Genomic DNA, 72,089 nt, shown 5'->3' with positions numbered 1-72,089 from the left:
GTTACAATGCTGAGGTCCTATTGCTGAGGTCACAATGCTGAGGTCACAATGCTGAGGTCCTATTTCTGAGGTCCTATTTCTGAGGTCCTATTTCTGAGGTCCTATTGCTGAGGTTACAATGCTGAGGTCCTCTTGCTGAGGTCACAATGCTGAGGTCACAATGTTGCGGTAACAATGCTGAGGTCACTATGCTGAGGTCACAATGCTGAGGTCCTATTGCTGAGGTCCTATTGCTGAGGTCCTATTGCTGAGGTCCTATTGGTGAGGTCACAATGCTGAGGTCACAATGCTGAGGTCACAATGCTGAGGTTCTATTGCTGAGGTCACAATGCTGAGGTCACAATGTTGCGGTCACAATGCTGAGGTCACAATGCTGAGGTCCTATTGCTGAGGTCACAATGTTGAGGTCCTATTGCTGAGGTCCTATTGCTGAGGTCACAATGCTGAGGTCACAATGCTGAGGTCACAATGCTGAGGTCCTATTGCTGAGGTCAGAATGCTGAGGTCCTATTGCTGAGGTCCTATTGCTGAGGTCCTACGGCTGAGGTCACAATGCTGAGGTCCTATTGCTGAGGTCCTATTGCTGAGGTCCTATTGCTGAGGTCCTATTGCTGAGGTCACAATGCTGAGGTCCTATTGCTGAGGTCCTATTTCTGAGGTCATAATGCTGAGGTCCTATTGCTGAGGTCCTATTGCTGATGTCCTATTGCTAAGGTCCTATTGCTGAGGTCACAATGCTGAGGTCACAATGCTGAGGTCCTATTGCTGAGGTCACAATGCTGAGGTCACAATGCTGAGATCACAATGCTGAGGTCCTATTGCTGAGGTCCTATTGCTGAGGTCACAAGGCTGAGGTCACAATGCTGAGGTCCTGTTGCTGAGGTCGTATTGCTTAGGTCCAGAAGATGAGGTCCTATTGCTAAGGTCTTATTGCAGACGTCACAATGCTGAGGTCCTATTTCTGAGGTCCTATTGCTGAGGTCACAATGATGAGGTCGTATTGCTGAGGCCCTATTGCTGATGTCCTATTGCTGAGGTCCTATTGCTGAGGTCCTATTGCTGAGGTCACAATGCGGAGGTCACAATGCTGAGGTTACAATGCTGAGGTCCTATTGCTGAGGTCACAGTGTTGAAGTCCTATTGCTGAGGTGACAATGCTGAGGTCACAATGCTGAGGTCCTATTTCTGAGGTCCTATTTCTGAGGTCCTATTTCTGAGGTCCTATTGCTGAGGTTACAATGCTGAGGTCCTCTTGCTGAGGTCACAATGCTGAGGTCACAATGTTGCGGTAACAATGCTGAGGTCACTATGCTGAGGTCACAATGCTGAGGTCCTATTGCTGAGGTCCTATTGCTGAGGTCCTATTGCTGAGGTCCTATTGGTGAGGTCACAATGCTGAGGTCACAATGCTGAGGTCACAATGCTGAGGTTCTATTGCTGAGGTCACAATGCTGAGGTCACAATGTTGCGGTCACAATGCTGAGGTCACAATGCTGAGGTCCTATTGCTGAGGTCACAATGTTGAGGTCCTATTGCTGAGGTCCTATTGCTGAGGTCACAATGCTGAGGTCACAATGCTGAGGTCACAATGCTGAGGTCCTATTGCTGAGGTCAGAATGCTGAGGTCCTATTGCTGAGGTCCTATTGCTGAGGTCCTATTGCTGAGGTCCTATTGCTGAGGTCACAATGCTGAGGTCCTATTGCTGAGGTCCTATTGCTGATGTCCTATTGCTAAGGTCCTATTGCTGAGGTCACAATGCTGAGGTCACAATGCTGAGGTCACAATGCTGAGGTCCTATTGCTGAGGTCCTATTGCTGAGGTCCTATTGCTGAGGTCACAATGCTGAGGTCCTATTGCTGAGGTCCTATTTCTGAGGTCATAATGCTGAGGTCCTATTGCTGAGGTCCTATTGCTGATGTCCTATTGCTAAGGTCCTATTGCTGAGGTCACAATGCTGAGGTCACAATGCTGAGGTCACAATGCTGAGGTCCTATTGCTGAGGTCACAATGCTGAGGTCACAATGCTGAGATCACAATGCTGAGGTCCTATTGCTGAGGTCCTATTGCTGAGGTCACAAGGCTGAGGTCACAATGCTGAGGTCCTATTGCTGAGGTCCTGTTGCTGAGGTCGTATTGCTTAGGTCCAGAAGATGAGGTCCTATTGCTAAGGTCTTATTGCAGACGTCACAATGCTGAGGTCCTATTTCTGAGGTCCTATTGCTGAGGTCACAATGATGAGGTCGTATTGCTGAGGTCCTATTTCTGAGGTCATAATGCTGATGTCCTATTGCTGAGGTCCTATTGCTGAGGTCACAATGCTTAGGTCACAATGCTGATGTCCTTTTGCTGATGTCCTATTGCTGATATCCTGTTGCTGAGGTCACAATGCCGAGGTCCTATTGCTGAGGTCCTATTGCTGAGGTCACAATGCTGAGGTCCTATTGCTGAGGTCCTATTGCTGAGGTCCCAATGCTGAGGTCCTATTGCTGAGGTCCTATTGCTGAGGTCACAATGCTGAGGTCACAATGCTGAGGTCACAATGCTGAGGTCCTATTGCTGAGGTTCCATTGCTGAGGTCACAATGCTGAGGTCACAATGCTGAGGTCACAATGCTGAGGTCCTTTTTCTGAGGTCACAATGCTGAGGTCACAATGCTGAGGTCCTATTGCTGAGGTCACAAGGCTGAGGTCCTATTGCTGAGGTCCTATTGCTGAGGTCCTATTGCTGAGGTTTTATTGCTGAGGTCCTGTTGCTGAGGTCACAAGGCTGAGGTCACAATGCTGAGGTTCTATTGCTGAGGTCCTATTTCTGAGGTCACAATGCTGAGGTCCTATTGCTGAGGTCCTATTGCTGATGTCACAGAATCACAGAATCACAGAATTTCTAGGTTGGAAGAGACCTCAAGATCATCGAGTCCAACCTCTAACCTAACACTAACAGTCCCCACTAAACCATATCCCTAAGCTCTACATCTAAACGTCTTTTGAAGACTTCCAGGGATGGTGACTCCACTACCTCCCTGGGCAGCCCGTTCCAGTGCCTCACAACCCTTTCAGTAAAGAAATTCTTCCTAACATCTAACCTAAAACTCCCCTGGCGTAACTTTAGCCCATTCCCCCTCGTCCTGTCACCAGGCACATGGGAGAACAGGCCAACCCCCACCTCTCTACAGGCTCCTTTAATGTACTTATACAGAGCAATAAGGTCCTGTTGTTGAGGTCACAAGGCTGAGGTCACAAGGCTGAGGTCCTATTTCTGAGGTCCTATTGATGAGGTCCTATTGCTGAGGTCACAAGGCTGAGGTCCTGTTGCTGAGGTCACAATGCTGAGGTCACAATGCTGAGGTCCTATTGCTGAGGTCACAATGCGGAGGTCCTATTGCTGAGGTCACAATGCTGAGGTCACAATGCTGAGGTCCTATTGCTGAGGTCACAATGCGGAGGTCCTATTGCTGAGGTCCTATTGCTGACGTCCTGTTGCTGAGGTCCTATAGCTGAGGTCACAATGCAGAGGTCCTATTGCTGAGGTCATAATGCTGAGGTCAGAATGCTGAGGTCCTACTGCTGAGGTCCTATTGCTGAGGTCACAATGCTGAGATCACGATGCTGAGGTCCTATTGCTGAGGTCCTATTCCTGAGGTCACAATGCTGAGGTCACAATGTTGAGGTCACAATGCTGAGGTCCTATTGCTGAGGTCCTATTGCTGAGGTCACAAAGCTGAGGTCACAATGCTGAGGACACAACGCTGAGGTCCTATTGCTGAGGTCCTATTGCTGAGGTCACAATACTGAGGTCCTATTGCTGATGTCCTATTGCTGAGGCACTATTGCTGATGTCCTGTTGCTGAGGTCCTATTTCTGAGGTCACAATGCTGAGATGACGATGCTGAGGTCCTATTGCTGAGGTCACAGTGCTGAGGTCCTATTGCTGAGGTCCTATTGCTGAGGTCACAGTGCTGCGGTCCTATTGCTGAGGTCCTATTGCAGAGGTCACAGTGCTGAGGTCCTATTGCTGAGGTCCTATTGCTGAGGTCCTATTGCTGAGGTCACAATGCTTAGGTCACAATGCTTATGTCACAATGCTGAGGTCCTATTGCTGAGGTCCTATTGTTGAGGTCCTATTACTGAGGTCACAATGCTGAGGTCCTATAGCTGAGGTCCTATTGCTGAGGTCCTATTGCTGAGGTCCTGTTGCTGATGTCCTATTGCTGAGGTCCTATTGCTGAGGTCCTATTGCTGATGTCCTATTGCTGAGGTCCTATTGCTGAGGTCACAATGCTGAGATCACGATGCTGAGGTCCTATTGCTGAGTTCCTATTGCTGAGGTCACAGTGCTGAGGTCCTATTGCTGAGGTCACAATGCTGAGGTCACAATGCTGAGGTCCTATTACTGAGGTCCTATTGCTGAGGTTAACATGCTGAGGTCCTATTGCTGAGGTCACAAAGCTGAGGTCACAATGCTGAGGTCCTATTACTTAGGTCACAATGCTGAGGTCACAATGCTTAGGTCCTATTGCTGAGGTCACAATGCTGAGGTCATAATGATGAGGTCCTATTGCTGAGGTCCTATTTCTGAGGTCCTATTGCTGAGGTCATAAGGCTGAGGTCCTATTGCTGAGGTCACAATGCTGACGTGTTATTGCTGAGGTCCTATTGCTGAGGTCCCATTGCTGAGGTCACAATGCTGAGGTAACAATGCTGAGGTCCTATTGCTGAGGTCCCATTGCTGAGGTCACAATGCTGAGGTCCTATTGCTGATGTGCTATTGCTGAGGTCCTATTGCTGAGGTCACAATCCTGAGATCACGATGCTAAGGTCCTATTGCTGAGGTCCTATTGCTGAGGTCACAAGGCTGAGGTCCTATTGCTGAGGTCCTATTGCTGAGGTCACAATGCTGAGGTCCTATTGCTGAGGTCACAATGCAGAGGTCACAATGCTGAGGTCCTATTGCTGAGGTCCTATTGCTGAGGTCTTATTGCAGAGGTCCTATTGCTGAGGTCACAATGCAGAGGTCACAATGCTGAGGTCCTATTCGTGAGGTCCTATTGCTGAGGTCCTATTGCTGACGTCATATTGCAGAGGTCGTATTGCTGAGGTCACAATGCAGAGGTCACAATGCTGAGGTCCTATTGCTGAGGTCCTATTGCTGAGGTCCTATTGCTGAGGTCCAATTGCTGAGGTCACAATGCTGAGGTAACAATGCTGAGGTCCTATTACTGAGGTCCTATTGCTGATGTCCTATTTCTGAGGTCCTATTGCTGAGGTCACAATGCTGAGATCACAATGCAGAGGTCCTATTGCTGAGGTCATATTGCTGAGGTCACAATGCTGAGGTCCTATTGCTGAGGTCAAATGGCTGAGGTCACAATGCTGAGGCTCTATTGCTGAGGTCCTATTACTGAGGTAACAATGCTTAGGTCCTATTGCTGAGGTCCTATTTCTGAGGTCACAATGCTGAGGTCCTATTTCTGAGGTCCTATTGCTGAGGTCCTATTGCTCAGGTCCTATTGCTGAGGTCACAATGCTGAGGTCACAATGCTGAGGTCCTATTGCTGAGGTCACAAGGCTGAGGTCCTATTGCTGAGGTCACAATGCAGAGGTCACAATGCAGAGGTCACAATGCTGAGGTCCTATTGCTGAGGTCCTATTGCTGAGGTCACAATGCTGAGGTCCTATTGCTGAGGTCCTATTGCTGAGGTCCTATTGCTGAGGTCACAATGCTGAGGTCCAATTGCTGAGGTCCTATTGCTAAGGTCTTATTTTTGAGGTCCTATTGCTGAGGTCACAATGCAGAGGTCACAATGCTGAGGTCCTATTGCTGAGGTCACAATGCTAAGGTCCTATTGCTGAGGTCACAAGGCTGAGGTCCTATTGCTGAGGTCACAATGCAGAGGTCACAATGCAGAGGTCACAATGCTGAGGTCCTATTGCTGAGGTCCTATTGCTGAGGTCCTATTGCTGAGGTCACAATGCTGAGGTCCTATTGCTGAGGTCCTATTGCTGAGGTCCTATTGCTGAGGTCACAATGCTGAGATCACAATGCAGAGGTCCTATTGCTGAGGTCATATTGCTGAGGTCACAATGCTGAGGTCCTATTGCTGAGGTCACAAGGCTGAGGTCACAATGCTGAGGTTCTATTGCTGAGGTCCTATTGCTGAGGTCACAATGCTGAGGTCCTATTGCTGAGGTCCTATTTCTAAGGTCACAATGCTGAGGTCACAATGCTGAGGTCCTATTGCTGAAGTCCTATTTCTGAGGTCCTATTGCTGAGGTCACAACGCTGAGATTACGATGCTGAGATAACGATGCTGAGGTCCTATTGCGAGGTCACAAGGCCGAGGTCTTATTGCTGAGGTCCTATTGCTGAGATCACAATGATGAGGTCCTATTGCTGAGGTCCTATTGCTGAAGTCCTATTGCTGAGGTCAAATTGTGAGGTCCTATTGCTGAGGACACAATGCTGAGGTCACAATGCTGAGGTCCTATTTCTGAGGTCCTATTGCTGAGGTCACAAGGCTGAGGTCCTATTGCTTAGGTCCTATTGCTGAGGTCCTATTGCTGAGGTCACAATGCTGATGTCCTATTCCTGAGTCCTATTGCTGACGTCCTGTTGCTGAGGTCCTATTGCTGAGGTCACAATGCAGAGATCCTCTTGCTGAGGTCCTATTGCTGAGGTCCTATTGCTGAGGTCACAATGCTGCGGTCCTATTGCTGAGGTCATAACGCTGAGGTCCTATTGCTGAGGTCCTATTGCTGAGGTCACAATGCAGAGGTCACAATGCTGATGTCCTATTGCTGAGTCCTATTGCTGACGTCCTGTTGCTGAGGTCCTATTGCTGAGGTCACAATGCAGAGGTCCTATTGCTGAGGTCATAATGCTGAGGTCAGAATGCTGAGGTCCTACTGCTGAGGTCCTATTGCTGAGGTCACAATGCTGAGATCACGATGCTGAGGTCCTATTGCTGAGGTCCTATTCCTGAGGTCACAATGCTGAGGTCACAATGTTGAGGTCACAATGCTGAGGTCCTATTGCTGAGGTCCTATTGCTGAGGTCACAAAGCTGAGGTCACAATGCTGAGGACACAACGCTGAGGTCCTATTGCTGAGGTCCTATTGCTGAGGTCACAATACTGAGGTCCTATTGCTGATGTCCTATTGCTGAGGCACTATTGCTGATGTCCTGTTGCTGAGGTCCTATTTCTGAGGTCACAATGCTGAGATGACGATGCTGAGGTCCTATTGCTGAGGTCACAGTGCTGAGGTCCTATTGCTGAGGTCCTATTGCTGAGGTCACAGTGCTGCGGTCCTATTGCTGAGGTCCTATTGCTGAGGTCCTATTGCAGAGGTCACAGTGCTGAGGTCCTATTGCTGAGGTCCTATTGCTGAGGTCCTATTGCTGAGGTCACAATGCTTAGGTCACAATGCTTATGTCACAATGCTGAGGTCCTATTGCTGAGGTCCTATTGTTGAGGTCCTATTACTGAGGTCACAATGCTGAGGTCAAATTGCTGAGGTCCTATTGCTTAGGTGACAATTCTGAGGTCCTATTGCTGAGGTCCTATTGCTGAGGTCCTATTGCTGAGGTCCTATTGCTGAGGTCCAATTGCTGAGGTCACAATGCTGAGGTAACAATGCTGAGGTCATATTACTGAGGTCCTATTGCTGATGTCCTATTTCTGAGGTCCTATTGCTGAGGTCACAATGCTGAGATCACAATGCTGAGGTCCTATTGCTGACGTCATATTGCTGAGGTCACAATTCTGAGGTCCTATTGCTGAGGTCACAAAGCTGAGGTCACAATGCTGAGGTCCTATTGCTGAGGTCCTATTGCTGAGGTCCTATTGCTGAGGTCACAATGCTGAGGTCCTATTGCTGAGGTCCTATTGCTGACGTCACAATGCTGAGGTCCTATTGCTGAGGTCACCATGCTGAGGTCCTATTTCTGAGGTCATATTGCTGAGGTCACAATGCTGATGTCCTATTGTTGACGTCCTATTGCTGAGGTCCTATTGCTGAGGTCACAATGCTGCGGTCCTATTGCTGAGGTCCTATGGCTGAGGTCCTATTGCTTAGGTCCTATTGCTGAGGTCACAATGCTGAGGTCACAATGCTGAGGTCACAAGGCCGAGGTCCTATTGCTGAGGTCCTATTGCAGATGTCCCATTGCGGAGGTCACAATGCTGATGTCCTATTGTTGAGGTCTTATTGCTGAGGTCCTATTGCTGAGGTCACAATGGTGCGGTCCTATTGCTGATGTCCTATTGCTGAGGTCACAATGCTGAGGTCCTATGGCTGAGGTCCTATTGCTTAGGTCCTATTGCTGAGGTCACAATGCTGAGGTCACAATGCTGAGGTCACAACGCTGAGGTCCTATTGCTGAGGTCCTATTGCTGAGGTCACAATGCTGATGTCAGAATGCTGAGGTCCTATAGCTGAGGTCCTATTGCTGAGGTCCTATTGCTGAGGTCCTGTTGCTGATGTCCTATTGCTGAGGTCCTATTGCTGAGGTCCTATTGCTGATGTCCTATTGCTGAGGTCCTATTGCTGAGGTCACAATGCTGAGATCACGATGCTGAGGTCCTATTGCTGAGTTCCTATTGCTGAGGTCACAGTGCTGAGGTCCTATTGCTGAGGTCACAATGCTGAGGTCACAATGCTGAGGTCCTATTACTGAGGTCCTATTGCTGAGGTTAACATGCTGAGGTCCTATTGCTGAGGTCACAAAGCTGAGGTCACAATGCTGAGGTCCTATTACTTAGGTCACAATGCTGAGGTCACAATGCTTAGGTCCTATTGCTGAGGTCACAATGCTGAGGTCATAATGATGAGGTCCTATTGCTGAGGTCCTATTTCTGAGGTCCTATTGCTGAGGTCATAAGGCTGAGGTCCTATTGCTGAGGTCACAATGCAGAGGTCACAATGCTGAGGTCCTATTGCTGAGGTCACAATGCTGACGTCCTATTGCTTAGGTCTTTTTGCTGAGGTCACAATGCTGATGTGTTATTGCTGAGGTCCTATTGCTGAGGTCCTATTGCTGAGGTCCTATTGCTGAGGTCACAATGCTGAGGTCCTATTGCTGAGGTCCCATTGCTGAGGTCACAATGCTGAGGTCCTATTGCTGATGTGCTATTGCTGAGGTCCTATTGCTGAGGTCACAATCCTGAGATCACGATGCTAAGGTCCTATTGCTGAGGTCCTATTGCTGAGGTCACAAGGCTGAGGTCCTATTGCTGAGGTCCTATTGCTGAGGTCACAATGCTGAGGTCCTATTGCTGAGGTCACAATGCAGAGGTCACAATGCTGAGGTCCTATTCGTGAGGTCCTATTGCTGAGGTCCTATTGCTGACGTCATATTGCAGAGGTCGTATTGCTGAGGTCACAATGCAGAGGTCACAATGCTGAGGTCCTATTGCTGAGGTCCTATTGCTGAGGTCCTATTGCTGAGGTCCAATTACTGAGGTCACAATGCTGAGGTAACAATGCTGAGGTCCTATTACTGAGGTCCTATTGCTGATGTCCTATTTCTGAGGTCCTATTGCTGAGGTCACAATGCTCAGATCACAATGCAGAGGTCCTATTGCTGAGGTCATATTGCTGAGGTCACAATGCTGAGGTCCTATTGCTGAGGTCACAAGGCTGAGGTCACAATGCTGAGGCTCTATTGCTGAGGTCCTATTGCTGAGGTAACAATGCTTAGGTCCTATTGCTGAGGTCCTATTTCTGAGGTCACAATGCTGAGGTCCTATTTCTGAGGTCCTATTGCTGAGGTCACAAGGCTGAGGTCCTATTGCTGAGGTCCTATTGCTGAGGTCACAATGCTGAGGTCCTATTTCTGAGGTCCTATTGCTGAGGTCACAATGCAGAGGTCACAATGCTGAGGTCCTATTGCTGAGGTCACAATGCTGAGGTCCTATTGCTGAGGTCCTATTGATGAGGTCCTATTTCTGAGGTCACAATGCTGAGGACCTATTGCTGAGGTCCTATTGCTGAGGTCCTATTGCTGAGGTCACTATGCTGAGGTCCTATTGCTGAGGTCCTATTGCTGAGGTCCTATTGCTGAGGTCAGAATGCTGAGGTCCTATTGCTGAGGTCAACATGCTGAGGTCCTATTGCTGAGGTCACAAGGCTGAGGTCCCAATGCTGAGGTCCTAGTTCTGAGGTCACAATGCTGAGGTCACAATGCTGAGGTCCTATTGCTGAGGTCCTATTGCTGAGGTCACAATGCTGAGGTCCTATTGCTGAGGTCCTATTGCTGAGGTCACTATGCTGAGGTCCAATTGCTGAGGTCAGAATGCTGAGGTCCTATTTCTGAGGTCCTATTGCTGAGGTCCTATTGCTGAGGTCACAATGCTGAGGTCCTATTGCTGAGGTCAACATGCTGAGGTCCTATTACTGAGGTCACAAGGCTGAGGTCACAATGCTGAGGTCCTATTACTGAGGTCACAATGCTGAGGTCACAATGCTTAGGTCCTATTGCTGAGGTCATAATGCTGAGGTCCTATTGCTGAGGTCCTATTCGTGAGGTCCTATTGCTGAGGTCACAAGGCTGAGTTCCTATTGCTAAGGTCAGAATGCTGAGGTCACAATGCTGAGGTCACAATGCTGAGGTCCTATTGCTGAGGTCCTATTACTCAGGTCACAATGCTGGGGTCCTATTGCTGAGGTCACAATGCTGAGGTCACAATGCTGAGGTCACAATGCTGAGGTTCTATTGCTGAGGTCCTATTGCTGAGGTCCTATTGCTGAGTTCCTATTGCTGAGGTCACAGTGCTGAGGTCACAATGCTGAGGTCACAATGCTGGTGTCCTATTGCTGAGGTGCTATTTTTGAGGTCCTATTGCTGAGGTCACAATGCTGAGGTCGTATTGCTGAGGTCACAATGCTGAGGTCTTATTGCTGAGGTCCTATTGCTGAGGTCCTATTTCTGACGTCCTATTGCTGAGGTTCTATTGCTGAGGTCCTGTTACGGAGGTCCTATTGGTGAGGTCACAATGCTGAGGTCACAATGCTGAGGTCCTATTGCTGAGGTCGTATGGCTGAGGTCCTATTGGTGTGTTCACAATGCTGAGGTCCTATTGCTGAGGTCCTATTGCTGAGTTCCTATTTCTGAGGTCACAGTGTTGAGGTCACAATGCTGAGGTCACAATGCTGGTCTCCTATTGCTGAGGTGCTATTTTTGAGGTCCTATTGCTGAGGTCACAATGCTGAGGTCGTATTGCTGAGGTCACAATGCTGAGGTCTTATTGCTGAGGTCCTATTGCTGAGGTCCTATTTCTGACGTCCTATTGCTGAGGTTCTATTGCTGAGGTCCTGTTACGGAGGTCCTATTGGTGAGGTCACAATGCTGAGGTCACAAAACTTAGGTCCTATTGCTGAGGTCCTATTGCTGAGGTCACAATGCTGAGGTCACAATGCTGAGGTCCTATTGCTGAGGTCCTATTGCTGAGTTCCTATTGCTGAAGTCACAATGCTGAGATCACGATGCTAAGATGAAGATGCTGAGGTCACAATGCAGAGGTCACAATGCTGAGGTCCTATTGCAGAGGTCACAATGCTGAGGTCCTATTGCTGAGGTCCTATTGTTGATGTCCTATTGCTGAGGTAACAAAGCTGAGGTCACAATGCTGAGGTCCTATTGATGAGGTCACAATGCAAAGGTCCTATGGCTGAGGTCCTATTGCTGAGGTCACAATGCTAAGATCCTATTGATGAGGTCACAATGCTAAGGTCCTATTGGTGAGGTCACAATGCTGAGATTCTATTTCTTAGGTCCTATTGCTGAGGTCACAATGCTGCGGTCACAATGCTGAGGTCACAATGCCAAGGTCCTATTGCTGAGGTCACAATGCTGAGGTCCTATTGCTGAGGTCGCAATGCTGAGGTCACAATGCTGAGGTCCTATTGTTGAGGTCCTATTGCTGAGTTCACAATTCTGAGGTCCTATTGCTGAGGTGCTATTGCTGAGGTCAGAATGCTGAGATCCTACTGCTGAGGTCCTATTGCTTAGGTCCAGAAGATGAGGTCCTATTGCTAAGGTCTTATTGCACACGTCACAATGCTGAGGTCCTATTGCTGAGGTCACTATGCTGAGGTCCTATTGCTGAGGTCCTATTGCTGAGGTCCTATTGCTGAGGTCAGAATGCTGAGGTCCTATTGCTGAGGTCAACATGCTGAGGTCCTATTGCTGAGGTCACAAGGCTGAGGTCCCAATGCTGAGGTCCTAGTTCTGAGGTCACAATGCTGAGGTCACAATGCTGAGGTCCTATTGCTGAGGTCCTATTGCTGAGGTCACAATGCTGAGGTCCTATTGCTGAGGTCCTATTGCTGAGGTCACTATGCTGAGGTCCAATTGCTGAGGTCAGAATGCTGAGGTCCTATTTCTGAGGTCCTATTGCTGAGGTCCTATTGATGAGGTCACAATGCTGAGGTCCTATTGCTGAGGTCAACATGCTGAGGTCCTATTACTGAGGTCACAAGGCTGAGGTCACAATGCTGAGGTCCTATTACTGAGGTCACAATGCTGAGGTCACAATGCTTAGGTCCTATTGCTGAGGTCATAATGCTGAGGTCCTATTGCTGAGGTCCTATTCGTGAGGTCCTATTGCTGAGGTCACAAGGCTGAGTTCCTATTGCTGAGGTCAGAATGCTGAGGTCACAATGCTGAGGTCACAATGCTGAGGTCCTATTGCTGAGGTCCTATTACTCAGGTCACAATGCTGGGGTCCTATTGCTGAGGTCACAATGCTGAGGTCACAATGCTGAGGTCACAATGCTGAGGTTCTATTGCTGAGGTCCTATTGCTGAGGTCCTATTGCTGAGTTCCTATTGCTGAGGTCACAGTGCTGAGGTCACAATGCTGAGGTCACAATGCTGGTGTCCTATTGCTGAGGTGCTATTTTTCAGGTCCTATTGCTGAGGTCACAATGCTGAGGTCGTATTGCTGAGGTCACAATGCTGAGGTCTTATTGCTGAGGTCCTATTGCTGAGGTCCTATTTCTGACGTCCTATTGCTGAGGTTCTATTGCTGAGGTCCTGTTACGGAGGTCCTATTGGTGAGGTCACAATGCTGAGGTCACAATGCTGAGGTCCTATTGCTGAGGTCGTATGGCTGAGGTCCTATTGGTGTGTTCACAATGCTGAGGTCCTATTGCTGAGGTCCTATTGCTGAGTTCCTATTTCTGAGGTCACAGTGTTGAGGTCACAATGCTGAGGTCACAGTGTTGAGGTCACAATGCTGAGGTCACAATGCTGGTCTCCTATTGCTGAGGTGCTATTTTTGAGGTCCTATTGCTGAGGTCACAATGCTGAGGTCGTATTGCTGAGGTCACAATGCTGAGGTCTTATTGCTGAGGTCCTATTGCTGAGGTCCTATTTCTGACGTCCTATTGCTGAGGTTCTATTGCTGAGGTCCTGTTACGGAGGTCCTATTGGTGAGGTCACAATGCTGAGGTCACAAAACTTAGGTCCTATTGCTGAGGTCCTATTGCTGAGGTCACAATGCTGAGGTCACAATGCTGAGGTCCTATTGCTGAGGTCCTATTGCTGAGTTCCTATTGCTGAAGTCACAATGCTGAGATCACGATGCTAAGATGAAGATGCTGAGGTCACAATGCAGAGGTCACAATGCTGAGGTCCTATTGCAGAGGTCACAATGCTGAGGTCCTATTGCTGAGGTCCTATTGTTGATGTCCTATTGCTGAGGTAACAAAGCTGAGGTCACAATGCTGAGGTCCTATTGATGAGGTCACAATGCAAAGGTCCTATGGCTGAGGTCCTATTGCTGAGGTCACAATGCTAAGATCCTATTGATGAGGTCACAATGCTAAGGTCCTATTGGTGAGGTCACAATGCTGAGATTCTATTTCTTAGGTCCTATTGCTGAGGTCACAATGCTGCGGTCACAATGCTGAGGTCACAATGCCAAGGTCCTATTGCTGAGGTCACAATGCTGAGGTCCTATTGCTGAGGTCGCAATGCTGAGGTCACAATGCTGAGGTCCTATTGTTGAGGTCCTATTGCTGAGTTCACAATTCTGAGGTCCTATTGCTGAGGTGCTATTGCTGAGGTCAGAATGCTGAGATCCTACTGCTGAGGTCCTATTGCTTAGGTCCAGAAGATGAGGTCCTATTGCTAAGGTCTTATTGCACACGTCACAATGCTGAGGTACTTTTGCTGAGGTCACAATGCTGGAGTCCTATTGCTGAGGTCCTATTGCTGAGGTCACAATGCTTAGGTAACAATGCTGAGGTCCTATTGCTGAGGTCCTATTGCTGATATCCTATTGCTGATATCCTATTGCTGAGGTCACAATGCTGAGGTCCTATTGCTGAGGTCACAATGCTGAGATCACAATGCTGAGGTCCTATTGCTGAGGTGCTATTTCTGAGGTCCTATTGCTGAGGTCACAATGCTGAGGTCACTAAGCTGAGGTCCTGTTGCTGAGGTCCTATTGCTGAGGTCACAATGCTGAGATCACGATGCTGAGATCACGATGCTGAGGTCCTATTGCTGAGGTCACAAGGCCGAGGTCCTATTGCTGAGGTCCTATTGCTGAGGTCTCAGTGATGAGGTCAAAATGCTGAGGTCCTATTGCTGAGGTCCTATTGCTGAAGTCCTATTACTAAGGTCAAAATGCTTAGGTCCTATTGCTGAGGTCCTATTGCTGAGGTCACAATGCTGAGGTCAAAATGCTGAGGTCCTATTGCTGAGGTCACAATGCTGAGATCACGATGCTGAGGTCCTATTGCTGAGGTCCTATTTCTGAGGTCACAATGCTGAGGTCAAAATGCTGAGGTCCTATAGGTGAGGTCCTATTGCTGAGGTCCTATTGCTGAGGTCACAATGCTGAGGTCCTATTGCTGAGGTCCTATTGCTGAGGTCACAATGCTGAGGTCTCAGTGCTGAGGTCACAATGCTGAGGTCCTATTGCTGAGGTCACAATGCTTAGGTAACTATGCTGAGGTCCTATTGCTGAGGTCCTGTTGCTGATGTCCTATTGCTGATATCCTATTGCTGAGGTCACAATGCTGAGGTCCTATTGCTGAGGTCACAGTGCTGAGGTCACAATGCTGAGGTCACAATGCTGAGGTCCTATTGCTGAGGAGCTATTTCTGAGGTCTTATTGCTGAGGTCACAATGCTGAGGTCCTATTGCTGAGGTCACAATGCTGAGGTCCTATTGCTGAGGTCACAATTCTGAGGTCCTATTGCTGAGGTCCTATTGCTGAGGTCCTATTGCTGAAGTCCTATTGCTGAGGTCCTATTGCTGAGGTCCTATTGCTGAGGTCACAATGCTGAGGTCACAATGCTGAGGTCCTATTGCTGAGGTCCTATTTTAGAGGTCACAGTGCTGAGGTCACAATGCTGAGATCACGATGCTGAGATCACGATGCTGAGGTCCTATTGCTGAGGTCACAAGGCCAAGGTCCTATTGCTGAGGTCCTATTGCTGAGGTCACAATGATGAGGTCCTATTGCTGAAGTCCTATTACTGAGGTCACAGTGCTGAGGTCCTATTGCTGAGGTCCTATTGCTGAGGTCACAATCCTGAGGTCAAAATGCTGAGGTCCCATTGCTGAGGTCCTATTGCTGAGGTCACAATGCTGAGATCACGATGCTGAGGTCCTATTCCTGAGGTCCTAGTGCTGAGGTCACAATTCTGAGGTCAAAATGCTGAGGTCCTATTGCTGAGGTCCTATTGCTGAGGTCCTATTGCTGAGGTCACAATGCTGAGGTTACAATGCTGAGGTCACAATGCTGAGGTCCTATTGCTAAAGTCACAATGCTGAGGTCCTATTGCTGAGGTCACAATGCTGAGATCCTATAGCAGAGGTCGTATTGCTGAGGTCCTATTGTTGAGGTCACAATGCTGAGGTCCTATTGCTGATGTCCTATTGCTGAGGTCCTATTGCTCAGGTCAGAATGCAGAGATCACGATGCTGAGGTCCTATTGCTGAGGTCCTATTGCTGAGGTCATGATGCTGAGGTCCTATTGCTGTGGTCCTATTGCTGAGGTCACAGTGCTGAGGTCCTATTGCTGAGGTCACAATGCTGAGGTCACAATGCTGAGGTCCTATTGCTGAGGTCCTATTTCTGTGGTCCTATTTCTGAGGTCACAATGCTGAGGTCCTATTCCTGAGGTCCTATTGCAGAGGTGACAGTGCTGAGGTCCTGTTGCTGAGGTCCTGTTGCTGAGGTCACAATGCTTAGGTCACAATGCTGAGGTCCTATTGCTGAGGTCCTATTGTTGAGGTCCTGTTGTTGAGGTCACAATGCTGAGGTCACATTGCTGAGGTCCTATTGCTTAGGTGACAATTTTGAGGTCCTATTGCTGAGGTCCTATTGCTTAGGTCCTATTTCTGAGGTCCTATTGCTGATGTCCTATTTCTGAGGTCTTATTGCTGAGGTCACAATGCTGATGTCCTATTGCTGAGGTCAAAATGCTGAGGTCACAATGCTGAGGTCCTATTGCTGAGGTCAAAATGCTGAGGTCACAATGCTGAGGTCCTATTGCTGAGGTTCTATTGCTGAGTTCCTATTGCGGAGGTCACAATGCTGAGGTCCTATTGCTGAGGTCCTATTGCTGATGTCACAGAATCACAGAATCACAGAATTTCTAGGTTGGAAGAGACCTCAAGATCATCTAGTCCAACCTCTAACCTAATACTAACAGTCCCCACTAAACCATATTCCTAAGCTCTACATCTAAACGTCTTTTGAAGACTTCCAGGGATGGTGACTCCACCACCTCCCTGGGCAGCCCGTTCCAGTGCCTCACAACCCTTTCAGTAAAGAAATTCTTCCTAACATCTAACCTAAAACTCCCCTGGCGTAACTTTAGCCCATTCCCCCTCGTCCTGTCACCAGGCACATGGGAGAACAGGCCAACCCCCACCTCTCTACAGGCTCCTTTAATGTACTTATACAGAGCAATAAGGTCCTGTTGTTGAGGTCACAAGGCTGAGGTCTTATTTCTGAGGTCCTATTGATGAGGTCCTATTGCTGAGGTCACAAGGCTGAGGTCCTGTTGCTGAGGTCACAATGCTGAGGTCCTATTGCTGAGGTCACAATGCAGAGGTCACAATGCTGAGGTCCTATTGCTGAGGTCACAATGCTGAGGTCCTATTGCTGAGGTCCTATTGCTGAGGTCACAATGCTGAGGTCACAATGCTGAGGTCCTATTGCTGTGGTCCTATTGCTGAGGTCACAAGGCTGAGGTCCTGTTGCTGAGGTCCTGTTGCTGAGGTCCTGTTGCTGAGGTCCTGTTGCTGAGGTCCTATTGCTGAGGTCATATTGCTGAGGTCACAATGCTGAGGTTACAATGCTGAGGTCCTATTGCTGAGGTCACAATGCTGAGGTCACAATGCTGAGGTCCTATTTCTGAGGTCCTATTTCTGAGGTCCTATTTCTGAGGTCCTATTGCTGAGGTTACAATGCTGAGGTCCTCTTGCTGAGGTCACAATGCTGAGGTCACAATGTTGCGGTAACAATGCTGAGGTCACTATGCTGAGGTCACAATGCTGAGGTCCTATTGCTGAGGTCCTATTGCTGAGGTCCTATTGCTGAGGTCCTATTGGTGAGGTCACAATGCTGAGGTCACAATGCTGAGGTCACAATGCTGAGGTTCTATTGCTGAGGTCACAATGCTGAGGTCACAATGTTGCGGTCACAATGCTGAGGTCACAATGCTGAGGTCCTATTGCTGAGGTCACAATGTTGAGGTCCTATTGCTGAGGTCCTATTGCTGAGGTCACAATGCTGAGGTCACAATGCTGAGGTCACAATGCTGAGGTCCTATTGCTGAGGTCAGAATGCTGAGGTCCTATTGCTGAGGTCCTATTGCTGAGGTCCTACGGCTGAGGTCACAATGCTGAGGTCCTATTGCTGAGGTCCTATTGCTGAGGTCCTATTGCTGAGGTCCTATTGCTGAGGTCACAATGCTGAGGTCCTATTGCTGAGGTCCTATTTCTGAGGTCATAATGCTGAGGTCCTATTGCTGAGGTCCTATTGCTGATGTCCTATTGCTAAGGTCCTATTGCTGAGGTCACAATGCTGAGGTCACAATGCTGAGGTCCTATTGCTGAGGTCACAATGCTGAGGTCACAATGCTGAGATCACAATGCTGAGGTCCTATTGCTGAGGTCCTATTGCTGAGGTCACAAGGCTGAGGTCACAATGCTGAGGTCCTATTGCTGAGGTCCTGTTGCTGAGGTCGTATTGCTTAGGTCCAGAAGATGAGGTCCTATTGCTAAGGTCTTATTGCAGACGTCACAATGCTGAGGTCCTATTTCTGAGGTCCTATTGCTGAGGTCACAATGATGAGGTCGTATTGCTGAGGCCCTATTGCTGATGTCCTATTGCTGAGGTCCTATTGCTGAGGTCCTATTGCTGAGGTCACAATGCGGAGGTCACAATGCTGAGGTTACAATGCTGAGGTCCTATTGCTGAGGTCACAGTGTTGAAGTCCTATTGCTGAGGTGACAATGCTGAGGTCACAATGCTGAGGTCCTATTTCTGAGGTCCTATTTCTGAGGTCCTATTTCTGAGGTCCTATTGCTGAGGTTACAATGCTGAGGTCCTCTTGCTGAGGTCACAATGCTGAGGTCACAATGTTGCGGTAACAATGCTGAGGTCACTATGCTGAGGTCACAATGCTGAGGTCCTATTGCTGAGGTCCTATTGCTGAGGTCCTATTGCTGAGGTCCTATTGGTGAGGTCACAATGCTGAGGTCACAATGCTGAGGTCACAATGCTGAGGTTCTATTGCTGAGGTCACAATGCTGAGGTCACAATGTTGCGGTCACAATGCTGAGGTCACAATGCTGAGGTCCTATTGCTGAGGTCACAATGTTGAGGTCCTATTGCTGAGGTCCTATTGCTGAGGTCACAATGCTGAGGTCACAATGCTGAGGTCACAATGCTGAGGTCCTATTGCTGAGGTCAGAATGCTGAGGTCCTATTGCTGAGGTCCTATTGCTGAGGTCCTATTGCTGAGGTCCTATTGCTGAGGTCCTATTGCTGAGGTCACAATGCTGAGGTCCTATTGCTGAGGTCCTATTGCTGATGTCCTATTGCTAAGGTCCTATTGCTGAGGTCACAATGCTGAGGTCACAATGCTGAGGTCACAATGCTGAGGTCCTATTGCTGAGGTCCTATTGCTGAGGTCCTATTGCTGAGGTCACAATGCTGAGGTCCTATTGCTGAGGTCCTATTTCTGAGGTCATAATGCTGAGGTCCTATTGCTGAGGTCCTATTGCTGATGTCCTATTGCTAAGGTCCTATTGCTGAGGTCACAATGCTGAGGTCACAATGCTGAGGTCACAATGCTGAGGTCACAATGCTGAGGTCACAATGCTGAGATCACAATGCTGAGGTCCTATTGCTGAGGTCCTATTGCTGAGGTCACAAGGCTGAGGTCACAATGCTGAGGTCCTATTGCTGAGGTCCTGTTGCTGAGGTCGTATTGCTTAGGTCCAGAAGATGAGGTCCTATTGCTAAGGTCTTATTGCAGACGTCACAATGCTGAGGTCCTATTTCTGAGGTCCTATTGCTGAGGTCACAATGATGAGGTCGTATTGCTGAGGCCCTATTGCTGATGTCCTATTGCTGAGGTCCTATTGCTGAGGTCACAATGCTTAGGTCACAATGCTGATGTCCTTTTGCTGATGTCCTATTGCTGATATCCTGTTGCTGAGGTCACAATGCCGAGGTCCTATTGCTGAGGTCCTATTGCTGAGGTCACAATGCTGAGGTCCTATTGCTGAGGTCCTATTGCTGAGGTCCCAATGCTGAGGTCCTATTGCTGAGGTCCTATTGCTGAGGTCACAATGCTGAGGTCACAATGCTGAGGTCACAATGCTGAGGTCCTATTGCTGAGGTTCCATTGCTGAGGTCACAATGCTGAGGTCACAATGCTGAGGTCCTTTTTCTGAGGTCACAATGCTGAGGTCACAATGCTGAGGTCCTATTGCTGAGGTCACAAGGCTGAGGTCCTATTGCTGAGGTCCTATTGCTGAGGTCCTATTGCTGAGGTTTTATTGCTGAGGTCCTGTTGCTGAGGTCACAAGGCTGAGGTCACAATGCTGAGGTTCTATTGCTGAGGTCCTATTTCTGAGGTCACAATGCTGAGGTCCTATTGCTGAGGTCCTATTGCTGATGTCACAGAATCACAGAATCACAGAATTTCTAGGTTGGAAGAGACCTCAAGATCATCGAGTCCAACCTCTAACCTAACACTAACAGTCCCCACTAAACCATATCCCTAAGCTCTACATCTAAACGTCTTTTGAAGACTTCCAGGGATGGTGACTCCACTACCTCCCTGGGCAGCCCGTTCCAGTGCCTCACAACCCTTTCAGTAAAGAAATTCTTCCTAACATCTAACCTAAAACTCCCCTGGCGTAACTTTAGCCCATTCCCCCTCGTCCTGTCACCAGGCACATGGGAGAACAGGCCAACCCCCACCTCTCTACAGGCTCCTTTAATGTACTTATACAGAGCAATAAGGTCCTGTTGTTGAGGTCACAAGGCTGAGGTCACAAGGCTGAGGTCCTATTTCTGAGGTCCTATTGATGAGGTCCTATTGCTGAGGTCACAAGGCTGAGGTCCTGTTGCTGAGGTCACAATGCTGAGGTCACAATGCTGAGGTCCTATTGCTGAGGTCACAATGCGGAGGTCCTATTGCTGAGGTCACAATGCTGAGGTCACAATGCTGAGGTCCTATTGCTGAGGTCACAATGCGGAGGTCCTATTGCTGAGGTCCTATTGAATCACAGAATCACAGAATCACACAGAATCTCTAGGTTGGAAGAGACCTCAAGATCATCGAGTCCAACCTCTGACCTAACACTAACAGTCCCCACTAAACCATATCCCTAAGTTCTACATCTAAACGTCTTTTGAAGACTTCCAGGGATGGTGACTCAACCACCTCCCTGGGCAGCCTGTTCCAATGTCTAACAACCCTTTCAGTAAAGAAATTCTTCCTAACATCTAACCTAAAACTCCCCTGGCGCAACTTTAGCCCATTCCCCCTCGTCCTGTCACCAGGCACATGGGAGAACAGGCCAACCCCCATCTCGCTAGAGCCTCCTTTAATATACTTATACAGAGTGATAAGGTCACCCCTGAGCCTCCTTTTCTCTAGGCTGAACAAGCCCAGCTCCTTCAGCCGCTCCTCATAGGACTTGCTCTCCAGGCCCCTCACCAGCTTCGTCGCCCTTCTCTGGACCCGCTCAAGCACCTCGATGTCCTTCTTGTAGCGAGGGGCCCAGAACTGAACACAGTACTCGAGGTGCGGCCTCACCAGAGCCGAGTACAGGGGGACGATCACCTCCCTAGCCCTGCTGGTCACAGTGTTTCTGATACAAGCCAGGATGCCGTTGGCCTTCTTGGCCACCTGAGCACACTGCTGGCTCATATTCAGCCGACTGTCCACCATCACTCCCAGGTCCTTCTCTGCCTGGCAGCTCTCCAGCCATTCCTCTCCCAGCCTGTAGCTCTTCTTGGGGTTATTGCGCCCCAGGTGCAGGACCCGGCACTTGGCCTTGTTGAACTTCATACAGTTGACCTCAGCCCATCGGTGCAGCCTATCCAGATCCTCCTGCAGAGCCTTCCTACCCTCAAGCAGATCGACACACGCACCTAGCTTGGTGTCATCTGCAAACTTACTGAGGGTGCACTCAATGCCCTCATCCAGATCATTGATGAAGATGTTAAAGAGGACCGGCCCCAGCACCGAGCCCTGGGGGACGCCACTAGTGACTGGCCTCCAACTGGACTTGGCTCCATTTACCACGACTCTCTGGGCCCGGCTATCCAGCCAGTTTCTAACCCAACGAAGCGTGCGCCAGTCCAAGCCAAGAGCAGCCAGTTTCTTGAGGAGAATGCTGTGGGAAACGGTGTCAAAAGCCTTGCTGAAGTCAAGGTAGACCACATCCACAGCCTTTCCCTCGTCCACCCAGCGCGTCACTTTGTCGTAGAAGGAGATCAGGTTCGTCAAGCAGGATCTGCCTTCCATAAACCCATGCTGACTGGGCCTGATCGCCTGCTTGCCCTTCAAGTGCCGCATGATGACTCCCAAGAGGATCTGCTCCATGAGCTTCCCTGGTACTGAGGTCAAACTGACCGGCCTGTAGTTCCCCGGGTCTGCCCTCCGGCCCTTCTTGTAGATGGGCGTCACGTTTGCTAGCCGCCAGTCAGCTGGGACCTCCCCCGATAGCCAGGACTGCTGATAAATGATGGATAGGGGCTTGGCCAGCTCCTCTGCCAGTTCTCTCAGTACCCTTGGGTGGATCCCATCCGGCCCCATCGACTTGTGCACATCCAAGTGCCGTAGCAGGTCACCAACCAGTTCTTCGTGGATGGTGAGGGCCACATCCTGCTCCCCGTCCCCTTCCACCAGTTCTGGGTACTGGGTATCCAGAGAGCAACCGGTTTTACCACTAAAGACTGAGGCAAAGAAGGCATTGAGCACCTCCGCCTTTTCCTCATCTCTTGTAACTAAGTTTCCCCCCGCATCCAGTAAAGGATGGAGATTCTCCTTAGTCCTCCTTTTTGTGTTGATGTATTTATAAAAGCGTTTTTTGTTATCTTTAATGGCAGTAGCCAGCTTGAGCTCCAGATGAGCTTTGGCCTTCCTAATTTTGTCCCTGCACAGCCTCGCTACATCCTTATAGTCCTCCCTAGTGGCCTGCCCAATTTTCCAAAGATTATAAACCCTCTTTTTCCTCCTAAGCTCAAGCCACAATTCTCTGTTGAGCCAGGCTGGTCGTCTTCCCCGCTGGCTCATCTTTGGGCACATGGGGATAGACCGCTCCTGTGCCATTAGGATTTGCCTCTTGAATAGCACCCAGCCTTCCTGAACCCCTCTGCCCTTCAGAACCGCCTCCCATGGGACTCCACCAACCAGTGTCCTGAGCAAATTTTTATTGCTGAGGTCACAATGCGGAGGTCCTATTGCTGAGGTCCTATTGCTGAGGTCACAATGCTGAGGTCACAATGCTGAGGTCCTATTGCTGTGGTCCTATTGCTGAGGTCACAAGGCTGAGGTTATAATGCTGACGTCCTATTGCTGAGGTCACAATGCTGAGGTCCTATTGCTGAGGTCACAATGCTGTGGTCCTATTGCTGAGGTCCTATTGCTGAGGTCACAATACTGAGGTCCTATTGCTGAGGTCCTATTGCTGAGGTCCTGTTGCTGAGGTCACAATGCTGAGGTCCTATTGCTGAGGTCACAATGCTGAGGTCCTATGGCTGAGGTCCTATGGCTGTGGTCCTATTGCGGAGGTCACAATGCTGAGGTCCTATTGCTGAGGTCCTATGGCTGAGGTCCTATGGCTGTGGTCCTATTGCGGAGGTCACAATGCTGAGGTCCTATTGCTGAGGTCCTATTGCTGAGGTCACAAGGCTGAGGTCCTATTGCTGAGGTCACAATGCTGAGGTCACAATGCAGAGGTCCTATTGCTGAGGTCACAATGCTGAGGTCACAATGCTGAGTTCACAATGATGAGGTCCTATTGCTGAGGTCCTATTGCTGAGGTGTCCTGGTTTCAGTTAGAACAGAATTAATTTTCTTCCTAGTAGCTGGTGGAATGCTGTGTTTTGGCTTAGGATGAGAAGAGTGCTGATCACACCCCAATGCTTTAATTGTTGCAGAGCAGTGCTTATACTAAGCCAAGGACATCTCAGCCTTTTGCTCTGTCCTGCCAACGGGCAGGCTGGGGGTGCAGTAAGAGCTGGGAGGGGACACACCCAGGACAGGTGACCCAAACTAGCCAAAGGGGTATTCCATACCATCTGACGTCATGCTAAACAATATATAGGGGTGGCTAGCCGGGGGGAGGGGGCCGGACTGCTCGGGGTTAGGCTGGGCATCGGTCAGCGAGTGGTGAGCAATTGCATTGTGCATCACTTGTTTGTAATTACTATTATTACTTTCGTATTATCACTATTGTATCATTATTATTATTATTATTATTGTTATTATTATTTTCCATCTTATTAAACTGTCTTTATCTCAACTCACGGGCTTCACTTTCCATTTCTCTCTCCCGTCCCAGAGAGGGAGGGGGGAGGGTGAGCGAATGGCTGCGTGGTGTTTAACTGCCGGCCGGGTTAAACCACGACAGTCTTTTTGGCGCCCAACGTGGGGCCCGAAAGGTTGAGATAACGGCAGATCTGACCAGAGTGTGTTAAACTAAAACTGGTGTAAGGATTAGACCTGCATAATAGTCACTTGTCATAATGCTGATTGCTTTAATCTCAACTCTGCTGCGCCTGTTTTCCAAATTGAGTATTATAGTACATTATTTTCCGTATTTGCTCTCTGTCGTGTTGTTTATCCTCTCCGGGCCCTGGTTTCAGATCATTATGGTACTGTGTGTTGTAGCAATGGCTTATGAGACGATAAGATATCTGGTCATGACTCTAACTCTTTATTTGTATTCAGTAACATCGTCGACTCTGTACTTTGGAAACTGTATCTTGGAAACTATTTGCAATTATACCTATTGTTTTTTTCCATTATGGAGTCAATCTGTGGAGGGGAAAGGGGAGGATATTTTTCCTTACTTGCTTACTCTCCCTTTCTCCTTCACCACCCCTGTATCCTCCTGGATCACTCTGCCTTCCTCCTTCACCACCCTCTTATCCCCTGAGCTTGTCACAATAGCTCTCCAAGATACTGAATATTCTTGGGATACTCAGACCACCATAATCTTGTTGTTCTGCCTCCTGAATGCACTTCAGGTTCTGCTTAAAGTTAAACAATTACTTAGGAAGCTCATCCGGAGATCTGCCCGGAGGCAGTATAGTTGTGGGTGGCAGGGAGTATGGGTGGATATGGGCAGGCATCTAGAGCAGTTGGCACCCCCAGTGTGTTGGAAATTCACCCCTGAGCAATGGCAAAATCCTCAAAAACTGGCAGAATGCTTGAAAAAAAGGTGTCATGATGCTGGCAGTTCCAAAGTGACACAAATCATTGTAACGTGCTGGGGCCTGGCTCATGCCTATCGAGCTGCCATTGATACTGCTATCAACTTAGTGACAGACCCTGCGGCCACTCCAAGCCCTGTGACAGATCCAACGGCCACTGTGACCCCTACGGTGGACTCTGCAGCTGCTCCAGTCCCAGTTCCTGCAGCCGCTCCAGCTCCAGCTCCTGCAGCCGCTCCAGCTCCAGCTCCTGCACCCGCTCCAGTTCCAGCTCCGGCTGCTACTCCAGTCCCAGTTCCTGCAACTGCTCCAGCTCCAGCTCCTGAAGCCGCTCCAGCTCCGGTTCCTGCAACTGCTCCAGCTCCTGCAGCCGCTCCAGCTCCTGTGGCTGTGTCAGAGAAACGAGCTGTAGCAGTGCAAGTTGACCCTGCAGAGGGTATTCCAACCTCTGTGGCAGACCCTGTAACAAAGTCAGAGAAACGAGCAGTAGCAGTGCAAGCTGCCCCTGTAGAGAAGGTGAAAAAATGGTATAGAGAGTCAGGTCGTTTAGAACGCAGAGAGTCTTCTGCCAATCCAGGTGATGCTTCTGCCAAAACTAGGTATAGAGATAACGAGGATGACAACGATGCTGGGCCATCAAGGATTCAGGAGGAGGAAGATGAGGATGTCGAAAAATCAACAGTAACTACCCGAAGCCTAAACGAGCGCGAGCTACGAGATGTGCGAAAAGATTTTGGTCGCTGTATAGGTGAGCAGCTTGTCACCTGGCTGCTCCGGTGCTGGGACTCTGGAGCCAATTGTGTGGAATTAGACGGCAGGGAAGCCAAGCGGCTGGGATCCCTTGCTCGAGACGCCGGCATTGACAAAGCAATTGCAGATGGAGCACAATCCACCAGCCTCTGGAGGCGTCTCCTCTCAGCTGTGAGGGAAAGGTATCCCTTCAAGGAAGAACTTTTATGTCTACCAGGCAAGTGGACCACTATGGAGAAGGGAATCCAGTACCTCAGGGAATTAGCCGTACGGGAAGTGATTTATGAGGATCCAGACCTCAGACAAACATCCAAAGATCCAGATGAAGTCAAGTGTACACGACCCATGTGGCGGAAGTTTGTACGGAGTGCACCATCATCATATGCCAGCTCATTGGCAATAATGGCCTGGAAAGAGGATGAGGAACCCACAGTGGATGAAGTGGCTAAACAACTCCGGCAGTACGAAGAAAGTCTCTCCTCTTCCTTACAGGCCTGCGTCTCAGCTGTGGAGAAACTTTCTGAAAAGGTTCACCAACTTGAAGAGAATCTATCTTCCTCCCCACCTGAACCAACCAGTGTCCAACGACCGAAAGAGAACACCTGGGAGAAAACACTTTCTGAAAAGTTTCACCAACTTGAAGAGAGACTATTCTCCTCTGTACCTGTACAGAGCAGTGTCTCAGCTATCAGGGGTAGGCGTTCACCCACACAAGGAAGACGATATGGTGGGTACTCACCCCGTGCCACCCTGTGGTTTTACTTACGAGACCATGGAGAGGACATGAGAAAATGGGATGGAAAATCTACCGCGACCCTAGAGGCACGGGTACGTGAGTTGCAAAAGAAAACAATCAGGAAAAAGGGATTCTCTGAAAAGTTTGCTGCTCCAACTTCCAGCAGACAGTCCTTCAAACACAGAAACGAAGAAGATTCTGACCAGGATTAGGGGGGCCCTGCCTCCAGCCAGGGGGAGGAAAGGGACAATCGAGTTTATTGGACTGTGTGGATTCGATGGCCTGGCACGTCACACGCACAGAAGTATAAGGCTTTAGTAGACACCGGTGCACAATGTACTATAATGCCATCGAGCTATAAAGGACCAGAGCCCATCTATATTTGTGGAGTGACAGGAGGATCTCAGCAGTTGACTGTATTGGAGGCTGAAGTGAGTCTGACTGGGAATGAGTGGGAAAAGCACCGTATTGTGACTGGCCCGGATGCTCCATGTATCCTTGGCATAGACTATCTTAGAAGAGGATATTGCAAGGACCCAAAAGGGTTCCGGTGGGCTTTTGGTATAGCTGCCTTAGAGACAGAGGGCATTAAACAATTATCTACCTTGCCTGGTCTCTCAGAGGACCCCTCTGTTGTGGGGTTGCTGAGGGTCGAAGAACAGCAAGTGCCAATCGCTACCACAACTGTGCACCGGCGGCAATATCGCACTAACCGAGACTCCCTGATTCCCATCCATAAGCTAATTCGTCAATTGGAGAGCCAAGGAGTGATCAGCAAGACCCATTCACCTTTCAATAGTCCCATATGGCCAGTGCGAAAGTCTAATGGCGAGTGGAGACTAACAGTGGACTATCGTGGCCTGAACGAAGTGACGCCACCACTGAGTGCTGCAGTGCCGGACATGCTGGAACTTCAGTACGAACTTGAGTCGAAGGCAGCCAAGTGGTACGCCACAATTGATATCGCTAATGCATTTTTCTCCATCCCTCTAGCAGCAGAGTGCAGGCCACAATTTGCCTTCACTTGGAGGGGAGTCCAATATACTTGGAATCGGCTGCCCCAGGGGTGGAAACACAGCCCTATCATTTGCCATGGGCTGATCCAGTCTGCGCTAGAGCAGGGGGAAGCTCCTGAACACCTGCAGTACATCGATGACATTATTGTGTGGGGTGACACAGCAGAGGAAGTTTTCGAGAAAGGGAAGAAAATAGTCCAAATCCTTCTGAAAGCCGGTTTTGCCATAAAACAAAATAAAGTCAAAGGACCTGCACGAGAGATCCAGTTTTTAGGAATAAAATGGCAAGATGGACGTCGTCAAATCCCAATGGATGTGATCAACAAAATAACAGCTATGTCTCCACCAACTAACAAAAAAGAAACACAGACTTTTCTAGGTGTTGTGGGGTTTTGGAGAATGCACATCCCAAATTACAGTCTGATTGTAAACCCGCTCTACCAAGTAACCCGTAAGAAGAATGAGTTTGAATGGGGCCCTGAACAGCGACAAGCCTTTGAACAAATCAAGCAGGAAATAGTCCATGCAGTAGCCCTTGGGCCAGTTCGAACAGGACCAGATGTAAAGAATGTGCTCTACACTGCAGCCGGGGAGAATGGCCCCACCTGGAGCCTCTGGCAGAAAGAACCTGGGGAAACTCGAGGTCGGCCTCTGGGGTTTTGGAGTCGGGGATACAGAGGATCTGAGGCCCACTATACTCCAACTGAAAAGGAGATATTGGCAGCATATGAAGGAGTTCGATCTGCTTCGGAGGTGGTCGGTACTGAAGCGCAGCTCCTCCTAGCACCCCGATTGCCAGTACTAGGCTGGATGTTCAAGGGAAGGGTCCCCTCTACGCATCATGCAACTGATGCTACATGGAGCAAGTGGGTTGCACTGATTACTCAGCGGGCTCGAATAGGAAACCCCAGTCGCCCAGGAATACTGGAAGTGATCATGGACTGGCCAGAAGGCAAATACTTTGGGATATCATCAGAGGAGGAGGTGGGTCGTGCTGAAGAAGCCCCGCTGTACAACCAGTTACCAGAGAATGAAAAGAAATATGCCCTGTTCACTGATGGGTCCTGTCGTATTGTGGGGAAGCATCGGAGATGGAAGGCTGCTGTATGGAGTCCTACGCGACGAGTTGCAGAAGCTGCTGAGGGAGAAGGTGAATCGAGTCAGTTTGCAGAAGTGAAAGCCATTCAGCTGGCTTTAGACATTGCTGAACGAGAAAAATGGCCAGTTCTCTATCTCTACACCGATTCATGGATGGTAGCAAATGCCCTGTGGGGATGGTTACAACAATGGAAGCAAAACAACTGGCAGCGTAGGGGCAAACCCATCTGGGCTGCTGCATTGTGGCAAGATATTGCTGCTCGGGTAGAGAACCTGGCTGTGAAAGTACGCCACGTAGATGCTCATGTGCCCAAGAATCGGGCTACTGAAGAACATCAAAACAACCAGCAGGTGGATCAGGCTGCTAAGATTGAAGTAGCTCAGGTGGACCTGGATTGGCAGCATAAAGGTGAATTATTTATAGCCCGATGGGCCCATGACACCTCAGGCCATCAAGGTAGAGACGCAACATACAGATGGGCTCGTGATCGAGGGGTGGACCTGACCATGGACGCTACAGCACAGGTTATTCATGACTGTGAAACATGTGCTGCAATCAAGCAAGCCAAACGGTCAAAGCCTCTTTGGTATGGAGGACGGTGGCTGAAATATAAATATGGAGAGGCCTGGCAGATTGATTACATCACACTCCCTCAAACTCGCAATGGCAAGCGCCACGTACTTACAATGGTGGAAGCAACCACCGGATGGCTGGAAACATATCCTGTGCCTCATGCCACCGCCCGGAACACCATCCTGGGCCTTGAAAAGCAAGTCCTATGGCGACATGGCACCCCAGAAAGAATAGAGTCAGACAATGGGACTCACTTCCGAAACAACCTTATAGACACTTGGGCCAAAGAACATGGTATTGAATGGGTGTATCACATCCCCTATCATGCACCAGCCTCCGGGAAAGTTGAACGATACAATGGCCTGTTAAAGACTACCTTGAAAGCAATGGGCGCTGGGACGTTCAAAAACTGGGATACGCATTTGGCAAAGGCCACCTGGTTAGTCAATACTAGGGGATCTACCAACCGAGCTGGACCTGCCCAATCAAACCTGTTACGTACTGTAGATGGGGATAAAGTTCCTGTAGTGCATGTAAAAATATGCTGGGTAAAACAGTCTGGGCTACTCCTGCCTCAGGAAAAGGCAAACCTATTCGTGGAATTGTTTTCGCTCAGGGACCGGGATACACTTGGTGGGTGATGCAAAAGAACGGAGAGGTCCGGTGTGTACCTCAAGGAGATTTAATACTGGGTGAGAATAGCCCATGAACTGAATTGTACCATGTTAATTAGTATATTATACTGTATGTTATCACTACCATGATTACTACAGGTGACTAATTAGAATGTATGGAAAAGAGTGTAACCTGAGCATGACATAAATGGTATGGAATAAGGGGTGGATAGATGTCGTGGTTTCAGTTAGAACAGAATTAATTTTCTTCCTAGTAGCTGGTGGAATGCTGTGTTTTGGCTTAGGATGAGAAGAGTGCTGATAACACCCCGATGCTTTAATTGTTGCAGAGCAGTGCTTATACCAAGCCAAGGACATCTCAGCCTTTTGCTCTGTCCTGCCAACGGGCAGGCTGGGGGTGCAGTAAGAGCTGGGAGGGGACAGACCCAGGACAGGTGACCCAAACTAGCCAAAGGGGTATTCCATACCATCTGACGTCATGCTAAACAATATATAGGGGTGGCTAGCCGGGGGGAGGGGGCCGGACTGCTCGGGGTGAGGCTGGGCATCGGTCAGCGAGTGGTGAGCAATTGCATTGTGCATCACTTGTTTGTACATATTATTATTATTTCCCTATTATCACCATTGTATTATTATTGTTATTATTATTTTGTTATTATTATTTTCCTGTCTTATTAAACTGTCTTTATCTCAACTCACGGGCTTCACTTTCCATTTCTCTCCCCCGTCCCAGAGAGGGAGGGGGGAGGGTGAGCGAACGGCTGCGTGGTGTTTAACTGCCGGCCAGGTTAAACCACGACATTACTGCATGGGATCAATCATGCACGAGGAAGAGAGATTCCTTTTGAAGCTCCTGCTTAGAATAACAGTAGGGAGCGCTTCAGAAAGCCCAATGGATGTAGCTGTAGGGGGAAGGAGCTGAGCCTAAAGCCTTCCTGCCTCCAGCAGCGGCAAATCCTGAGCTCAGTTCCCACCAAGGTATCAAAACATGTAGTGAGCCAAGCTGAGTGTGGTCTGGTTGTAAGGTTAGCAATGAATATGGTCAACTGCTGTCCTGCCGGGCGGGCTACCCTCCTGGTGCTGCAACCACTGGGGACAACACGGTGCCAGTTCCACAGAGATGCTGACCAGCGTCAAGGCGCTTGACCTGGTCTGCATGAAGGCAATTTCACATCACGAAAAGCAAAGATTTCCTCCGGTGACTCCCGAGCCAGCTCTCAGGTTCTCCTCTGCACCAGCGCTAAGACTTTTAATCCTCAGCCTGGCAGGTGTTGACAAACTTTGTAATCCTCGTCATTTAAAAAGAAGAGGGGAAAAAAATGCTGTTTCTTCTTATGGAATTAAAGCCAATGTGTAAAGAAATCCCCATTAATAGGGCAAATAATAAAACAGAGGGTTAACTCCGGCAGGGTGTCAGGTGGCTGCTGCTTACAGAAACAAGGTGGATACTGATTAAGGAGGTATTGGGGAGGCATTGGGGAGGCAAGGACAATCCCCAGACAAGGACTGTATATCTCGAAACAAGACACTGGAACTCATGATAAGGAAGCGGCAGACGGACAGAGAAACAAACGTAAGGACTATAAATCTCAAAATTGGACATTGGAATTCATTATAAAGATACAACAAACGGAAGAATTGGCAACAACCAGCTCTCGCAATTAAGAAACGTGCCAATTCAGCAGATTCCTGACCAAAGGTGAAAAGTACACTGTGAGGAAGACTCGGGGTCTTCCTCCCAAAGACCCCTGCCCACGTCCCAAAGACCCCTGCCCACAATTCTTGGGAGGCTCTACGCAGGCGCAAGGTGCCAAAAGGCTAATTAGCATGAGAAGTGAGGGAAGGCGGGGATAGGTAATGCATATGTATAGGCGCTTGTAGAATATTGATAGATTGATTGTATAAATTCAAGACTGCTTTCCGCTTTGGGTATGCACGATAGGTGGAGAGATCCCCCGTGCATCCAGCGCTGCAATAAAGAATATACCACTTAAAGGAATTTCAGCTTCGATCTTTGAATCAATCTGGCACCCCAGATGGGACTACCTCTCTGCCGGACCGCAGGACCCGCTGGGGACAGGACTCCCTAGGGTACCCCCGGGATTTCCCGGAGGGACTCCTCGACTCACCGGATCACTGCGGAGGCAGACAAGGACCCCATCATTGTAAGTGAGTATATTCTTTATTCTGGTTTGGTTTTCTGGTAGACCGGTCATCTGGGACTGTCCAGTAAGTCGGAAGGTGACTTCTGCAGGACAGTATTTGGTATATACTTTGTGGTTAGTACCACAAGTATATCTGGGGACCTTGAGGTCCATCTGTATCTGGAACTGTCTGTAAGTCGGAAGGTGATCTTCTGCGAGGCAGTGTTTGGTATATACTTTGTGGTAAGCACCATAAGTATATTTGGGGACCTTAAGGAAAGAGCTCGCTTTAAGGTCCATCTGGAATTGTGTTGTTTATTTCGGTTTTCTGACTCATGGAGTATGGTATTTAACTCTGGTTATTGTTACTGTGATTTTGGCTATTTTTCTGGTGGTAATAGTAGGTTCGTGGCATTGTTATAAGAAAGATATCGTTATGGTGTTACACAGTTCGGTTTTCTGACTTATCGCATGTGGAATTTGACTCTGACTATTGTTATTGTGATTTTAGCAATATTGCTGGTAATAGTAGCTTTGTGACATCGCTACTGAAAGATATTGCGTGCCTGTAATTTTGTGAGTGATACGTTTTTGTGATACACTTTTGTAAGTAACACGTGTATTCTGAAAGTGTAAACTGGAAAATGGGGGGGCGAGTAAGCAGTGAAATTCCTAAGAAAAGTGCGTTAGGATGTGTTTTGAGTCACTGGAAGGATATTGGAGGATCTGCCGGTGGAAGTGTGAACAGGAAAACATTGATAAAATATTGTAATCAATGGTGGCCGCTTTATAAGCTGGAATGTGGAGAAAAGTGGCCCCTAAATGGAACTTTAAACTCTAATGTTTTGCTACAGTTAATGTTGGTTTTGAGAAGGAGAATAGGATGAAATGTTGTATACTGATGTTGTTTCAGCATCTTGGTGGGAAAAGGTACGGAATTAAGTTGGCCCCTGACTGAGCCTTTGATGTTGGCATTAGAGAAGTAGAGGCTGGAGAAAGATAAAGGAAGTGTTAAAAGGGTTGTTGAAAGTGTTAAAGGTGTTTGAAGTTGAATGAGCAGGGAAAGAGGATGTAGGAATGTTAATAGTTCTGCCTCTGCTCTAGGCAGAGATCTTAAAATCATGGGTGTTAGCCCTTCGGGGCAAATGGATCATGATGGGTCCGAGAGAGAGTTGTTATGGAAACAGAAAAACAGTTAACTCTTAAAACAACCTGAGTTCATGTGCGAGCTCAGATTACCGATGGGACCGCTCAGGGAACTGTGGACAACTGCATTCCCCTGACCGACCCCACTGAGACCCTAATCATCCCTAAAATTATGAACGGCTAAGTAAATACTAAAATCTGGATGAATTGGGAATTGAGAATATGCTTCCAACAAGGTCTAAAAGAAACCCCTATGGAATTTTTGGACCAACTCTGAAATGTAATGAAAATAAATAAATAAATAAATAAAACAAAACAGTTTGGACCTGGCTTCGGAGGACAAATTGACTAGCCTTTTTCTAGGGTAATCATTGGTCCCTGATTTCAACAGGAATAACGGGGACCTGGGGAATCTACCCTAGCGGATCCTCCACTGATTATAATGAAGCTAGGGGAGGAATGGAAGTGAAATTTCTTATTGATATGGGGCAACGTATTCAGTTCTAAATCAAGCATTAATGCCTTCACAGAATTATTATGTTAGGGTAAAAGGTGTGTTGTGGTTTAACCCGGCTGGCAGCTAAACACCACGCAGCCGTTCGCTCCCCCTCCCCCTCCCTCTCTGAGACGGGGGAGAGAAATGGAAAGTGAAGCCCGTGAGTTGAGATAAAGACAGTTTAATAAGACAAAATAATAATAATAATAATAATAATAATAATAATAATAATAATAATAATAATAATAATAGTAATAATACAATGATGATAATAGTACCACTACTAATAATATGTACAAACAAGTGATGCACAATGCAATTGCTTACCACCCGCTGACCAATGCCCAGCCTAATGCCGAGCAGTCAGGCCCCCTCCCCCAGCTAGCCGCCCCTATATATTGTTTAGCATGACGTCAGATGGTATGGAATACCCCTTTGGCTAGTTTGGGTCACCTGTCCTGGGTCTGTCCCTTCCCAGCTCTTACTGCACCCCCAGCCTGCCTGTTGGCAGGACAGAGCAAGAAGCTGAGATGTCCTTGGCTTGGTATAAGCACTGCTCTGCAACAATTAAAACATCGGGGTGTTATCAGCACTCTTCTCATCCTAAGAAAAAAATTAACTCTATTCTAACTGAAACCAGGACAAGGTGTAACCAAAAAGGCTTATTTTTGTGAACCTTTGAAGTACAAGTTAGGGAAACAATGGGGCATACACAGATTTTTATATACGCCTAACTCTTCATGGGCACTCTTAGGTAGAGATTTATTAGAGCAATTAGGAGCAGAAATTGTCGTTGAAAAAGGGAAAATGAAATTAAGAATAGGAGAAGAACAACTAATAAATGTGTTAAGCTTGGCACTCATACAAACTGACCCTAAAAGTGAAATACCTTTAGAGATCACAGATCAATATGTCCAGGAGTTTGGGCTACCGAAGTCCCTGGAAGAACAAAAAAATGTGACCTTAATAATTATTAAATTAAAGCCAGGAGAGAAACCCGTTAAGGTTAAGTAATATCCTTTGAGGATAGAAGATAGGAAAGGAATTAAAGAGATAATTGATAAATGTTTACAGTATGGATTATTGATTGAATGTGAATCAGAATACAATACACCCATATTGCCAATTAAAAAGGCAGATGAAAAAAGCTATAGGTTAGTTCAGGATTTGAGGGCCATAAGTAAAATCACTGAGGATATACATCCAGTAGTGGCAAACCCTTATACTTTGCCGACTAAATTAAAGAATAGTCAAGTCTGGTTTACCGTACTGGATTTAAAAGACGCCTTCTTCTGCCTAGGCTTAGCCACAGAAAGCCAAAACCTATTTGCCTTTGAATGGGAAAATCCCAATTCAGGCAGAAAGACGCAGCTTACGTGGACATTACTACCTCAAGGATTCAAGAATAGCCCCACTATTTTTGGAAACCAATTAGCAAGGGAACTCGAAACATGGATGCCTCCGGACACTGAAGGTGCTTTGTTACAATATGTAGATGATCTCTTAATAGCTACCGAGACTAAAGGGAGCTGTATTCAATGGACTATAAGTTTTCTTAATTTTCTGGGTTTAAAATGGATATCAAGTCTCTTGACAGAAAGTCCAGCTGGCTCAACAAAGTGTGACCTATCTGGGATTTGAAATTTCGGGAGGACAACGAGAACTAGGAACTGAACATAAGGAAGTCATTTGCCGGACTCCAGAACCTCAAACGGTAAAGGAGCTACAAACCTTTTTAGGAATGACAGGTTGGTGTCGCCTTTGGATTTATAATTATGGACGATTGGTAAAGCCTCTATATGAATTGATAAAGAGTAATCAGTCAAAGTTAGTCTGGACTGGAGAAGCACGAAACGCCTTTAAAAAAACTTAAACAAGAATTGATGCAAGCTCCAGCTTTGGGATTCCCGGATCTCTCGAAACCCTTTTGGTTGTTTTCTCATGAGAGACAAGGGATAGCTTTGGGAGTACTAGCACAAAGACTGGGTCCCTATAAACGAGCAGTAGCTTACTTCTCTAAACAATTAGATGAAGTAAGTAAAGGATGGCCCGGATGCCTTCGAGCTGTTGCAGCTGTTGTTATCAATATACAAGAAGCTCGGAAGTTTACAATGGGACAGAAAATGACAGTGTTAGTCTCCCATACGGTCTCAACAGTTTTGGAACAAAAAGGAAATCATTGGCTTTCACCACAAAGATTTTTAAAATATCAAGCAATATTAGTAGAACAAGATGATGTGGAAATTGTGGGCACTAACGTCGTAAATCCAGCTTCTTTCCTTAGCGGAACTCTGGATGAACCTATAACTCATGATTGTATAGAAACAATAGAGACTGTGTATTCTAGTCGACCCGATCTTAAGGAAGAACCTTTAGAAGATGCTGACGAATCTTGGTATACTGATGGGAGCAGCTTTGTGAAACAAGGACAACGTAAGGCAGGGTACGCCATTACAACCACTCAACAGGTAATCAAGTCCAAACCATTACCCCCTGGGACGTCCACCCAGAAAGCAGAGATAATTGCTCTTACACGAGCACTGGAACTAGCAGCAGGAAGGAAAATAAGTATTTGGACAGACTCTAAATATGCATTCGGCGTGGTACATGCTCATGGAGCGATATGGAAAGAACGTGGATTGCTGACTGCTCAGGGAAAACAAAAAGAAAACATGCTGAAGAAATTTTAAAATTGTTACAGGCTGTAAAACAATCAGAAAAGGTAGCTATGATGCATTGTCAAGGACACCAAAAGGGAAACTCTGATTTTGAAATTGGAAATCGATTGGCAGATCAGGAGGCTAAACAGGCAGCTGAAATAACTGAGGTGAAGGCATTGTCTTTAATACCAGACGGTAAAATCCAAACTATATACATGAACCAAAAAGCCAAATTATACAAAAGAAGACTTAAAATTAATTGAAGATTTGAAAGGTAAAATGAAACCAGATAGATGAGTATATTTAAAAGATAACTGTGTAATAATACCCTCTAATTTGATATGGCCCATACTTCTTACAGAACACAATAAAACACATCGGGGAGCTGACACATTGCATAAGAGCCTGAGTCAGACATTAGTGGAACAAAATTTATATACAACAATAAAACAAGTAACTCAACAATGTAGCATTTGCTTACACAATAACCCCAATACCAAGAATAGAATAAAATTTGGAATAATCAGTAAAGGAAATTATTCGGGGCAACTGTGGCAAATTGATTTTTCAGAACTCCCTAGAAAAGGGGGGTATTGTTATTTACTGGTTCTGACTGACATGATTTCAGGAAGGCCTGAAGCCTTTCCCTGTCGAACAAACAAAGCAAGAAGAAGTGGTTAAAGTCTTGTTAAATGAAATAATACCATGCTTTGGGATTCTAGTAGCAATGTCTTCTGAGAGAGTTTCACATTTTTGTGTGCAAGTGGTACAACAGATAAGTAAGATTCTAAAGATATTCTAAAGACAACTGCATACTCTTTATAGACCGCAGGCAAGTGGACAGGTAGAAAAAATGAAACATTTAATTAAACACTAAAATCGGACAAGAATCTAATTTGTCATGACCTCAATCCCTCCCTTTAGCATTACTTAGAATTTGAGTTAAACCTAGAATAAAAGGGAATTTGAGTCCCTTTGAAATCTTATATGGAAGGCCGTATCCATTTCTATTTAGTGGAGAGGATCGAACGCAGTTAGGATTAGAATATTTATATGCATATATAACTGAACTTCAGAAATAATTAAATAAAGTACATAAATTTGTTCTCAGGACCTGGGCTAGACGGTTGGATCAACCAATCCACCCTTTTAAGCTCAGGGATTATATATATAAAGACTTTTTCAGGACAACCCCTAGAGGAAAAACGGAAGGAAAGTGGACGGGACCATACCAGGTATTACTGACAACACACACCGCCATTAAGATTAAGGAGCAAGCAGCTTGGATCCACGATTCAAGGGTGAAGAAGGCCCTGGCGAGGATATGGACCACCACTCCAATTGGACCAACAAAATTATGGTTTTCCAGATCCTAATGATTGCAGGGGTGTGGTTCTCAGATTCGGGGTGGGCAGTTTGGGACGAGAACTTACACCTGACCTTAATACAAACTGTATCTCAAGTGATTAATAAGACGAACTGTTGGGTATGCACCCATCTGCCACAGCATGGGAATAAGGGTGTATCGTTAATCAGGATTCCCTTGCCTGCAAACTTACCTTGGACTAATTTGTGGGAAAACACATCTTGGGGTCAAAAATATGAAGAAGTTTTGGAACTAGAAGTTAGTAGCTTCGTGCCATTGGAATCTTACTATGTATGTGTACAAAGGTGTAACCTGCCTAAGGGTATGGGAAAACAGGATTGTATAAATACGGGTACTACTTATGTGGGAAATCAGACATCTTGTGATCAAACAATTGATATTAGTACAACTAGCAGTTGGGCAAATTCAACCAGCTGGCTGGTTCCAGAAGGAAAAGGGTGGTATTGGTTATGCAATGATACAGCCTGTAAGGTCTTGCCCGAGAATTGGAAGGGAACTTGCACTCTTGGAGCAGTAGTCCCCAATTTGACCATACATGATGTAGCGCCTCGAGGTTATTTGAGAAATCATATCCGGAGAATTAGACAAAAAATTAACAATCCATTGATAGAGAGACACACTGCTTTTCATAGTTTTGTTCGATGGTTTATCCCATGGTTAGGAGTGAGTGAATTGGAAAAGGCGATAGTTAATATTTCTGCAATTATAGAGAAGTTAGAAAACAAAACTCTGGATGCTATAAAGGCTCAACAAGAAGAGATATCTAGTTTATCACAGGTAGTATTACAAAATCGGATGGCCCTAGACTTGTTACTGGCCGCTCAAGGGGGAGTCTGTACAGTAATAAATACAAGTTGTTGTATGTATGTAGATCAGAGTGGAAGGATCTCTACCGACCTGGAAGAAATATGGAAGCAGACAAGGGTCCTACATGAGATCAGTAAAGATGATCTTTCATGGAGTTTTAGTGAAATATGGAATAAGTTAACCTCCTGGTTGCCCAATTTCCAATGTTTGAAACAAGTGTTCATTGCTCTATAACATTAGTAGTGTTAGGAATATTTGTGTGCATGTTGTTTAGATGCCTGCTTTGTTGTGTTACTGTAAATAATGAAAGTATCTGATGCAAAAGAATTTGCATGGGAAAAGAAAAGGGGGGATTGATTAAGGAGGTATTGGGGAGGCAAGGACAATCCCCAGACAAGGACTGTATATCTCGAAACAAGACACTGGAACTCATGATAAGGAAGCGGCAGACGGACAGAGAAACAAACGTAAGGACTATAAATCTCAAAATTGGACATTGGAATTCATTATAAAGATACAACAAACGGAAGAATTGGCAACAACCAGCTCTCGCAATTAAGAAACGTGCCAATTCAGCAGATTCCTGACCAAAGGTGAAAAGTACACTGTGAGGAAGACTCGGGGTCTTCCTCCCAAAGACCCCTGCCCACGTCCCAAAGACCCCTGCCCACAATTCTTGGGAGGCTCTACGCAGGCGCAAGGTGCCAAAAGGCTAATTAGCATGAGAAGCGAGGGAAGGCGGGGATAGGTAATGCATATGTATAGGCGCTTGTAGAATATTGAGAGATTGATTGTATAAATTCAAGACTGCTTTCCGCTTTGGGTATGCACGATAGGTGGAGAGATCCCCCGTGCATCCAGCGCTGCAATAAAGAATATACCACTTAAAGGAATTTCGGCTTCGATCTTTGAATCAATACTTTATTATTATTTTTTTTTTTATAAAGGCGGGAGGAGTTGTGGAGATGTGGGTAGTGCTTAGGTCCAGCAGGAAACTTGTGCATGTCAGTGGGACGCTAGAGACTGAGGAGGGGATGAATTTTTAACGCAGCCTGTCCACAGAGATATCACACCATTTGGGGACAGCCCAGTGGCCTCCATTTGACCAAAGTGCCTGGAACTTGCAGAAAAGCGAGAGGGGCACACCTCCAGCAAGCCGCGGGGCAACCGCCTTACGGCTTACAAAATTAAATCAATCAATCCAAAAGAATAAGTTACAGCTCGTGTCTCAAACTCTGCAGCCTGCGCGTCTTCAGGGCTGCTCCCAGCTACTTTCTGAGGGACCCTTTGCAACCTCAGTTCCTAAAGCCCTGTCAGGGAGCCCCAGCGGCCGCCCCGCGCATGCGTCACAGCCTCGCCCCTCCCCTCCCCGCACTGTGGCAACGGCTCCTGCGCATTCAGCGGGGGCGTGCGCAGTGTGCGCAGTGTGCGCAGTGTGCGTAGCGCGCTGCGTGCGCGGCGTTCCTAGGGCGCGGCCGGTGCCCCGCCTGGAGCTGTTTGTTTGTGCCGCTGCGGCGGCGCGGCGCGGCACGGGAGCGGAGCGGAGCGGAGCGGAGCCCGGCCGGGCTCGGCGCTGCTGCGGTCGCCATGTTGAGGCGCAGCAAGGCCGAGGTGGAGCGCTGTGTCGCCTCCGTGCAGGCCTCTGCGGCTTCTCGGAGAGAGGTGAGCGAGGCCTCGCCGCTTCCCTTGGCCGGCGGGGGGGGCGGCGGAGGGGGTCCCGGTGGGGTCCCGGTGGGGTCCCGGGTGGGGTGGGGGGCTAGGGGGGTGGCCGGCGTCGTGAGGGGAGGGTTGGGGCTGCAACACAGAACAAGTGTGTTCAAGCTATCTCAGACTGATGACATCAGAAATAAATTACTGTATTGATGCATTTTGTATATAAACTGAGAGTAGGTGGGATTTCTTAGGTGGGAAGAAAACATTTTACCTATATTGAAACAGTTGTGAGTGATATGTACTAGATCAGGACTAAGTACCATCTTTTTTGTTTACTCTGTCAGATTTTAGGGGTTCTTTTTGCAACATTGTTACATTGGGGGAAAAAAACAGGCTGTACTTTAAATGTAGCAGACTCTCTTCTTCTACTTCTTCTACACTCTTCAGTAAGAAGTGGTTGTGAAATGTCACAAGTATTAAGGCTTGTTGCTTGCTTCACCAGTAACCTCAATTTCACGTTTGTAGCCTTGGCCAGTTACAGGAAAAGCATTGTTTTCCAAATCCCACATCTTTCAAAAACAAAACTTTGGTTATGAGGAGCGGACTGGAGCTGATAACTAGTTATCAAATTCAGTCTCTCAAAAAGTATCACCCATAATTTCTGAAGGCATAGGAGATCGGTATCTGCTCACGTATACCTTCCCTTCGTTCCTAAAAGTCTTCCAAATATTCAGTAGGAGGTATAATGACTTAAAACAGGTAAAATAAACTGAATTCCTTACATGCTACAAGAATGCTTTTGCATAATGCTACATCCCTCAAGGCAGGGCACAATCGTTTCCAAATTCAGAAATGGATAGCAATATACAAATGGCTTGTCATCAGAGTGAAAAACTCTCCAGTCTTGACTGGGTATTAAGTGAACCTGAAGTATGACTCTCGTTGTTCTTTTCTTTAAACTTTCTGCACAAAAGCAGGAAAGTTCTGATCAGTGGTACCATGACTTTTTCTGGGTGGTCAGTTTTGTGCCTGCAGGGACTAAGTGAGAATAGAGATAATCGTGGTTGCCAGTTGTAAGGGCCGAGTGAAGCAGGAAGCAGAAAGTGGGAATGACCCGCTTAGAGTAGTTGCCATGTGGAACAAAGATAAAATGCTGTGTTCAGGATAAACGAGGAACATTCCAGTAATGCTTTGTTACCACGAGCAAATCTGCTGAAGGTGGAAAGCCTTATATCCAAGTAACTATAGTACTTGTGATAACTAAGAATGAGGTTTTACCTGTGTTTTTTGAACAAAACCTCTTATTTTGGAAAGAATGTAACTGTGCTATTGGTCGATGTTCTTGAACATCACGATGTTCGTGATGATCTTGTTCTTTGGGACTTGAAAGTAAACGCTGTGCTTTTTTTTAAGGGAGGTGATGTAACTAACCATGATGGAACAGGTGGACGGTCAATTTATGGAGATGCATTTGAAGAAGAGAGCTTTGAAGTGAAGCACACGGGTCCTGGATTGCTGTCGATGGCAAATAGGGGTCGGGATACGAATAACTCTCAGTTCTTCACAACACTCAAAACAGTAGAAGCCTTGGACTTTAAACACGTGGTGTTTGGTTTTGTGACAGATGGAACGGATGTTGTGAAAAAGCTCGAATCCTTTGGTTCTCCCAACGGGTTAGTAAGTGGAAGAGTTGTCATTACAGACTGTGGGCAAATAGAGAATTCTGGCTTTTGAGTATACAGATGTTCTAGCAGTATAAATCAGTATTTAGATGTTATTGCTTAATTATTTCCACTTCCTTAAAAAGGACACTTCTGATGTATAAATGTAAAATTGCAGCTTATGGTTGTTTTTTATGTGTTCTAATTGATTTTTTTTGCATGTTAAATAAGTTCAGACACTGGCATATTTTGGGTGTATTTGTGTTATGACATATTTGTATGGAATGTCAAATTTTACAAATTAAATCTTAGCCTTGTCAAAATAACTATTGTCTTCACTTTGGCTTGCTGAAGAGCAATTTGCATCGCGTTGTGTACTTATTTTGAACATGCTAATTGATGTTGATGGTCAGTAGACTGAAGGCCTTTGAAATGTCATTCTTCCTCTGATGAGCAGTGAGGAAGCTGAGGCAGCTGGGCAGGTGCTGGTCAGGTGGATGCTGTTTTGTGCTGTCTGCAGGCTCTTGGGCACTTGAGTACTTTGAAAGGTAAAGAGCAGTTCTTATGTGCAGTCTGCCACAGGATTTAGTTCATACTTGCTCGGGAGATTACCTTCCAGACCCACGTTGTTTTTGTACATGGTATGTTAAAGTGGCTGGTAACTTTTCGTGACAACCATCTCCTGGAGTGTTATCTGGGAAGCTGTGGTGCAGAGGGGGAACGTGCATGGGTAAGTTCTTTTTAACTTCTCTCTTACAGCTCGGCGCCAGGACTATCAGTATTTTTTTCAGAACAGCCGACTTGCTGTTCATATATGCAGTTAGAGATGACTATAGACATCACATGTTTCTGTCACGCGCTATATCTTCATATCATGCTTTACTTCTGAGGCTAGCGAGAGCAACCCTTCCCTCAGCCTCTCCAGGGAACGCTGCTTACACAAGCATTACCCTGCACGCCCCTAGCGCACAGATTCGACCCGTGCCTGCGTTACACGGAGCTGTAACCCAACAGCGAGCCTCTCCCCTGCTCGTCCCCGTTTCAGCTCCACAGCACGGGACGAGGCCCCGCCGTTGTTCCCGTTAACCCCCTCCGCCCGCCCCGGTCCCTCAGCGCAGCGGCCGCCTCGATTTCACGTTGGTAGCCTTGGCCAGTTACTGGAAAAGCATTGTTTTCCAAATCCCACATCTTTCAGAAACAAAACTTTGGGTATGAGGAGCGGACTGGAGCTGATAACTAGTTATCAAATTCAGTCTCTCAAAAAGTATCAGAAGGGTCTTCCTATGCAATTACTTTGAAAGTGTTGTACATCTAAAATGTGCTTGTTGTGTGTTTTCCGTTCAGAAATCGTTGAAAGGATTCCAGTTCGCTAAGCTGTATTTTGAAGTAAAGGAGTATGAACTTGCTAAAAGGTAATACGCGTTGCTGTATTCTGCTATTCTGTTCTCTAAAGTACTTTAGAAAAGCTAAGTGAATATGAAGTAGACTGGAGAAATCAAGATCACTATCATGCTGCTTTACAGTAGCAGTAGATGTGGGTATCAAGTGCTGTTTAAATCTTTATAAAACAGCAACTTAGATAATAATTATTAACTAATAATTAGTTAGGCTTTTATTCCATTGTATTATGAAGTAATTACAGTTACAGTTTCTTTCTCTTTTTTTTTTTTTTTTTAGTAAATACCAATACTTGGTGGCAAATAAGTAGCGTCTGTACATGTAAAAATAATGTTGTTCTGTACTTTAAGGTCCAGACCAGGTATCTGGAACCAACCATGACTGCATTTCCTGTATCACATGTTAAATTCCTGCCCTGCTTCCGTGGACACTGGGGGGGGGCGGGGGAGGACAGAGGGACTCGTATTATTGAGGAATATTGATCCTTTTTTTCCTGCTCCATAGGTATATATCTACATACCTCAGTGTGCAAAAGAGAGATGCGAGAGCACACAGATTTCTTGGACAAATTTATGAAGCTGAGGACAACATAGAAGAAGCTTTTGGATGTTACAGGGTAAGTACTCCACCGACCTCCGATGTCCTGCTTTAATCCATTGTAAAGGGACTTTTAAAATCATTCTGTTCTGGACTTTTCTTAAATGCATAGAAGAAAACATGTTTGTGGAAAAAGTGTAATATGTATGCTTTCTGTTGCCAAAGGTGTATATGACGTACTGCAGAGGGGATTCTTCATTTGATGTGTTTTGCTTCATCAGTATTTTTTTTTAAGATGATTCTTTTGTGACCTAGACTGGGTCTTTGTGCTAGCTGCTACTAAATTCTTTCCATATCTTACATTGCCCTTTGGATTAGGGAATTTGACAGCAGTGACAGATTCTTAGCAAGGGCTCAGGTGACAGCAGTAATCTAGTTGCTACTGGAAGACTAGACCTAGGGTGTTTTCTAGTTGTTCGTATTTATTGCTTTTTTGGGGGGTTTTGTTTGGGGGGGTGTGAGATGGGGCAGGGCGAACATAATTGACATTTATTTGTATGATTGCCCAATGAAAAATTCACCATCAGAATGCCTTTGTTCAGGTTTTGGGGAGGGAGAGGATGTGCTCAAAAGTTTTGCTGCCAATACATCCCAGCTTGTCGTAGGGTGTGACTTAATTATATATTTCTTCAAAAATGTCTATATGGAGTTAGACTAAAGGTACGTAAGAGTCCAGCTGCCTGCGTATAGCTGGTGGTGGGGGCAGAGTAGCTGGCTTCTGCGTTTTTTCCCTTGGAAATTCTTTCTTTTCTGAATTTTTGCTCTTTTGAGTTGCAGCAGATGTATCTGGGTGCTGTAGACTAATGATGCATTTAGCAACTGAGGTCTTTCTTAACTCATTCAAAAAGTATTTACTAATAGATCTGTCTAATTTGAATACCTGTGTCTTTTCAATGACTGTTATAATTTTCTTTCCCATTCTGTGTGGATTGCAAGATCAGGTTACCTTTTTTTTCCTGCCTTTTTTTCCAGTGTGCGTGCATGGGGAAAACTAGCGTTCTGTGGAGTTGAACCCAATGCAGAAAGATCTAGTACTGAAGATAGCGGAGTTACTGTGCAATAATGCCGTCACTGATGAAAGAGCAAAATACTGGGTTGAAAAATCTGCTAAGTTGTTTCCTGGAAGCCCTGCTGTTTGCAAGTTGAAGGTAAATGCCAATTTCCAACCTCTGTTCTGTGACGTTCAGAAGCTTCTAGCGTCTGACTGGAGGAGCACTTTTCCCGTGTCATCTTCTGTAAAACTTCCTGGCTAAATTATTTTAGAATCTTGAGTATTAAATCTAATGGAATTAATATTCTTTAGATGTAATTCTTCTAGAATTTATTCTATTTTTCTAGATTTCCTATTCTTCTATTTAAAGAAATGTTAATTTCTCTGCCATTTGACACTTCGGTCTAGCTTTCAAGAAAACTGCAACTGCAGGCTTTCGTACACTTGTCAAGGTTTCAGGGTTGACAGTCTTCAAAAATGCAGGAAAATCATGTTAGTAGTCACATCCAAGAAGTTAAGACTAGGTAGGCAGTTCTCTATTTATTGTGTGACTGGCAGGAAGGTATCAGGCCTGAGAACTCAGACTTCCTTGCCCTCTATGCTGCTTGTTTGTTTTCTAAATTTGGATTAAATAGAGCAGAAAGTAAGGAATGCTCTAACTCTCGATTGCTGCGTAAAAGCCTTCAGTCGCACAGTCTGACTTTTGCACAGGTATTAGTTTTGTGTAACACAGCAGCAATGACACTTAGTCTTAAGATGTTTGTTTTAGACAGGCTATTCTGTGGCAGGGTATGCTGCCTTTGAACCAAATGGTTTCACAAGCTGAACATGCCATCCATAAGAGACAAATTCTGATTTTTTTTCCCTATTTGAAATGTTTGAGTGTTTCATTAAGCTTTGTAATAACTGGAAGCTTTTCAGCTTTAATAGTTTAAGTAATGTAGTTTGTGTGGTGGAGGCAAGAGTTGTCTGTTAATGTAGTTGTTGAAAAGGCCCACATGCAAGATGAAATATTAATGCGTTGCCTTCATGTTCAATAGGAGCAGTTGCTGGATTGTAAAGCACCATCGCTAGCGGAACTTCATAAATATGGTGTTGGTAAGAGGCGTTACTCTCTGAAACTCAGCATAAACATGACTGTCTGTACCAGAGGTTCTTCTAGAAATACTTCGTATTGCAGTAAGAGACAGATAGCAACACTGAACAGCTAGTATGGCCCTAATCACTCCAAAAGAGGAGTGAATATGTAAGGAGTTTCAATTTATGCTGTAACATGTTGCTGAGAAGCAGTATTGTTATGCTTGGTTCTTAAGAATCTGTCACATACTTCCCTACTTCTATCCTTTCTGTGTTCTCTAGTCTGTTCTGATCCATTTTCATTTGCTGCTGCCTGTTTAGCTCTTTGTGTTTGGACATCGGTAAGCGTCAATGGGAAGGCAGGTCTGTCTTCCTATGTGACCTATGAATATAGGCTCCGAATATGTTTCTAACCACCTAAGAATGAATTCAGCTCTGTAATAATGGCAGTGTCGGACTAATACTGGTTTGGAACAATGGGCAGTAATGTTTGTGTTATCGTCATTTGTGCCAAAGATGTACACTTGGGTCTTCAAGACAGAACAAGGGAGGACCAGGAATGACAAAAAGGAATTTGCATTGGGGCTATATGGGTGCTCACGCTCATTGCTAATGTAGTCGGTTAGGTAGGACTAAATATTCGAGCAAGAGGCGTATCTATTAGTATTTTTAGAGTCGAGTGTGAGGCAGCCTTTATCAGAAATGAAAGTGCTCAGGTTCCCTAAATGGTGGACTGGCTTCTCTTTATTCTAAACTAAATTCTTAACAGAGAAACTGTGACTATTGTACATCAATTCTCATTGTATACAACTAAATTCCTCTTAATTTACTCGGTAGCAATTTGTTAAATTGCAGTTCTGAAGTGTTTCACTCAACGGGAAATAGGAGAGGTCCGGGTCTATTCAGCAGTTAATCACTTTCCTGAAGCCATAACAAAAAGGAAACTTTGGCTACCTCATGTTTCAGTCCGTGCATAGATTGATTCAAACAAGTTATGGAACAAAACTTTGAGCATTTCTCCGTAATTCTTTAGGAGATTACTTTTTCATTTCAATATGTCTTGCTTTATGCTGGTCGCTGTAAACGCTTAAAATACACTTTCGCTGTTTTGGATAAGCAGTCTTTATTTATTTAAGACTATATTTTTAATGTAAAGTGTGTTCTTTTTCTCCACAGATAACACCTTACCATCCCATTTGGGTAAAAGTCAGAGTAATAGCGAACTGCAAGTCGCCCGTCAGAATCTCCAGGTAGGAACTGTAATGGCCTCAGACATTTTGTAATGATCAGTAATGTTACAAAGATTCTCACTTTTGACAGAGAATTCAGAAATTACTAACTATATCACTGTCATCATCCACCTCTTCCCCTAAATTAGTTCACTGACTTGGTAATGACATGGGTAGTGGTTAGATCAGATATTTGCTCTGCTGAAGGGAGTTTGAACACAGTGCTATTATTCCAAGAGTTGTGTCTTGTGATGCGGTGTTGGCATGGAGAGAAACACCTGCAAGCACTGCTTTTCCTGACAGCACCTGGAACTATGCTCTTCACTCTGGGCATTCAAGAGCACTTGCCCTCTTGACTTGATCTTCTGTGAAGACCATCCCTTCTGCCTTTACTTTTCTGCTGCTGGTGACTCCCAATAGTTTATCCACCAGCAGGCTTGGGCCACTAACTAAAGAGCTCCCAAACCTGCATTGGTTTTATTCTGTAACAGCTTCTGTGCTTCTGCTAGATTTCCTGCTGGGACTGTCTTTTGCACCATCCAAGATGAAAAGAATTGTGCGTATCTTTTTTCTCACCACTTTCCTAGAGGTGCTTTCCACTAACTGAAGAAACAATACAGCAATCTAGTGTTTAGGGCACTGGACTCTTTTGTCTTACAGATAATAGCATTATCCAAAACTTCTGGAAACAAAATCCTACTTTTAATTGTCTATGCTGTTACTTGAACAGCCATGCAGAGTTGAATTCTGCATTTTGGAAGGCCAAGCAGTCCTGCCGCAAATCCAATTGAATGTAGATGGCCATTAGGATACTTCTAATTAGTCAGCTATTGTGTAACACTATAATTAAAAACAAAACCTAAGCATATCTGCAGAGGAAAGAATTCTAGTTCACTATAAATCGGTAATTTCATGTGTTTCGAAGGCGTTTCAACATTTTTTTTCCTTGGTATAGAGGGAGCGTTCAGCACAGGAGAAATATGCACTGGAACTTGAGAGACGAGAACGTGCTCTAGTTGAGCGAGAAGAATTGCTTCACAGATGTGAAGCAGCTTTCGCTGCAATAAAAGATGCTGATGAAGACGTTTAGGCAGTACTTGGAACTATGAAAAAAGTACAATAACTTACTTAGTGATTCTTATTGCTCCCCATACATTTTAACTTGCTTGTAGTTTTCTTAAGCCATCATATGTTTGCTGGATATAATGCTTATTTCTTTAAAGTGTTTGAAACCCCCAAATGAAAGATTTAGCATAAAAAGTGCCAAACTGTTGTTAGTGAGTTTGGTGTGGTTTCCAGTTCAGAATGGTGCAATGAATTGTGGGATGTGTAGGTACAGATTACTGTTGAAATTTGGGAAAACTAGATTAAAATGAAGCAGTTAACCACTGGGTTAGAGAGGTCAGTAAGACTGGTGCTTCCAGTATTTGCAGGTCTTCGGAACAGACTAGACAAACATTTGGCAGGAATGAAGTGATGCACTTTATTATGATACAGATGGTACCCGATTTGATAATGGAATTGGATGGTTTAGACATCCTGGCACCACCTACAACAGCCCTGTGGTCTGTGAAATTATTGCCAAATCCCTGAAGAACTGTGAAATTATTGTCAAAACCCCAAATATGCAAGCCTTATAAAGCATTGTGTAATGTGGTTTGGAGAAATTGAGAATATTAATTCTTTTTTTTTTCCTCTCAAAACCTTTCACTTATAATTCTGCTGTCCCTGACTGTTTTGAAAGTTTATGGTCAATTTCAAGCCACCTTGCTCCTGTTCCATCCCAAGCTGGGCAAGCTTTTCCTAGGCTTGGTTAACTCTAAAGGTTTGGCCTTTTCAATGGAAGTAATTGAGCACTCCGTTTGGAGCCTATCTGTAGCATTTTCTTTGTTGATGAGATCATTTCTATATTTACCGCTTAAGTCCTTTTTGCAGCATGATAACAGTCTGAGAGTGAGGCTTAAGAAAATGTAGTGGATGGTTGAATTCCTAGTGCAGAAGACAACACTTCTGAACAAAAAGCTATTTTCACATAGAAGATTCTCACGGTTTCTGAGAAATGGAATGTTACTTTCTGAAAACATTTGTTTTATACTCGGCTTCAAAGCCTCAGTGTTGGTTTTTTTTTCAGAATCTGCTGGAATATATTTAATTATATTTCAAATTTCCAGTGAAGGGGAAAAAAGACATATTCCTTGGTTTCTTTTTCAAGGCACGCAGGTTTTGGACTGTTACAAGTAATTGTCGCTTCAATTTTCCTTTGTTGCAGTTTCTTTTGTCTGTTTTTGCTTATATTTTAATGGTATGTACTGGTATTAAATTATATTGTGGACTAATAATAATAACAAATATTAAAAGATTACTATCTTGAGTTTCACAATTATTTTTTTCCAATTCGATGAAATGTAGCACGTATTGGATACATTCCTGGACATTGCAGGACAGGTGTTTAAGTACAGGTGAACTAAAGCGTCTTAACTATCAGCAGTGAATAGTTAGAATATTTGAAAGATTCAAAAAAAGGGAGAATTGGGCATATTTGTGGTTAAAATGGATGCTAAAAGAAAAAAGAGCTAAGTGTAAACAAAAGCTTTGACATTTGTTTTCATTCACAATTCTTTCCCACACCTGACTTAACTGAGGAATGTACAAGAGGATCAATGAGAAGATCTAGGTATTTTCTGGAAAAAAAAACAAGATCCATAGGCTGTACACCATGGCTCCCATTTTCTTTATATTTCTTCTTAATATGTGGTGTGGATGTTGCTTTCTTCACTACTGGTGGTATGTGCAGATTGGACCATGAAGAATTACAAATTTGATCTTTGAAAGTTTGTCCTGTTTTTTAACACTGAAATGGAACTTAGTTGAGAATTATTTCTAAAAAGACTCTCTTGTTAATCACGTTTTAAAATTTGATATTTCTCTAGCAGCATGAGACAAAAATGAGCCAACTGAGAGAAACCTTGAGAAAAATGACTGATGAAAATAACGAACTGAGGTCATCGCTTAACTCTCTGAGGGAAAATAACGAATTGCTAAAAACCCAGGCAAGATTAATTATTTCCTGTTACTAGCTTTACGAGTTACAGTCAAGTAGTCAAGCAGTACAGTCAAGTTTATAAGTAGCTTTGCAAGTTACAGTCAACAATTTTAAATGTTTGAACAAGTTGTTTGCAAAATTGCTGATTTTGTTTCTTTAAGACAAGAATTGTGTGAATGGTTGTAAATACTTTCTGCTTCGTTTTCTAGTACATGAAATTTAGTCTCTCAGAGCTTTTGCAGTATTAAAGACTTTAGAGTTAGTTATTTTTGAAAGTGTTAATTAAAGGAGTATTTTCTCTGTTCTTAAAGGCACGCTGAGACAGTGGTTCACAAGAATACAAAGTTAAAGTTTTCTTCTCACTTGACTTAAATCTGACCTAAATGCTGACAAGCAATTGCTGCCTAAACTCTTTTGACCGTTGCTCCTTCAGTGAATTGCAGTTCTGATGCTCTTGAGTATGATTAAAATCATCTGCTTCCTAGTCTCAGTAAAATCTTTCTCTTTCTCTTTTGTGCAAACTGAAGTATTCATAGAGGACTTACATGATGATCAGGATGCTTGTTGTATCCATAGAGTATGCTACTTATATTTAAATGGCGGTTATAGTTTGCCCCATATTCTTTTCTCACAGTCGCAAGTGATATATGAGCAGTATCAGTAGTTAGAATTCTGAGTGAAGAGAAGAACAGTTGTCTGAAGGTAGATACAAGAAAACTTGTGAAGGTTTTAGAGAGATGTTCGTGTAGTTTGTCTTCAGGAACGTCTGGATACCTTTCACAGAGCTTTTCTGTACAGTTGTAGCAGAGGGACAGAATGACAATTTCACGAAATCTTTATTCTTCCAACAATGCTAGTTACACAGTTAAAATTTAGCATAAGTAGATTGTATGAAATAAAGCAAAGGAGTGTATTAAATGTATTAAAATGAGGATCATGCACAGATCATTAAATATTTTCTTTCTCCTATGATCCATTTAGTTAGAATTATAAAATAGAGTGATTTTGTATGTGAAAATCTCTTCCCAAGGCTTTCATAAACATTTGTTTAAGCACAAAATAAAGCATGTGCGTATTACTAATGTACTCGTATATTTTAGTCTATTGGTATTGTGGTTTAGAAAATCATAGACTTGAAAACTGAAATAACTGATGTTGTGGATGTGTTACAGTTACTACGGATTTCAAAAGTTTACGACCCCTTAACTATTCTTATGGACTGGATCTCAGACCAACACCTTAGCAAAATAGAAATACAAGAAGAGAGAGAGGGCAGTGAGAAACCTCAGTGTGCTAAAGAAAACTACACTCTAGAAAATTGTATGAAGGTAAAGGCATTTGAATTTGTTTAGGTTGAAATGTTAAGATTCTTTGTATTATTTCTGAGTGTAACAGGTCTGCCTGTTTTACACACGCTTTGAATACATGAATTAAAAGAAAACAGCAGTTAATCCATCAGTATTAATTCCAACAGTGAGATGTAATAGATAATTTTTCATACAGATATTTATACAGATCATTTTTAAGGAAATGTGTAGTGTGCAGTCTGACCTTGAGATTCCACGTGTCTTTCTATTTTAAGTCACTTTTCTCAGCTGATAATTTATCTCGTGTTTTATCTGTAATACTGTATGTAATTCCTTTTTCCTAAGGAGATACACACGTCTAATTTAAAGTATTTTAGTGCTGATACTAGGTATTAAAAGTTCAAGTTATGTCTTATAAAAGATGATACCGTGCTATACTTGTAACGCTTTTTTGGGATACCGAGGCTTGGAAATCAGTGAAGCGTTCAGGAAATCTGCTTTTTCTGTTTGTTTGTTTGTTTGTTTGTTTAATTATTATTCTATCTAAAATTTGTAGCCCTTGGTATTAGACTTCAGAGCTTGAGCTCACACAATGTCTTTCCACTTTTTGTGTAAACCTGTGTAAAATGTAAATTCAGTATATAATTCTGTTACCTGTACCAGATCTGCCCAGTGAGTATTTGTACATGTAGTCTGTTAAACTCCGGGAATACGTTGATTTTAGTTTGGTTTAGTTTTGCTTAGTTTGCTTTTTACTTGTGGTTAGCTTGTACTGTAAGTTCGTATACTGCACGTAGCTTTGCCATTCTGTATTTTTACAGCTTTTGCCTATGGTCACTGGACAGCTCCAGTGGATGCCATTTGTGGATCCTAAACTACATATGTCTGTGATTCAATTTATCTACTGGTCTCTAAGGCAGATAGACACTGGTAGTCAGGTAAATTCCCAAGAGATATTTTGTATTATAAATGAGTATGAAAAGTAGATATTTTCAGGGAGTATATATAAAAGAAACTTTGCTGTCTTTGCAAAGCATAAATGCCTACCACAGATACATAGCAAATGAAAAACTAATTCTCACCAAATTAACTTTCTCACATTCGTTGTAATATTTTGCACCGTGTCTGTAAACATATTTTTGCACACATATGTGATCTTTGTTGCAGTAGTGTGTAGCATCTCAGAAATGGTATTTTCCATATGTGCTTACAAAACTTGTGAACTAGGAAAAGAAATATATTTTTGTTCGCTTTATGCATGAGATTTGTTGAAATTGATGGCAACGTGTGGCAAAGTAGCAACGGTATTTTGATTTCTTTGTTCTCTACTCAGTGTCTAACTGAATAGAACTAAGCTGGTGGTTCCAGTGCTAATGAGAACGTATTTTAAATGAGCTTGTTATTAAGTTTGATTCTGAAGTAATATTTCTGCACCGGTTTTTGAAAAGTCCAATACATCTTACCTGTACAGTATTCTTAAGGGTCATGTTTAGACCTTAGTTCTGTAAACGCTTTTGTAGGACCTAGCTTCAGGCATCTTCACAAAAGAGGGTAGTGTAGTAGGCAGCACTGATTAAAGCTGAGTCTGAACTGACTTTATTCTGGAACCAGAGGCAAATTAAATAATGTCAGCATATCAGGGGCCCTGACTACCTTGTTTCTTTGTGAAGTGTGTGTTGACTAGGCCCTGTGCTAATGTTGTTCAACTGCTTGTGGAACGCAAAGTAGTATCCCATGTACAGACTATATTGCAATACACGGTCACGACATCTGCTATTTAATATTTAATCCTTAGGGGAACATACGTACTTAGCAGACATGATTTTCATGTATTTTAATGTTTACGCTAAATGTGCACGTTGTTTGAAACAGGATGCAAGCATGACAGCAACAATGGAGAGACTTGCAGAAGTTATTCTCAAAGGCGCAGTACAAAAGGGAAGCATGCAAAAATGGACTAAAAAGTCTACACGGAGTAAACCAAAAGCTGCACATTTCTTTAAAAGCTCCTCTATGCCTTTGAGGTTTCTGTCAACTTTAGTTGTGCTTAGAACAGCAAAACGAAGTAAGTTCTGGTTTTTATTATGTCTTTTTTAAATTATCTTTTTCTTTTTCTTTTTTTTTTTTTTAAATCTTATTTTCAGGTATGTGCCCGGACAAAAAAACAAATGTACAAAATGCAGCAGTTCAATGATACTGTAGCATCTGTAATGCTTTAGTAGTAAAGGATGTTTTATTTGAATTTTACCACCTGATGAAGCATAATATAGGGAAGCAAGTATGAACCTTGCTATTATTCATGTCATAATTTGTGTGGTCATTTTAATATGCTTTATTTATGTCAGTGAGATCAACGTATTTTGTGACAAAGGGGAAAAGAGATGTTGGTAATTCTCTCAAGCAATCACCGTAGCAGTGATTTGTTTGTCAAGATCTGCACTGCATATAATGGTACAGCTAATTGCTCCTCAGTAAACTGAAATCAGTAGCAAATTCAGAACAGTTCTAGAATTTCATTGCTTTGTCAAAGTTTAATGTAAAGCTCATACTCTATCTAGCTCTTACCTCTCTGCTGTCTCCCCTTTTCTCCTACCAAGTCTGTCACTGCAAGTGGCTACCCATAAACATTATCAGCATTGAAGAATGCTACCATATGCTGATGCAGTATAGTAATGTATTTTGTTAACAGGCAAAAGCAAACGAGGTCGTACTTGTCTGGAGATATCGCAGTTCTTAGTGACTTTTGCTTCAGTTCATGAGAGTTACTCCACTTGTGCAATTTCCAGGATGCTGTAGTATCTCTTCTCAGCAGCAGTTTCTTTAAAAACAAACAGGGCCTGAAAAGACAAAAAACGTTTTCTTTGAAGTGATGACAAAAATACTGACCTGTGCAGTATTTATACTGGTAGTACTTAGAATAAGTAGGATTTAAACATTCTGGAAGACCACCCTGTCACCATTAATAAACAAATACAGTATTTCAGCTGTTGGAGGGAAGAATCAGTGTATTTTCAATTTCAGTATCATATAGTTTCAGTCAGAATATTTTGGTGAAGCATGATTACCCTGAAATTGAAACTCACATTTCTAGAAATGTTTGATGAAAATGATGCAAATGAATTACAATACAAAAAAAGTACTTATTGCAGAGATTAACTATAAGCAGATGAAAGCTGTTGATCAGAATGAATCAGTTTAGCTTCTCATGGTCGGTTTTTACTGCGAGCCTATAGAACATGGAAAAAAATTACCTGTTAAATTTATGTTGAAACTTACCGTGTATGAATTTTCATCACTGACCACATGTCTAATGATCTAGCGATGACAAAGCAGCACATTCAGTTTAAACATATATATCCTGTTCCCTTCAAGATGCTAATATCCAGCAGATGGCACTGTAATTAAACTTTTGCTATGTGATAAATTTTCCCCTTACTCTTAATTTTCTGTGCTCCAGATGATCAATGCTATTCCAAGATATTGAGGAAGATTTGACATCATGAAATTAAGAAAACTGAATTGATTCACTTAATCTAAATTCTCTGAATAATTTAGTGTTCTCCAAAATGGATGCATATATAACGTGGATGCATATATAACGTGGATGCATATATAACTTAAACTACAGCTTTTTATGGAAAGGAATGTGAATAGTTGCTGTCATGACAGTAATTGCAGTTATTCAGATGAATGAGCCTTTTACTCCTTTATTAGAGGCTTCCCAGGTGTTGAAACCAATATAGTCCCAAACTATGCAGCTTGTGATTTCTTTTCTCTCTTAAGGAAGAGATTAGAAAGGTGTTATATTTGCAAATATATTTTGCTCAATTTGTGAGTTGTAACTTGTCTTTTTTTCCACTCACAACAATTTTTGTAAGGAATAAAAATAGGCAGAAGATGCATTTAAACAAATAAGTAAATTAATATTTTCAGCCATTTAATTTTTTTTTTTTATAATTAGTATATATCTGCAACAGTAACTCTTAGGATAAATATTCATGTATTTGTGATCATCTAATGGAACTGTGATTACATAATTTTTATTCCCTGTTTTCTGTTATCTTTCAGTGAATTACCTGACTCAGGCATTTCGTTCCCTTTGCGTGGACTTGAAGACAGATGAAGGAAAGATCTTATTTTTGCAATACCGATGTGTGCCTATCATACTAAGCCACTTAACTATATCCAAAAAAGTCTCCTTTTTATTGCACTTAATGCATTAGTTGAGATGGCCATGAACAACGATAAAAGTGAGTAATTGAAAAAAATACATACAAAGTTATGATGAAAGTAGGTGAGGTAAGCATAAATACCAAATCAAAAATAACGTGCTGCTTCTCTATAAATAACCTGATCTAGCATTAGCATTCATTTGTGTCATTTAAATTCATTAGAGATATAAAGTATGTTTCTGAATTGTCCGTCTCTTCTCACTGTCAGCATCCAAGCTTTACATCTTGTCCTGGTTGCTTTCTTAGTGGTGTGATTTTTTTTGATGTTTAGTTTAGCTTTTCTGTTTATTCCACTGGTTTACCTTGCTGATGTTTTGCCAATGAGTAATTTTCTTTTGAAGTAAGGCTGTGCCAGGGCAGCCATTTCATGAAATCCTGTTAGCAGGTGGAGATAAAATAAATAAATAAATAAATAAATAAACTTTTATCTTTTTTTACCCCCCTAATGTGAACAGCTCACCCCTAGCCATTTTTCACTTTAAAGTAATTGGAAATGGCACATCTGTAAGGGATGGTTATGTTTCAATGAGTTGTACTGTGGTGTGGTCCTATAAAAGGGTTAATAGTCTCCTTCACAGTGGTTTTCCAGGTGACACAGGCAAAGAATCAGTTGATAACAATCTGGATGAACACACAAGTAGTGAGCCATTCCAGTGTCATGTGGAACAATCCTTGTTAATTTTCTTAAAATAAAAAGTATTCATTGTTTTTTGGAACAGAAAAGGGAAGGAGAAGGGACTGCTGCTATTTGTGAAATGTATATTGTTGGCTTGGGGTATTTTGTTACCATGTACTATAGGGGCAAAAACAGAAAGCGTGTTTGACTTGGGATGGAACAACGTTGAGTTAGAAGGCATTTTGTAGTGAGATAAGTGGCAGAAAGATTTACCTGATGTTGTTTTCATCCTTTCAGACCGTGTGGTTAGTTTATCTATTTGTTTTTTTTACACTAAAGTATTTCTAATCATCATAATTTTGATCGGTATAGTAACTGGGAAAGAAAAACCTAAGCAGGGTTGATGGTATCTGACATTACTTTGAAGAAAAATTCCACTAACAGTACATGTTCTGTTATCTAGTAGTAGTCATTTCGATCTGCTGGATGCCTAGATTTGGAAGAATAATGGAGATAAATTGTGACAAGTTCACATTTTGCCATGTTGCTTGTAACCTTGTTGCATGTCAAATGTAACCGTTCAGGTATTGGTACCATCTGTTTCCTATCTATACCTAGTATCTTAATGACAAATTAGAATTAATAGTCTTATTGCTGTTCATCTTTACTGGCACGCAGCTTTTCATGTACCCCATCCCTGTTTGGTTCAGGTGTTTCACATCCAGAATCCTGTCAGTCTGTCTTGTTATAAAGGTAGTTCCTGGCCTCCAAGGTGTAGGTTTTTGTTCTGGTCTTTTCTGATCTTTGTAAACTTCTGTTCAGTCCAACTTAGTTCTGTGACATAAGGAATCCTGTTCTATTTTTAACCTTTTTTATTGCTTTTTTTTGTGTGTGTATGTTTGTGATGGTCATTTAAGAATGATGGTGGCCTCCCGTACATCCTGTGTCATAGCTGCGTGAAGGTCTTGCACATCTAGGAAGCTGAAGAACAATTGATACCATCCTGAGGTCAACATGTACTGGGTGATGGGCTGGACCTGTCCTTGGGCTCTCTTAACTCGTGGTCACCCACGAAGGCATCCACACTCGAGGGGCCTTGCACTGACTATTACCTCGCCTGCCCTCCGTTGTGCTATAACCACTGGCTCTTACCAGGCCCAGCTGTTGACGATGAGAATCAGTTAAACTCAGCAAATGGTTCCAATCTTGCCAGTGACTGTGTAAGAGACAGCAGCTCATCAGCAAGCTGTTCAGTGTAGTTACTGGTTCTTTTTCTGTGGTCCTTATGTAACTTTTCCACGAGCTAACTCTCCATCACTCTGTTGGGTTGGTCCGGTCTCCTGGCAGATCCGCATGCAATTAGAAACGAGGCAAAACCGTAATGGTTAATTTGTTAAAACATGAACTTCAAGCTGGTGTTCCTGACAGTCTTCATTTTCTGAGGTGACAGAGCTTTAGCTATAAAACAGAAATTTCTGAATGACAATAGCTGGTGAGACTTGATGCTGTGAGTGACTGATCACTTTGAGGGTAAATTTCAGATGAGTTCTGTCAACAGTGATAAATTGCTCATTGTTCATTACAGTCTACCAATGAAGTTAAGTTAATGTAACTACCAAATGCTGCAATTTTTTATGGCTCCTATGGGAGGCTTTTGCAGATTATTTAAAATTGTGTCAAATCCTGACCGGATAGATTCCAAGTTAGTTTTTCTACAGTAGTTAATAAAAACAAAATCTGTGCAGAGATGATGCAGAAAAATATGTAAAAATACACAGTTTTTATTCTTCTAGTTCATCAGATAGACAGGCATTTAAATTATATGCTTATTTTGTACATTTGTGATGATTTAAAATCTATTCTGCAAAAGCTTATTTGAAATGAATATATAAAATGAATAGATAAACAATGTAGGAAAAATCTCTTTAAATGCATGTCTTTATCAGTTTGCTTTCATGTGATTGAACTTTGTGAAACTTGAGGTATTATTTCCACTTTGGCTCTTCTGCTTTATGGTAAAATTCCCTCAGCGTATTTTTTATATTGTTTTATAAACCTCACAGTTAAAACATTTTACAGTGTATCTGTATGTATATGTGTGTGTATATATATTAATAAAGTTTTCTTCAGATACCTTAAGACCGGTATTTTTAATAATAAAATAATACAGTATTATTGAGACCAGTAAGAACAAGCCAGCAAAGAAATGGCCAAGTAAGCAGAATATGGTATTTGTTTACACCTACAAAAAGGAATTTAAGGCATTTTTAGATATTTAAGGATATTTATAGGAATAAATTGTAGGACCTCCTTCTTCTACAGTAAAAGTAGAATAATATTACAATAACTATTAATTTAATGGCATATTCGAAGTAACTATATCCTGGGGCATACCAAGTGTGTTTATACGCTAAGGGCAGAGTGCAGTGAATAGTGACTTGTTTTGTTGGATTCCTAACAAATGTGTTCAGTTCTGTGACCTATTAAATCGGTACTTATGTTCTTTATGGTGTTGCTCTAAATCAGTCTGTACTATTAGAATCAAGAGTGAAATAACACAAGGGAACAGATTTTACTTTATTCTGAATTGACTAAGTTTTGGGGAGCAGGATAAATAGAAAAGATTATACTATATGGCCATGTTTAAAAATTATCCAGCATTTTACAGGAATTGTTTTGATATTCAGGTGTTCTTATCCAACTCTGACCTCTCAATTACGATTCTGCCTGTCTTGAAACGGTACGGTGACAGTTTTGATAATGAAAAGCTGTCTAGTCATCAGTGTCTACATGTACTATTTCCGTACGTCATTTTGCAGCAGCTTAAAATATTTCCTTGTCAGTTTTTTTAGCATAGCTTAGTGTTCTCCTCATGTCATCATAAGAAAAGGAGCATTGAATAAACATGTTGAAGATGAGATTTTTTTATCTGAGTTTAAAATTGCTCAGTGTCCTGTTTTCCTTTGTTCTCAAGGGAATAGGCCTTGTTTTAATACCACAAGTGCTGGTAATATCAGAATTCTTAGGAACTTGGGTGAGTTTTGTTCGCGGTTTTACCTGATTTTTGCATCACATGCCTAGAATATACCCAGTTAGTACATTGTTCTCATGGTTGCACAGCATGAGGCGCATATAAAACCCTCAAAAGCTATAAATCAATGATTTAGTTTTCCATGAGCCAAGTGCTGTGATTAAACTTTTTAACTATTTTCTTTTACAGTTTACTTAAAGATTTTCCTGGAGGACTGCAGTAATGAACGCTTTTTCCATACTTTGGCTGCATTGCTTCAGAATCGCGAGCTAGACATTTCGATTTTGGAAAGGATTTGTTTTATATTACAGAAAGTCTCCGAAATAAAGTAATCCTTTACTACCGTTTTTCTGTTAATTGCCATTAGATCACTGAACTTGGGGACCTTTCTCTTTTTTTAAAAGCGCATCTCTGTTTTGACGTTCATTTGCTCCAATACAAATAATGCTGGACTTTCATTGTTAGCAATTATGTTTAAAATGTTTGTCACAGATCTGTAAGATGAATCTCTCAATTTGCCTATATATCTGTGTAGTTCAGAATATGAACTAAAAAATAACTAGCCTAAAGAACATATATTCCTCATTTATTTAGATGACGAGAATGCTTAGAAGAAAACCCTTCTTTTCTTCCCCCGACCTTCGGTTTTACTGAGTTACTTGGTAAAAATGTCCTCTGAAAATTGTTTTGTATGTGACTTAAATTTCAGTTTTGTCAATTTTCATCTCTATCAAAACAAACAAACAAAACAAACAAAAAAACAACACACGGTTTAAAGTCTTGAGCCATTTAAGACTTTGGGGGAATGTTAACCTTTACAGAATAGGTTTCTGTTGCTTACTGGTTACTAATTTATTATAACAAAGACCTTCAGCATGTCAGTGGTAGAATGCTGCTGAGTTCCGTTGATGTGCATTATTTAATGGGATTGTTTCATTTATAAAAGCAGGTATTTACACTAAACTGTTGCTTACATTAGAGTTAGTTATTTACAAAACTGAGGGTTTTGTTTGATTTTTCTTAGGAACAAAATTGAACTCTGGGGGAAAAAAAAAAAAACAACAACAACAAAAAACTTCCTGTAAAATACTCTAATTTAAATCATATTTTTCATTGGAAATAAACTAAAGGTGTACTCAGAAATCCAGATTTTTTAATTTGTTTAATTAAAAGACAACCTCACAGGTGGTGCCATAAATCTTAAGAAATGAACCTTGAAATATTCTTTAATTTTTTTATCCTTGGTTTTGTAGTAGTTCATTACTGCATTTGCCTCGATGTTATTGTGGATTTTCTGTACACATCCTGTTTCTGAAATCTTGCTTCTCACTGGGGAAATCTTTTTACAGGTTTTCCTTGATCTTCCACTGTACTACATGTAAATACCATTTAGTCAAGAGAAAGCATAGTTCTTGATGTGAGGAATGTTTTAACAATTCCAATTCGTGTCCATAAATTCGTGTCCATAAAGAATAATTCTGTTTGAATCCTGTCTGCCTCTGGGCCCTGCACTGGCAATTTAGTTCTTGAACCACAGATGCAGTGTGTCCCAGTCTCCCCCTCATTCCAGTCAATTTATCACGTCTTCAGAAAACACTCCTTAAATTTATGAACCTGTTTGCTTTTGTTATTCCTGACTTCTAGTTCTAACAGTTACAGGTTTTTTTTCTGTCTTCTTCGAGATTGATTTAACACTGCTATAGATGTTATGTAGATGACTGTAAATAGCTGGGAAAGAATGTTTTAATTGCTCATGAGTCGTCAACCTGTTTGGGAGTTTCAGAACAACTGATAATAACTGGTGACTGCTGGTGACTGTTATGAGATCCTTGGTATCTGGCCAGGGGGGCCAAGAGATTAAGAGGAAGAAAAAAGAAGCTGAAGGACGGTTGGGAGACAAGACCTGTGGAGAGTGTACAGAGAGTGTTCCATAAACTTGGAATAGTGCCGAGTAAGTACAAAGGGTGAGAGGAAGACTATGAGCCTTCAGCATGAAAGACCCCTAGAGACCCCCAGAGGAGACTGATGCGCATGCTCCAGTAGGAGGAACTGGACCCCGGAAGCTAATTATAATAATCTATTTTTTTAGAAGTAGTAATGAATATGTATTAGTCTAGGCGCATGAAAATCAGCTGCTTGATGTAACTGGTGTGCGTCCTGGTGGAGCGGAGACTCCCGGTGCACCCAGCGCTGTTTGCTTACCTCTATTCCTTTATATTCTTTTAATAAATCCTATTTTTTTATTTAATCCTAATTTGAATCCTGAGCCATTTATAACAATTTGGGGGCTCGTCCGGGATGGTTATAGTTCCTGAATTCTGATTTAATCTAGGAGAGGCGCCCCACCATTTGGTGGCTCCTGTTTGAGTCAGATCGGGACTAATGCCATCCTGAACCTGAATAAAGGTAAGCAAAGAATTTGATTTTTTTTGAGCTCCCTTGTTGCCGGCTGTTTTTTGCCCGTAATTCTGCGCGCGAAGATCCGGACGAAGACGACAGAGTCGTTTGGATACCGTTCGGTTGGATTCCGGTGCCCGGAATCGAACCGGATGAAGACGACAGTCGTTTGGATACCGTCTGGTTCGATCCCAGACGAAGACAGCAGAGACGCTGGTGGATACCGTCCGATTGGAGTCTGGACGAAGACGACTGATTCGTAAGATACCGTCCGGTTGGGTAAGGGTACGGTTGCCAGTTTTTGTGTGTGAGAGTGTAACTGAGACTTCTAAAGTCAGCGTGGAGGTCTTTTTGTTTTCTCACTGGTTCTAATCTCCTGTCGGGGGGGCTGGACCGGTGAGAAGAGGGATACGTGGGTGGGTGATAGGTCCTAAACCCCCTGCAAGACACTCTCACTGGGCAACCAAGGGCTGTGGGAATTGCCACTAGTAAAATTCCCGGATGGGTCAGATAAAATCGAAGACCAAGGACCAGAAAGGGAGAAAATTACCAGATATATGACCAAAAAGTCCAATATGAATAATGATTAGAAATTGGAACAATAAGGGCCCCAGAAAATTAAAGAGTAAATTAAAAATGATCCAGTATTTTATGACAGAATGACCAAAAGAACCCTTAAGACCCCCTGTATTTTGATCCACGGAGGACGGGGTCTGTCAGGCTTTGAACACTAATAGTAGAATACCCGTGGATCCAGAAAAGAGCAAGCTGAAACATTGGAATTAGAAATTAGAGAGCAATTGATTAAGAATGAATATGTGCTCCATTTGTGCCTGTGCTGCGCTTATACCACCAGATAACAGGAGCCTCTCGGACCCCGAGAACCAGATCAAAAACAACCTCATGGTTCAGACTTTAACCAAGGGGTCTAAGATAAGGAGGACTGTTCACAAAGGGACAGGTTATGTGTGTGTATAGGAATGTTCATGTATATGTAACTTTTTACTAAAGCAACGTTAGGCCTGCACGACTTTGGGGGGACTACCCGCCCCGTGCTGCACGGCACTGAGTAAACATACCTACTTTACAATCCTACTGATTGTGGAGTCAGCTTTCTGAGAGTCATTTTGGTGAGCCAGGCAGGAGACACTCTGCTCGGCTGTGGGATCGGCTGCAGCGTGGACGCCCCTAGGTGCACCCTGAGTGTTTTTGCTCGGAGGGGACTCCACTCTCGGCTGCTCACCGCAGGAGCAAGGATCTCCTGAAACTGCAGACAAACGGTATGTTTTCGGCTGCTGGAGGGATACTAACTGGAGTGTTAATAATTGTATGTGTTTTTATGTATGTATTTTGTGTTGAAAGTATTTGTGTAAATGTAAGGGTTTGAAACAAAGTGTTACAAGTCACTTCACGAAGAACACAGTCAGAGACAATACTTGTTTGGTTGGTTATCATTCTAAATTATATTCCTGTGGTATGAATGAGATGTGCTGGAGGCCTCCGTGTGCGATGGTGCTGTGTGAGTGAGACGCAGCGTTGCTGCAAAGCGAGTGCAGAGTTCCGATCCGTTGTTCCGTACTCTCCGCAAGGGGAGTGGGCAGAGACGAACGAAGTGCTTGACAGACTGAAAAGAAGTGCTGTTTTATCCAAGTTTTGAGTGGTGGTGCCTAATATATGGGCCCGGTGTATCTTGTGTATCCTATTTTTGCTCTTAAATGTTTTGACTGTGACAAGAAAAAGGCAGGAGCATGACATGACATGCTTCCTGCAACATATGAGGCCCGCACAGGCCGAGACCTGGACTCGCTGAGACCTGAACAGGCCGAGACCAGAGCAGTGCTGGGAGAGCCGAGACACTACGGAGGGACTACCGCTGGACGGAGAGAGCCCTGAGAGACGCTGCGGAGCCACGGACGGCTCTGAGAGACACAGAATAGACCTGACAGAAGCTGCAAAACGCGGGGAAATTGAAGTAATTGCGGAACATCCGAGATCGAGTTGCTACGGGAGACCAGAGGCGTCAGTGGACACCGGTAGCTGACCCTCACTGTGAGGCGAGTCGGCACAGAGCAGAGGGGCGGACATCAGGACCCTGCAGCCTGTCTGACATAACCATGGAGGCAGCGGCAGCAGCGGCTGTGCTGCTTCACTCTGGCATTCTTTTTATAAAAGGTTTATCTTGCAATGCAAAAAAGACTATTCGTCCCCAGATCGGTGTTATAACTATTGCTAATGACGACTTAGCTCTATTGCAGGGCAGGAGTGCAGAGACGCAGATCACACTGCCAAATGACCACCGGCAGGCTCTTTCACAAACCTAAGGTTGCAGCTGGCACTGCCTGCAGCCGTATAGCAGACGTTCCACTCTCTTTCCTAACTAGTAATCATGTGTCTCATCCATTTGTGGTGAATGGTCAGTGGCAAAAAGAAAAGGGGGGAGGCAAAGACAGAAACGGTACAAGGAGGATGCCACTGACACTAACAGCATGGGTAATAGGAGTAGTATAAGTGACACAGGTGACGGTGCGGGGTGCTGGGTGCTCTGCCTGCTGCTCGCCTTCGCCTGACTGTGCACTGCTGCCAACGGTGCTAGAGTAAAATGTGAAGACTGCTCAGATGGCAGTGATGAGAGTGCTTGTGTGAAGAAGATATGTGAAAAAGATGTGTGCTGAATCTGATTTTGTGTGCAACAGTGGTCAGTGTGTGCTAAACAGATGGCAGTGTGATGGGGATCCGGATTGTGAAGATGGGTCTGACAAAAGTGCTGAGCTGTGTCATATGAGAACAGTGTCATGGAAATGTGATGGTGAAAGAGACTGTGACAGTGGAGAGGATGAAGAGAATTGTGGCAATGTGACTTGTAGTGCAGCAGAGTTCACATGCAGTAGTGGACAATGTATTTCCAAAAGCTTTGTCTGCAATGGTCAAGGTGACTGCTCCGACCACTCGGATGAATCTTTGGAGCAGTGTGGCCGCCAGCCTGCACCTCCGGTGAAGTGTTCTGTGAGTGAGGTGCAGTGCGGCTCAGGTGAATGTATCCACAAGAAGTGGTGATGTGACAGAGATCCTGATTGCAAGGATGGAAGTGATGAAATTAACTGCCCTTCTTGGACCTGTGGACCAGACCAGTTCAGATGTGAAGATGGGAACTGTGTCCATGGGAGTAGGCAGTGCAATGGTGTGAGAGACTGTCTGGATGGCACTGATGAAGCAAACTGTAACAATGTTATTCAATGCTCTGGACCTGGCAAATTCAAGTGCAGAAGTGGAGAATGCATAGATATCAATAAAGTGTGTAACCAGCAGAGAGACTGCAAGGACTGGAGTGATAAGCCCCTGAAGGAATGCAACATAAATGAATGTGACTGTCCAGCTGGGAAACTGTGGAGTTAGTGATGAATGCCAAAACCCTGGTATCTGTAGTCAAATCTGTATCAACCTGAAAGGCTATCAGATGAATCCTGCTACAGGAACCTGGAAAGGGCCATACGGCAAAGCAAACTAGATAACTGTTATTTAACTTGTCAGAAGATAAAAAAGAAAGTGTTTCAACAAGCAGCCACGGGAGGGAAGAATCACTGAACCCTCGGTGTGAGGGACTGTACCTTGTTTTACTGACTACTGAAACAGCTGTGAGAACCGCAGAAAGGGACCCATGCATCCAGAATAAAAGGACCAGTAACTACTGAAACTCGGAGGGTTGAGTCCGCTCCTGGGAAACTGAAACTCAAGCTAAGGAAGAACTAATATTCTGGCAACGAGGCTCTGCATGAATTAAGGATGCCAAATAAAGGGGACAAGCTTGAAGTGAGGAAAGGGAGAAGGCAAGACCAGGGCAGGACCCTCCACTGTGGTGTGTATGGTCTACCGAGGGAGGCAACCCCTATGGGTATTGACTGCCGAGTGAGAGGGCCTCGACTGGACTTCTCCCACACTAAGGTTAGGTTGTCCTGAGAAAATAACATAAGAACCTTTATTTTAACCTATATAAATTTGTGATTCGTTTTCCAGGAGCTGGATCACCCTGACAGGCCGAACGGTAACACAAGCCTGAATCAACCCTGAAGGTGTTTGCCTATTATGATCCAGATACGTGGGCAGAAGACAGATCGTGGGACTATAGGACCCCAGTATATATACTTAATAGAATAATTAGGTTATTAGCTGTAATAGAAATAGTTATAAATGATGAGAACTGCTTTGTATCAAAATTGCCTAGCTTTGGATTATTTACTAGCACAAGAAGGAGAAGTCTGTGGAAAATTTAGCTTTAGTAATTGCTGTTTAAAGATTGATAAAAAGGGTGTTTCTTCCTAGTAGCTGATAGAATGTTATGTTCTGGTTTAGGATGAGAAGAATGTTAATAATATGCTGATGTTTTAATTGTTTTGAATTGTTACAGAGCAGTGCTTCCACCAAGCCAAGGACCAAGCCAAATTCAGCTTCTCACTGTCCTGCCAGCAGGCAGGCTGGGAGGAGGGCCGGACTGCTCGGGGTTGGGTTGGGCATCGGACAGCAGGTGGTGAGCAATTGCATTGTGCATCACTTGTTTCGTATACATTATTACTAGTAGTAATATTATCATCATTATTATTGTTATTATTATTTTCTTGTTATCTCAACTCACAGGCTTCACTTTCCCATTTCTCTCTCCCATCCCAGAGAAGGAGAGGGGGGAGGTGAGCGAGCAAACACAAACGTGGAAGGATATGGAATGGGATTTATTTTCATGGCTGCCTGGTGGACCATGGGTTAAAAGAGTGTTATTTTTATTGTTATGTGGTGTAAAGATGTTATTGTCTATACCTTGTATGATACCTTGTCTTACATTATCAATACACCGGGTGATAAATAGTACATTGGTAATAACTTCATTAAAAAAGGAAGGGAATATGTCAATTATGATGCTTAAGGATTGGACCCTCCAAGAACAAACTGATGAAATCCAATTATTAATAACAGAAGAGACACGAATTGGGGATAGTAAAAAGAAGATAAGGGATTGTGAGGAATGTTTTAACAATTCCAATTCGTGTCCATAAAGAACAATTCTGTTTGAATCCTGTCTGCCTCTGGGCCCTGCACTGGCAATTTAATTCTTGAACCACAGATGCAGTGTATCCCAGTCTCCCCCTCATTCCAGTCAATTTATCACGTCTTCAGAAAACACTCCCTAAATTTATGAACCTGTTTGCTTTTGTTATTCCGGACTTCTATTTCTAACAGTTACAGCCTTTTTTTCCTGTCTTCTTCGAGATTAACTTAACACTGCTATAGATGTGTCTGTGAATGGCTGGGGAAGAAAGTTTTAATTACTCGTGAAGCATCAAATAAGAAAGCTGTTTCTGTTTGATGTCTGGGAGTTTCAGAACAACTGATAACAACTAGTGACTGTTATGGGATACTATGAGGATCCTTGGTATCTGGCCAGGGGGGCCAAGAGATTAAGAGGAAGAAAAAAGAAGCTGAAGGACGGTTGGGAGACAAGACCTGTGGAGAGTGTACAGAGAGTGTTCCATAAACTTGGAATAGTGCCGAGTAAGTACAAAGGGTAAGAGGAAGACTACAAGCCTTCAGAATGAAAGACCCCTAGAGACCCCCAGAGGAGACTGATGCGCATGCTCCAGTAGGAGGGAATGGACCCTGGAACCTAATTATAATAATCTATTTTTTTTTAGAAGTTGTAATAAAAATGTATTAGTCTAGGTGCATAAAAATCAGCTGCTTGATGTAACTGGTGTGCGTCCTGGTGGAGCAGAGACTCCCGGTGCAACCAGCGCTGTTGGCTTACCTCTATTCCTTTATATAATTTTAATAAATCCTATTTTTTTATTTAATCCTAATTTGAATCCTGAGACATTTATAACACTGAGGTCCTAATGCTGAGGTCCTATTGGTGAGGTACTATTGCTGAGGTCCTATTGCTGAGGTCCTATTGCTGAAGTCACAATGCTGAGGTCCTATTGCTGAGGTCCTATAGCTGAGATCCTATTGCTGAGGTCACAATGCTGATTTCACAATACTGAGGTCCTATTGCTGAGGTCACAATGCTGAAGTCCTATTGCTGAGGTCCTATTGCTGAGGTCACAATGCTGAGGTCCTATTGCTGAAGTCACAATGCTGAGGTCACAATGCTGAGGTCCTATTGCTGAGGTCACAATGCAGAGGTCCTATTGCTGAGGTCCTATTGCTGAGGTCCTGTTGCTGAAGTCACAATGCTGAGGTCCTATTGCTGAGGTCCTATACCTGAGATCCTATTGCTGAGGTCACAATGCTGATTTCACAATACTGAGGTCCTATTGCTGAGGTCACAATGTTGAGGTCCTATTTCTGAGGTCCTATTGCTTAGGTCCTATTTCTGAGGTCCTATTCCTGAGATGGTCTTGCTGAGGTCCTATTGCTGAGGTCCTATTGCTGAGGTCACAATGCTGTGGTCACAATGCTGAGGTCCTATTGCTGAGGTCCTATTGCTGAGGTCACAATGCTTACGTCCTATTGCTGAGGTCACAATGCTGAGATCAAAATGCTGAGGTCCTATTGCTGAGGTCACAATGCTGAGGTCCTATTGCTGAAGTACAATTGCTGAGGTCACAAGGCTGAGGTTACGATGCTGAGGTCCTACTGCTGAGGTCCTATTTCTGAGGTACTATTGCTGAGGTCACAATGCTGAGGTCCTATTGCTGAGGTCACAATGCTGAGGTCCTATTGCTGAGGTCCTATTGCTGAGGTCCTATTGCTGAGGTCCTATTGCTGAAGTCACAATGCTGAGGTCACAATGCTGAGGTCCTATTGCTGAGGTCACAATGCTGATGTCCTATTGCTGAGGTCACAATGCAGAGGTCCTATTGCTGAGGTCCTATTGCTGAAGTCACAATGCTGAGGTCCTATTGCAGAGGTCCTATACCTGAGATCCTATTGCTGAGGTCACAATGCTGATTTCACAATACTGAGGTCCTATTGCTGAGGTCACAAGGCTGAGGTCACAATGTTGAGGTCCTATTGCTGAGGTCCTATTGCTGAGGTCCTATTCCTGAGATGGTCTTGCTGAGGTCCTATTGCTGAGGTCACAATACTGTGGTCACAATGCTGAGGTGCTATTGCTGAGGTCACAATGCTGAGGTGCTATTGCTGAGGTCACAATGCTGAGGTCCTATTGCTGAGGTACAATTGCTGAAGTCACAAGGCTGAGATTACGATGCTGAGGTCCTACTGCTGAGGTCCTATTGCTGAGGGCCTATTGCTGAGGTCACAATGCTGAGGTCCTATTTCTGAGGTCACAATGCTGAGGTCACAATGATGAGGTCTTATTCCTGAGGTCCTATTGCTGAGGTCACAATGCTTAGGTCTTATTGCTGAGGTCACAATGCTGAGGTCCTATTGCTGAGGTCACAATGCTGAGGTCCTATTGCTGAAGTCCTATTTCTGAGGTCACAATGCAGAGGTCACAATGCTGAGGACCTATTGCTGAGGTCCTATGCCTGAGGTCCTATTGCGGAGGTCACAATGCTGAGGTCCTGTTGCTGAGGTCACAATGCTGTGGTCACAATGCTGAGGTCCTATTGCTGAGGTCACAATGCTGAGGTCTTATTCCTGAGGTCCTATTGCTGAGGTCCTACTGCTGAGGTCCTATTGCTGAGGTCACAATGCTGAGGTCCTATTGCTGAGGTCCTATTGCTGAGGTCCTAATGCTGAGGTCCTAATGATGAGGTCCTATTGCTGAGGTCCTATTGCTGAGGTCCTATAGCTGAGATCCTATTGCTGAGGTCACAATGCTGAGGTCCTATTGCTGAAGTCATATTTCTGAGGTCACAATGCAGAGGTCACAATGCTGAGGACCTATTGCTGAGGTCCTATGCCTGAGGTCCTATTGCGGAGGTCACAATGCTGAGGTCCTGTTGCTGAGGTCACAAAGCTGAGGTCCTATTGCTGATGTCCTATTCCTGAGGTCACAATGCTGTGGTCACAATGCTGAGGTCCTATTGCTGAGGTCACAATGATGAGGTCTTATTCCTGAGGTCCTATTGCTGAGGTCCTACTGCTGAGGTCCTATTGCTGAGGTCACAATGCTGAGGTCCTATTGCTGAGGTCCTATTGCTGAGGTCCTAATGCTGAGGTCCTAATGATGAGGTCCTATTGCTGAGGTCCTATTGCTGAGGTCCTATAGCTGAGATCCTATTGCTGAGGTCACAATGCTGATTTCACAATACTGAGGTCCTATTGCTGAGGTCCTACTGCTGAGGTCCTATTGCTGAGGTCACAATGCTGAAGTCCTGTTGCTGAGGTCACAATGCTGAGGTCTTATTGCTGAGGTCATATTGCTGAGGTCCTATTTCTGAGGTCCTATTGCTGAGATTGTCTTGCTGAGGTCCTGTTTCTGAGGTCCTATTGCTGAGGTAACAATGCTGAGGTCCTATTGCTAAGGTCCTATTGCTGTGGTCCTATTGCTGAGGTGACAATGCTGAGGTCCTATTGCTGAGGTCACAATGCTGAGGTCCTATAGCTGAGGTCACAATGCTTAGGTCCTATTGCTGAGGTCACAATGCTGTGGTCACAATGCTGAGGTCCTATTGCTGAGGTCCTATTGCTGAGGTCCTATTGCTGAGGTCACAATGCTTAGGTCCTATTGCTGAGGTCACAATGCTGAGATCACAATGCTGAGGTCCTATTGCTGAGGTCACAATGCTGAGGTGCAATTGCTGAGGTCACAAGGCTGAGGTCTCAAGGCTGAGGTCACAATGTTGAGGTCCTATTGCTGAGGTCCTATTGCTGAGGTCACAGTGCTGAGGTCACAATGCTGAGGTCACAATGCTGAGGTCAAAATGCTGAGGGCCTATTGCTGAGGTCACAATGCTGAGGTCACAATGCTGAGGTCCTATTGCTGAGGTCCTATTGCTGAGGTCACAATGCTGAGGTCACAATGCTGAGGTCCTATTGCTGAGGTCACAATGCTGAGGTCCTATTGCTGAGGTCCTATTGCTGAGGTCCTATTGCTGAGGTCCTATTGCTGAGGTCCTATTGCTGTGGTGAGGTCACAATGCTGAGGTCCTATTGCTGAGGTCCTATTGCTGAGGTCACAATGCTAAGGTCACAATTCTGAGGTCCTATTGCTGACGTCCTATTGCTGACGTCCTATTGCTGAGGTCCTATTGCTGAGGTCCTATTGCTGAGGTCCTATTGCTGAGGTCACAATGCTGAGGTCACAATGCTGAGGTCCTATTGCTGAGGTCACAATGCTGAGGTACAATTGCTGAGGTCACAAGGCTGAGATTACGATGCTGAGGTCCTACTGCTGAGGTCCTACTGCTGAGGTCCTATTGCTGAGGGCCTATTGCTGAGGTCATAATGCTGAGGTCCTATTTCTGAGGTACTAATGCTGAGGTCACAATGCTGAGGTCACAATGCTGAGGTCCTATTGCTGAGGTCACAATGCTGAGGTCCTATTGCTGAGGTCCTATTGCTGAGGTCCTATTGCTGAGGTCACAATGCAGAGGTCACAATGCTGAGGTCCTATTGCTGAGGTCCTATTGCTGAGGTCCTATTGCTGAGGTCCTATTGCTGAGATGGTCTTGCTGAGGTCCTATTGCTGAGGTCACAATGCTGAGGACCTGTTGCTGAGGTACAATTGCTGAGGTCACAAGGCTGAGATTACGATGCTGAGGTCCTACTGCTGAGGTCCTATTGCTGAGGGCCTATTGCGGAGGTCACAATGCTGAGGTCCTATTTCTGAGGTACTATTGCTGAGGTCACAATGCTGAGGTCCTATTGCTGAGGTCCTATTACTGAGGTCACAATGCTGAGGTCACAATGCTGAGGTCACAATGCTGAGGTCTTATTCCTGAGGTCCTATTCCTGAGGTCACAATGCTTAGATCCTATTGCTGAGGTCCAATTTCTGAGGTCACAATGCAGAGGTCACAATGCTGAGGACCTGTTGCTGAGGTCCTATGGCTGAGGTCCTATTGCGGAGGTCACAATGCTGAGGTCCTATTGCTGAGGTCACAATGCTGAGGTCACAATGCTGAGGTCACAATGCTGAGGTCACAATGCTGAGGTCACAATGCTGAGGTCACAATGCTGAGGTCACAATGCTGAGGTCCTATTGCTGAGGTCACAATGCTGAGGTCCTATTGCTGAGGTCCTATTGCTGAGGTCCTATTGCTGAGGTCCTATTGCTGAAGTCACAATGCGGAGGTCACAATGCTGAGGTCCTATTGCTGAGGTCACAATGCTGATGTCCTATTGCTGAAGTCACAATGCAGAGGTCCTATTGCTGAGGTCCTATTGCTGAAGTCACAATGCTGAGGTCCTATTGCAGAGGTCCTGTACCTGAGATCCATTTGCTGAGGTCACAATGCTGATTTCACAATACTGAGGTCCTATTGCTGAGGTCACAATGCTGAGGTCACAATGTTGAGGTCCTATTGCTGAGGTCCTATTTCTGAGGTTCTATTTCTGAGGTCCTATTCCTGAGATGGTCT

At 44.4% G+C, this 72,089-nt stretch overlaps 1 protein-coding gene across 1 annotated transcript; it reads left to right on the top strand.

The window, feature by feature from the left end:
- Positions 1–39,721: 39,721 nt before the first annotated feature.
- On the top strand, positions 39,722–58,323 carry LOC140003379 (peptidyl-prolyl cis-trans isomerase-like). The gene is made up of 4 exons (XM_072043255.1): positions 39,722–40,042; positions 41,447–43,708; positions 44,685–53,401; positions 55,405–58,323. The coding sequence occupies exons 1-2, from the start codon at positions 39,968–39,970 to the stop codon at positions 41,765–41,767; spliced, it is 396 nt and encodes a 131-aa protein (XP_071899356.1). The 5' UTR covers positions 39,722–39,967; the 3' UTR covers positions 41,768–43,708; positions 44,685–53,401; positions 55,405–58,323.
- The last annotated feature ends 13,766 nt before the right edge of the window (positions 58,324–72,089 follow it).

The sequence above is a fragment of the Anas platyrhynchos genome, chromosome 11, assembly GCF_047663525.1.
Source record: "Anas platyrhynchos isolate ZD024472 breed Pekin duck chromosome 11, IASCAAS_PekinDuck_T2T, whole genome shotgun sequence".
Taxonomy (NCBI): domain Eukaryota; kingdom Metazoa; phylum Chordata; class Aves; order Anseriformes; family Anatidae; genus Anas; species Anas platyrhynchos.
This window is presented reverse-complemented; position numbering and strand designations above follow the sequence as displayed.

What these genes read in the sequence shown, in the direction of transcription:
- LOC140003379 (XM_072043255.1), top strand. Translation starts at nt 39,968, where the DNA reads ATGTTGAGGCGCAGCAAGGCCGAGGTGGAGCGCTGTGTCGCCTCCGTG. An exon ending in CTGCGGCTTCTCGGAGAGAG is followed by an intron (nt 40,043 to 41,446) that starts GTGAGCGAGGCC and finishes CTTTTTTTTAAG; the next exon opens with GGAGGTGATGTAACTAACCA.